The sequence below is a fragment of the Mesoplodon densirostris genome, chromosome 13 (genome assembly GCF_025265405.1).
Source record: "Mesoplodon densirostris isolate mMesDen1 chromosome 13, mMesDen1 primary haplotype, whole genome shotgun sequence".
NCBI lineage: Eukaryota > Metazoa > Chordata > Mammalia > Artiodactyla > Ziphiidae > Mesoplodon > Mesoplodon densirostris.
This window is the reverse complement of record NC_082673.1, coordinates 34,509,749-34,581,837: the sequence shown is the minus strand read 5'-3', so window position 1 is coordinate 34,581,837 and position 72,089 is coordinate 34,509,749.

The following is a 72,089-nucleotide window of genomic DNA, read 5'->3' as shown; positions in this document are numbered from 1 at the left end:
TCTATTCTGCCTTAACGAGGTCTATTTTCAACAATGTGATTCCCTGAGGGTTGTGGATTAGCTGACCTGGGCAACCTTACCCTGCCGGCCGGCCCTCCCCAGGTGTGCCTGGTTGAGGTCAATATAAACAGCGCTCCAGGCAGCAATAGCATCTGAAGTTGTGCCTGACTCCATATTCTCTGCCCCGTCAGCAGTCTCGGGGCTGTGCTGGTGGGAGGGAGTGAGGGGCCAAGGCTTTGTTGGTGGCCCGGTGTGAGTGGGGCTCTGCTGGCCTTTCTGCAGGAGTTGCCAGGCTGCCACCTGTAAAGAAGAGGATGTGTCACCCATACCTTCCGATGGAATTTCTCTCCGGACAGAGGTGAGGAAAGAAAAAAGCAGTGGGGGCCGGGACAGGAGGGGTATCTCAGGCAGGGCAATAGAAAGCTTCCAGAAGAGCGCACGGGGCCAGGACCATCCTGGCTGGCCTGCAGGCACCAAGTTGGCCTGCGTGCTGTCGCTGGTGTGGCTCCAGGGCCCTTCCTCTAGGCTTTCAAGCCCTTGTACATATTCAGGTGTTTTACCTGGGAAGGGTGGGAACAGTTCAGCAGCAGCTGGCCTGGGGCTCAGCTCACGTTTACTCACAGATGCCTCAGCACGGTCCCCCAGCTTCGCAATGAGGACGCTCCTTGCATGGGGTGTGGGTTGCTGGCTGTATGGGAGGTGATTCCCCACCTCTGACCAATTTCAGAATTGTTTACCGCTGGAGCAAGTGCCCTGATAGGGTTTCCCTCTGTATAACTGGTGGGTTCAGGTATTTTTTTTCTTTTATGGTTCAAGTTAGATTTTATTCCTCTTTTATGTATTTATAGATATAAGCATGGAAATAATTCATTCCTATAAATACATCTGTGTGAAGGGAAGAACTTTTTTCTGTTTTATTTTATTTTATTTTTTTAATTTTGAAATTTAATTGTATTTACCTTTTTATACAGTAGGTTATTATTAGTTATGTATTTTATGCATATACATGTATACAGGTCAATCCCAATCTCCCAACTCATCCCACCACCACCACCCCATGGCTTCCCCCACTTGGTGTCCATACGTTTGTTCTCTACCTCTGTGTCTCTATTTCTTCCCTGCAAACCAGTTCATCTGTACCATTTTTTCGGTTCCACATATATGCATTAATATACAATATTTGTTTTCCTCTTTCTGACTTACTTCATTCTGTATGACAGTCTCTAGATCCATCGATGTCTCTACAAATGACCCAGTTTCATTCCTTTTTATGGCTGAGTAATATTCCATTTTATATATGTACCACATCTTTATCCATTCATCTGTCTGTGGGCATTTAGGTTACTTGCATTACCTGGCTATTGTAAATAGTGCTGCAATGAACATTGTGGTGAATGTGCCTTTTTGATTTATGGTTTTCTCTGGGTATATGCCCAGAAGTGGGATTGCTGGATCAGATGGTAATTCTATTTCTAGTTTTTTTAAGGAAACTCCATACTGTTCTCCATAGTGACTGTATCAATTTACATCCCCACCAATAGTGGAAGACGGCTCCTTTTGTCCACACCCTCCCCAGAATTTGTTGTTTGTAGATTTTCTGATGATGCTGATTCTAACAGGTGTGAGGTGATACCTCATTGTAGTTTGATTTGCATTTCTCTAATAATTAGTGCTGTTGAGCAGCTTTTCATGTGCGTCTTGGCCATCTCTGTGTCTTCTTTGAAGAAACGTCTCTTTAGATCTTCTGCCCATTTCTGTATTGGGTTGTTTGTTTTTTGAATATTAAGCTGCATGAGCTGTTTATATATATATTGGAGATTAAACCTTTGTCCATTGATTCATTTGCAATGATTTTCACCCATTCTGAGGGATGCCTTTTTCCATTCCCGTTTTTTTTAACAAAAAAGGAACAAAAGAAAAAGAAGCAGAACACTAATGTGCGTAAAATATGCCTTTTGAAGTGGTCGTTTTGAAATATGGACGTCCTTTGAATTTTTTGGTCGATATGTGACCCCAGGATTTGTTTTCAGGGCAGGTGTCATTTACAGGCCTGCAATGATTTTGAATATCAACTGACCATTAGCGCTGGGATTAAAGCTGCTGTTGCGTGAAACGGCCACAAGGTGGCAGCAGTTCTCCCGTACCAAATCTGGTAACTAGAGCAACAGAGCCTCAATGGAAGTCGTGTTCTAGATTGGAATTTAGAATGGAATGTGCCAGGAGAAAGCCCCTCAAGTTTGTCTCACTACTTCTTGTTTGTGTTTTTAATTTTTTTTTTATTATTTTCTGTTACAGCAAGTTTGATTACAATGTTTGGCTTGTTGTAGGTGTGGAAGATGTGGTTCTTTTACACATATACAGATGTCTGTTCTTCCTGGGATCCTTTTCCCATGTACGTTAGGACAGAATGTTGAGTAGTCTTCTCTTGGTATTCCGTAGGTCTTTGGTGATTATATATGTCACCTGTGTTTGATTATGTCTGTTAACCACGAAATCGTAATGAAACCAATCCTCACACCTTTCCATTGGTGAACCATAAGTTTGTTTAATGAATCTGTGATTGCCGTTCTCCGTGGAAATATCTGCCCTGGTATCCATTTTTAGGTAACACCTATAAGTGATATGATACGATATGTGTCTTTCACTTTCTGACTTACTCCAAGTCACGTGATTACCTCTAGACTCATCTACGGGGCTGCAAATGGCATTGTGTCCTTTTTTTCCTTGGCTTCTATTCTGCCTTAACGAGGTCTATTTTCAACAATGTGATTCCCTGAGGGTTGTGGATTAGCTGACCTGGGCAACCTTACCCTGCCGGCCGGCCCTCCCCAGGTGTGCCTGGTTGAGGTCAATATAAACAGCGCTCCAGGCAGCAATAGCATCTGAAGTTGTGCCTGACTCCATATTCTCTGCCCCGTCAGCAGTCTCGGGGCTGTGCTGGTGGGAGGGAGTGAGGGGCCAAGGCTTTGTTGGTGGCCCGGTGTGAGTGGGGCTCTGCTGGCCTTTCTGCAGGAGTTGCCAGGCTGCCACCTGTAAAGAAGAGGATGTGTCACCCATACCTTCCGATGGAATTTCTCTCCGGACAGAGGTGAGGAAAGAAAAAAGCAGTGGGGGCCGGGACAGGAGGGGTATCTCAGGCAGGGCAATAGAAAGCTTCCAGAAGAGCGCACGGGGCCAGGACCATCCTGGCTGGCCTGCAGGCACCAAGTTGGCCTGCGTGCTGTCGCTGGTGTGGCTCCAGGGCCCTTCCTCTAGGCTTTCAAGCCCTTGTACATATTCAGGTGTTTTACCTGGGAAGGGTGGGAACAGTTCAGCAGCAGCTGGCCTGGGGCTCAGCTCACGTTTACTCACAGATGCCTCAGCACGGTCCCCCAGCTTCGCAATGAGGACGCTCCTTGCATGGGGTGTGGGTTGCTGGCTGTATGGGAGGTGATTCCCCACCTCTGACCAATTTCAGAATTGTTTACCGCTGGAGCAAGTGCCCTGATAGGGTTTCCCTCTGTATAACTGGTGGGTTCAGGTATTTTTTTTCTTTTATGGTTCAAGTTAGATTTTATTCCTCTTTTATGTATTTATAGATATAAGCATGGAAATAATTCATTCCTATAAATACATCTGTGTGAAGGGAAGAACTTTTTTCTGTTTTATTTTATTTTTTTAATTTTGAAATTTAATTGTATTTACCTTTTTATACAGTAGGTTATTTTTAGTTATGTATTTTATGCATATACATGTATACAGGTCAATCCCAATCTCCCAACTCATCCCACCACCACCACACCATGGCTTCCCCCACTTGGTGTCCATACGTTTGTTCTCTACCTCTGTGTCTCTATTTCTTCCCTGCAAACCAGTTCATCTGTACCATTTTTTCGGTTCCACATATATGCATTAATATACAATATTTGTTTTCCTCTTTCTGACTTACTTCATTCTGTATGACAGTCTCTAGATCCATCGATGTCTCTACAAATGACCCAGTTTCATTCCTTTTTATGGCTGAGTAATATTCCATTTTATATATGTACCACATCTTTATCCATTCATCTGTCTGTGGGCATTTAGGTTACTTGCATTACCTGGCTATTGTAAATAGTGCTGCAATGAACATTGTGGTGAATGTGCCTTTTTGATTTATGGTTTTCTCTGGGTATATGCCCAGAAGTGGGATTGCTGGATCAGATGGTAATTCTATTTCTAGTTTTTTTAAGGAAACTCCATACTGTTCTCCATAGTGACTGTATCAATTTACATCCCCACCAATAGTGGAAGACGGCTCCTTTTGTCCACACCCTCCCCAGAATTTGTTGTTTGTAGATTTTCTGATGATGCTGATTCTAACAGGTGTGAGGTGATACCTCATTGTAGTTTGATTTGCATTTCTCTAATAATTAGTGCTGTTGAGCAGCTTTTCATGTGCGTCTTGGCCATCTCTGTGTCTTCTTTGAAGAAACGTCTCTTTAGATCTTCTGCCCATTTCTGTATTGGGTTGTTTTTTGAATATTAAGCTGCATGAGCTGTTTATATATATATTGGAGATTAAACCTTTGTCCATTGATTCATTTGCAATGAATTTCACCCATTCTGAGGGATGCCTTTTTCCATTCCCGTTTTTTTAACAAAAAAGGAAAGAAAGAAAAAGAAGCAGAACACTAATGTGCGTAAAATATGCCTTTTGAAATGGTCGTTTTGAAATATGGACGTCCTTTGAAATTTTTGGTCGATATGTGACCCCAGGATTTGTTTTCAGGGCAGGTGTCATTTACAGGCCTGCAATGCTTTTGAATATCAACTGACCATTAGCGCTGGGATTAAAGCTGCTGTTGCGTGAAACGGCCACAAGGTGGCAGCAGTTCTCCCTTACCAAATCTGGTTACTAGAGCAACAGAGCCTCAATGGAAGTTGTGTTCTACATTGGAATTTAGAATGGAATGTGCCAGGAGAAAGCCCCTCAAGTTTGTCTCACTACTTCTTGTTTGTGTTTTTAATTTTTTTTTTATTATTTTCTGTTACAGCAAGTTTGATTACAATGTTTGGCTTGTTGTAGGTGTGGAAGATGTGGTTCTTTTACACATATACAGATGTCTGTTCTTCCTGGGATCCTTTTCCCATGTACGTTAGGACAGAATGTTGAGTATTCTTCTCTTGGTATTCCGTAGGTCTTTGGTGATTATATATGTCACCTGTGTTTGATTATGTCTGTTAACCACGAAATCGTAATGAAACCAATCCTCACACCTTTCCATTGGTGAACCATAAGTTTGTTTAATGAATCTGTGATTGCCGTTCTCCGTGGAAATATCTGCCCTGGTATCCATTTTTAGGTAACACCTATAAGTGATATGATACGATATGTGTCTTTCACTTTCTGACTTACTCCAAGTCACGTGATTACCTCTAGACTCATCTACGGGGCTGCAAATGGCATTGTGTCCTTTTTTTCCTTGGCTTCTATTCTGCCTTAACGAGGTCTATTTTCAACAATGTGATTCCCTGAGGGTTGTGGATTAGCTGACCTGGGCAACCTTACCCTGCCGGCCGGCCCTCCCCAGGTGTGCCTGGTTGAGGTCAATATAAACAGCGCTCCAGGCAGCAATAGCATCTGAAGTTGTGCCTGACTCCATATTCTCTGCCCCGTCAGCAGTCTCGGGGCTGTGCTGGTGGGAGGGAGTGAGGGGCCAAGGCTTTGTTGGTGGCCCGGTGTGAGTGGGGCTCTGCTGGCCTTTCTGCAGGAGTTGCCAGGCTGCCACCTGTAAAGAAGAGGATGTGTCACCCATACCTTCCGATGGAATTTCTCTCCGGACAGAGGTGAGGAAAGAAAAAAGCAGTGGGGGCCGGGACAGGAGGGGTATCTCAGGCAGGGCAATAGAAAGCTTCCAGAAGAGCGCACGGGGCCAGGACCATCCTGGCTGGCCTGCAGGCACCAAGTTGGCCTGCGTGCTGTCGCTGGTGTGGCTCCAGGGCCCTTCCTCTAGGCTTTCAAGCCCTTGTACATATTCAGGTGTTTTACCTGGGAAGGGTGGGAACAGTTCAGCAGCAGCTGGCCTGGGGCTCAGCTCACGTTTACTCACAGATGCCTCAGCACGGTCCCCCAGCTTCGCAATGAGGACGCTCCTTGCATGGGGTGTGGGTTGCTGGCTGTATGGGAGGTGATTCCCCACCTCTGACCAATTTCAGAATTGTTTACCGCTGGAGCAAGTGCCCTGATAGGGTTTCCCTCTGTATAACTGGTGGGTTCAGGTATTTTTTTTCTTTTATGGTTCAAGTTAGATTTTATTCCTCTTTTATGTATTTATAGATATAAGCATGGAAATAATTCATTCCTATAAATACATCTGTGTGAAGGGAAGAACTTTTTTCTGTTTTATTTTATTTTATTTTTTTAATTTTGAAATTTAATTGTATTTACCTTTTTATACAGTAGGTTATTATTAGTTATGTATTTTATGCATATACATGTATACAGGTCAATCCCAATCTCCCAACTCATCCCACCACCACCACCCCATGGCTTCCCCCACTTGGTGTCCATACGTTTGTTCTCTACCTCTGTGTCTCTATTTCTTCCCTGCAAACCAGTTCATCTGTACCATTTTTTCGGTTCCACATATATGCATTAATATACAATATTTGTTTTCCTCTTTCTGACTTACTTCATTCTGTATGACAGTCTCTAGATCCATCGATGTCTCTACAAATGACCCAGTTTCATTCCTTTTTATGGCTGAGTAATATTCCATTTTATATATGTACCACATCTTTATCCATTCATCTGTCTGTGGGCATTTAGGTTACTTGCATTACCTGGCTATTGTAAATAGTGCTGCAATGAACATTGTGGTGAATGTGCCTTTTTGATTTATGGTTTTCTCTGGGTATATGCCCAGAAGTGGGATTGCTGGATCAGATGGTAATTCTATTTCTAGTTTTTTTAAGGAAACTCCATACTGTTCTCCATAGTGACTGTATCAATTTACATCCCCACCAATAGTGGAAGACGGCTCCTTTTGTCCACACCCTCCCCAGAATTTGTTGTTTGTAGATTTTCTGATGATGCTGATTCTAACAGGTGTGAGGTGATACCTCATTGTAGTTTGATTTGCATTTCTCTAATAATTAGTGCTGTTGAGCAGCTTTTCATGTGCGTCTTGGCCATCTCTGTGTCTTCTTTGAAGAAACGTCTCTTTAGATCTTCTGCCCATTTCTGTATTGGGTTGTTTGTTTTTTGAATATTAAGCTGCATGAGCTGTTTATATATATATTGGAGATTAAACCTTTGTCCATTGATTCATTTGCAATGATTTTCACCCATTCTGAGGGATGCCTTTTTCCATTCCCGTTTTTTTTAACAAAAAAGGAACAAAAGAAAAAGAAGCAGAACACTAATGTGCGTAAAATATGCCTTTTGAAGTGGTCGTTTTGAAATATGGACGTCCTTTGAATTTTTTGGTCGATATGTGACCCCAGGATTTGTTTTCAGGGCAGGTGTCATTTACAGGCCTGCAATGATTTTGAATATCAACTGACCATTAGCGCTGGGATTAAAGCTGCTGTTGCGTGAAACGGCCACAAGGTGGCAGCAGTTCTCCCGTACCAAATCTGGTAACTAGAGCAACAGAGCCTCAATGGAAGTCGTGTTCTAGATTGGAATTTAGAATGGAATGTGCCAGGAGAAAGCCCCTCAAGTTTGTCTCACTACTTCTTGTTTGTGTTTTTAATTTTTTTTTTTATTATTTTCTGTTACAGCAAGTTTGATTACAATGTTTGGCTTGTTGTAGGTGTGGAAGATGTGGTTCTTTTACACATATACAGATGTCTGTTCTTCCTGGGATCCTTTTCCCATGTACGTTAGGACAGAATGTTGAGTAGTCTTCTCTTGGTATTCCGTAGGTCTTTGGTGATTATATATGTCACCTGTGTTTGATTATGTCTGTTAACCACGAAATCGTAATGAAACCAATCCTCACACCTTTCCATTGGTGAACCATAAGTTTGTTTAATGAATCTGTGATTGCCGTTCTCCGTGGAAATATCTGCCCTGGTATCCATTTTTAGGTAACACCTATAAGTGATATGATACGATATGTGTCTTTCACTTTCTGACTTACTCCAAGTCACGTGATTACCTCTAGACTCATCTACGGGGCTGCAAATGGCATTGTGTCCTTTTTTTCCTTGGCTTCTATTCTGCCTTAACGAGGTCTATTTTCAACAATGTGATTCCCTGAGGGTTGTGGATTAGCTGACCTGGGCAACCTTACCCTGCCGGCCGGCCCTCCCCAGGTGTGCCTGGTTGAGGTCAATATAAACAGCGCTCCAGGCAGCAATAGCATCTGAAGTTGTGCCTGACTCCATATTCTCTGCCCCGTCAGCAGTCTCGGGGCTGTGCTGGTGGGAGGGAGTGAGGGGCCAAGGCTTTGTTGGTGGCCCGGTGTGAGTGGGGCTCTGCTGGCCTTTCTGCAGGAGTTGCCAGGCTGCCACCTGTAAAGAAGAGGATGTGTCACCCATACCTTCCGATGGAATTTCTCTCCGGACAGAGGTGAGGAAAGAAAAAAGCAGTGGGGGCCGGGACAGGAGGGGTATCTCAGGCAGGGCAATAGAAAGCTTCCAGAAGAGCGCACGGGGCCAGGACCATCCTGGCTGGCCTGCAGGCACCAAGTTGGCCTGCGTGCTGTCGCTGGTGTGGCTCCAGGGCCCTTCCTCTAGGCTTTCAAGCCCTTGTACATATTCAGGTGTTTTACCTGGGAAGGGTGGGAACAGTTCAGCAGCAGCTGGCCTGGGGCTCAGCTCACGTTTACTCACAGATGCCTCAGCACGGTCCCCCAGCTTCGCAATGAGGACGCTCCTTGCATGGGGTGTGGGTTGCTGGCTGTATGGGAGGTGATTCCCCACCTCTGACCAATTTCAGAATTGTTTACCGCTGGAGCAAGTGCCCTGATAGGGTTTCCCTCTGTATAACTGGTGGGTTCAGGTATTTTTTTTCTTTTATGGTTCAAGTTAGATTTTATTCCTCTTTTATGTATTTATAGATATAAGCATGGAAATAATTCATTCCTATAAATACATCTGTGTGAAGGGAAGAACTTTTTTCTGTTTTATTTTATTTTATTTTTTTAATTTTGAAATTTAATTGTATTTACCTTTTTATACAGTAGGTTATTTTTAGTTATGTATTTTATGCATATACATGTATACAGGTCAATCCCAATCTCCCAACTCATCCCACCACCACCACACCATGGCTTCCCCCACTTGGTGTCCATACGTTTGTTCTCTACCTCTGTGTCTCTATTTCTTCCCTGCAAACCAGTTCATCTGTACCATTTTTTCGGTTCCACATATATGCATTAATATACAATATTTGTTTTCCTCTTTCTGACTTACTTCATTCTGTATGACAGTCTCTAGATCCATCGATGTCTCTACAAATGACCCAGTTTCATTCCTTTTTATGGCTGAGTAATATTCCATTTTATATATGTACCACATCTTTATCCATTCATCTGTCTGTGGGCATTTAGGTTACTTGCATTACCTGGCTATTGTAAATAGTGCTGCAATGAACATTGTGGTGAATGTGCCTTTTTGATTTATGGTTTTCTCTGGGTATATGCCCAGAAGTGGGATTGCTGGATCAGATGGTAATTCTATTTCTAGTTTTTTTAAGGAAACTCCATACTGTTCTCCATAGTGACTGTATCAATTTACATCCCCACCAATAGTGGAAGACGGCTCCTTTTGTCCACACCCTCCCCAGAATTTGTTGTTTGTAGATTTTCTGATGATGCTGATTCTAACAGGTGTGAGGTGATACCTCATTGTAGTTTGATTTGCATTTCTCTAATAATTAGTGCTGTTGAGCAGCTTTTCATGTGCGTCTTGGCCATCTCTGTGTCTTCTTTGAAGAAACGTCTCTTTAGATCTTCTGCCCATTTCTGTATTGGGTTGTTTTTTGAATATTAAGCTGCATGAGCTGTTTATATATATATTGGAGATTAAACCTTTGTCCATTGATTCATTTGCAATGAATTTCACCCATTCTGAGGGATGCCTTTTTCCATTCCCGTTTTTTTAACAAAAAAGGAAAGAAAGAAAAAGAAGCAGAACACTAATGTGCGTAAAATATGCCTTTTGAAATGGTCGTTTTGAAATATGGACGTCCTTTGAAATTTTTGGTCGATATGTGACCCCAGGATTTGTTTTCAGGGCAGGTGTCATTTACAGGCCTGCAATGCTTTTGAATATCAACTGACCATTAGCGCTGGGATTAAAGCTGCTGTTGCGTGAAACGGCCACAAGGTGGCAGCAGTTCTCCCTTACCAAATCTGGTTACTAGAGCAACAGAGCCTCAATGGAAGTTGTGTTCTACATTGGAATTTAGAATGGAATGTGCCAGGAGAAAGCCCCTCAAGTTTGTCTCACTACTTCTTGTTTGTGTTTTTAATTTTTTTTTTATTATTTTCTGTTACAGCAAGTTTGATTACAATGTTTGGCTTGTTGTAGGTGTGGAAGATGTGGTTCTTTTACACATATACAGATGTCTGTTCTTCCTGGGATCCTTTTCCCATGTACGTTAGGACAGAATGTTGAGTATTCTTCTCTTGGTATTCCGTAGGTCTTTGGTGATTATATATGTCACCTGTGTTTGATTATGTCTGTTAACCACGAAATCGTAATGAAACCAATCCTCACACCTTTCCATTGGTGAACCATAAGTTTGTTTAATGAATCTGTGATTGCCGTTCTCCGTGGAAATATCTGCCCTGGTATCCATTTTTAGGTAACACCTATAAGTGATATGATACGATATGTGTCTTTCACTTTCTGACTTACTCCAAGTCACGTGATTACCTCTAGACTCATCTACGGGGCTGCAAATGGCATTGTGTCCTTTTTTTCCTTGGCTTCTATTCTGCCTTAACGAGGTCTATTTTCAACAATGTGATTCCCTGAGGGTTGTGGATTAGCTGACCTGGGCAACCTTACCCTGCCGGCCGGCCCTCCCCAGGTGTGCCTGGTTGAGGTCAATATAAACAGCGCTCCAGGCAGCAATAGCATCTGAAGTTGTGCCTGACTCCATATTCTCTGCCCCGTCAGCAGTCTCGGGGCTGTGCTGGTGGGAGGGAGTGAGGGGCCAAGGCTTTGTTGGTGGCCCGGTGTGAGTGGGGCTCTGCTGGCCTTTCTGCAGGAGTTGCCAGGCTGCCACCTGTAAAGAAGAGGATGTGTCACCCATACCTTCCGATGGAATTTCTCTCCGGACAGAGGTGAGGAAAGAAAAAAGCAGTGGGGGCCGGGACAGGAGGGGTATCTCAGGCAGGGCAATAGAAAGCTTCCAGAAGAGCGCACGGGGCCAGGACCATCCTGGCTGGCCTGCAGGCACCAAGTTGGCCTGCGTGCTGTCGCTGGTGTGGCTCCAGGGCCCTTCCTCTAGGCTTTCAAGCCCTTGTACATATTCAGGTGTTTTACCTGGGAAGGGTGGGAACAGTTCAGCAGCAGCTGGCCTGGGGCTCAGCTCACGTTTACTCACAGATGCCTCAGCACGGTCCCCCAGCTTCGCAATGAGGACGCTCCTTGCATGGGGTGTGGGTTGCTGGCTGTATGGGAGGTGATTCCCCACCTCTGACCAATTTCAGAATTGTTTACCGCTGGAGCAAGTGCCCTGATAGGGTTTCCCTCTGTATAACTGGTGGGTTCAGGTATTTTTTCTCTTTTATGGTTCAAGTTAGATTTTATTCCTCTTTTATGTATTTATAGATATAAGCATGGAAATAATTCATTCCTATAAATACATCTGTGTGAAGGGAAGAACTTTTTTCTGTTTTATTTTATTTTTTTTTAATTTTGAAATTTAATTGTATTTATCTTTTTATACTGTAGGTTATTATTAGTTATGTATTTTATGCATATACATGTATACAGGTCAATCCCAATCTCCCAACTCATCCCACCACCACCACCCCATGGCTTCCCCCACTTGGTGTCCATACGTTTGTTCTCTACCTCTGTGTCTCTATTTCTTCCCTGCAAACCAGTTCATCTGTACCATTTTTTCGGTTCCACATATATGCATTAATATACAATATTTGTTTTCCTCTTTCTGACTTACTTCATTCTGTATGACAGTCTCTAGATCCATCGATGTCTCTACAAATGACCCAGTTTCATTCCTTTTTATGGCTGAGTAATATTCCATTTTATATATGTACCACATCTTTATCCATTCATCTGTCTGTGGGCATTTAGGTTACTTGCATTACCTGGCTATTGTAAATAGTGCTGCAATGAACATTGTGGTGAATGTGCCTTTTTGATTTATGGTTTTCTCTGGGTATATGCCCAGAAGTGGGATTGCTGGATCAGATGGTAATTCTATTTCTAGTTTTTTTAAGGAAACTCCATACTGTTCTCCATAGTGACTGTATCAATTTACATCCCCACCAATAGTGGAAGACGGCTCCTTTTGTCCACACCCTCCCCAGAATTTGTTGTTTGTAGATTTTCTGATGATGCTGATTCTAACAGGTGTGAGGTGATACCTCATTGTAGTTTGATTTGCATTTCTCTAATAATTAGTGCTGTTGAGCAGCTTTTCATGTGCGTCTTGGCCATCTCTGTGTCTTCTTTGAAGAAACGTCTCTTTAGATCTTCTGCCCATTTCTGTATTGGGTTGTTTGTTTTTTGAATATTAAGCTGCATGAGCTGTTTATATATATATTGGAGATTAAACCTTTGTCCATTGATTCATTTGCAATGATTTTCACCCATTCTGAGGGATGCCTTTTTCCATTCCCGTTTTTTTTAACAAAAAGAACAAAAGAAAAAGAAGCAGAACACTAATGTGCGTAAAATATGCCTTTTGAAGTGGTCGTTTTGAAATATGGACGTCCTTTGAATTTTTTGGTCGATATGTGACCCCAGGATTTGTTTTCAGGGCAGGTGTCATTTACAGGCCTGCAATGATTTTGAATATCAACTGACCATTAGCGCTGGGATTAAAGCTGCTGTTGCGTGAAACGGCCACAAGGTGGCAGCAGTTCTCCCGTACCAAATCTGGTAACTAGAGCAACAGAGCCTCAATGGAAGTCGTGTTCTAGATTGGAATTTAGAATGGAATGTGCCAGGAGAAAGCCCCTCAAGTTTGTCTCACTACTTCTTGTTTGTGTTTTTAATTTTTTTTTTTTATTATTTTCTGTTACAGCAAGTTTGATTACAATGTTGGCTTGTTGTAGGTGTGGAAGATGTGGTTCTTTTACACATATACAGATGTCTGTTCTTCCTGGGATCCTTTTCCCATGTACGTTAGGACAGAATGTTGAGTAGTCTTCTCTTGGTATTCCGTAGGTCTTTGGTGATTATATATGTCACCTGTGTTTGATTATGTCTGTTAACCACGAAATCGTAATGAAACCAATCCTCACACCTTTCCATTGGTGAACCATAAGTTTGTTTAATGAATCTGTGATTGCCGTTCTCCGTGGAAATATCTGCCCTGGTATCCATTTTTAGGTAACACCTATAAGTGATATGATACGATATGTGTCTTTCACTTTCTGACTTACTCCAAGTCACGTGATTACCTCTAGCCTCATCTACGGGGCTGCAAATGGCATTGTGTCCTTTTTTTCCTTGGCTTCTATTCTGCCTTAACGAGGTCTATTTTCAACAATGTGATTCCCTGAGGGTTGTGGATTAGCTGACCTGGGCAACCTTACCCTGCCGGCCGGCCCTCCCCAGGTGTGCCTGGTTGAGGTCAATATAAACAGCGCTCCAGGCAGCAATAGCATCTGAAGTTGTGCCTGACTCCATATTCTCTGCCCCGTCAGCAGTCTCGGGGCTGTGCTGGTGGGAGGGAGTGAGGGGCCAAGGCTTTGTTGGTGGCCCGGTGTGAGTGGGGCTCTGCTGGCCTTTCTGCAGGAGTTGCCAGGCTGCCACCTGTAAAGAAGAGGATGTGTCACCCATACCTTCCGATGGAATTTCTCTCCGGACAGAGGTGAGGAAAGAAAAAAGCAGTGGGGGCCGGGACAGGAGGGGTATCTCAGGCAGGGCAATAGAAAGCTTCCAGAAGAGCGCACGGGGCCAGGACCATCCTGGCTGGCCTGCAGGCACCAAGTTGGCCTGCGTGCTGTCGCTGGTGTGGCTCCAGGGCCCTTCCTCTAGGCTTTCAAGCCCTTGTACATATTCAGGTGTTTTACCTGGGAAGGGTGGGAACAGTTCAGCAGCAGCTGGCCTGGGGCTCAGCTCACGTTTACTCACAGATGCCTCAGCACGGTCCCCCAGCTTCGCAATGAGGACGCTCCTTGCATGGGGTGTGGGTTGCTGGCTGTATGGGAGGTGATTCCCCACCTCTGACCAATTTCAGAATTGTTTACCGCTGGAGCAAGTGCCCTGATAGGGTTTCCCTCTGTATAACTGGTGGGTTCAGGTATTTTTTCTCTTTTATGGTTCAAGTTAGATTTTATTCCTCTTTTATGTATTTATAGATATAAGCATGGAAATAATTCATTCCTATAAATACATCTGTGTGAAGGGAAGAACTTTTTTCTGTTTTATTTTATTTTTTTTTAATTTTGAAATTTAATTGTATTTATCTTTTTATACTGTAGGTTATTATTAGTTATGTATTTTATGCATATACATGTATACAGGTCAATCCCAATCTCCCAACTCATCCCACCACCACCACCCCATGGCTTCCCCCACTTGGTGTCCATACGTTTGTTCTCTACCTCTGTGTCTCTATTTCTTCCCTGCAAACCAGTTCATCTGTACCATTTTTTCGGTTCCACATATATGCATTAATATACAATATTTGTTTTCCTCTTTCTGACTTACTTCATTCTGTATGACAGTCTCTAGATCCATCGATGTCTCTACAAATGACCCAGTTTCATTCCTTTTTATGGCTGAGTAATATTCCATTTTATATATGTACCACATCTTTATCCATTCATCTGTCTGTGGGCATTTAGGTTACTTGCATTACCTGGCTATTGTAAATAGTGCTGCAATGAACATTGTGGTGAATGTGCCTTTTTGATTTATGGTTTTCTCTGGGTATATGCCCAGAAGTGGGATTGCTGGATCAGATGGTAATTCTATTTCTAGTTTTTTTAAGGAAACTCCATACTGTTCTCCATAGTGACTGTATCAATTTACATCCCCACCAATAGTGGAAGACGGCTCCTTTTGTCCACACCCTCCCCAGAATTTGTTGTTTGTAGATTTTCTGATGATGCTGATTCTAACAGGTGTGAGGTGATACCTCATTGTAGTTTGATTTGCATTTCTCTAATAATTAGTGCTGTTGAGCAGCTTTTCATGTGCGTCTTGGCCATCTCTGTGTCTTCTTTGAAGAAACGTCTCTTTAGATCTTCTGCCCATTTCTGTATTGGGTTGTTTGTTTTTTGAATATTAAGCTGCATGAGCTGTTTATATATATATTGGAGATTAAACCTTTGTCCATTGATTCATTTGCAATGATTTTCACCCATTCTGAGGGATGCCTTTTTCCATTCCCGTTTTTTTTAACAAAAAGAACAAAAGAAAAAGAAGCAGAACACTAATGTGCGTAAAATATGCCTTTTGAAGTGGTCGTTTTGAAATATGGACGTCCTTTGAATTTTTTGGTCGATATGTGACCCCAGGATTTGTTTTCAGGGCAGGTGTCATTTACAGGCCTGCAATGATTTTGAATATCAACTGACCATTAGCGCTGGGATTAAAGCTGCTGTTGCGTGAAACGGCCACAAGGTGGCAGCAGTTCTCCCGTACCAAATCTGGTAACTAGAGCAACAGAGCCTCAATGGAAGTCGTGTTCTAGATTGGAATTTAGAATGGAATGTGCCAGGAGAAAGCCCCTCAAGTTTGTCTCACTACTTCTTGTTTGTGTTTTTAATTTTTTTTTTTTATTATTTTCTGTTACAGCAAGTTTGATTACAATGTTGGCTTGTTGTAGGTGTGGAAGATGTGGTTCTTTTACACATATACAGATGTCTGTTCTTCCTGGGATCCTTTTCCCATGTACGTTAGGACAGAATGTTGAGTAGTCTTCTCTTGGTATTCCGTAGGTCTTTGGTGATTATATATGTCACCTGTGTTTGATTATGTCTGTTAACCACGAAATCGTAATGAAACCAATCCTCACACCTTTCCATTGGTGAACCATAAGTTTGTTTAATGAATCTGTGATTGCCGTTCTCCGTGGAAATATCTGCCCTGGTATCCATTTTTAGGTAACACCTATAAGTGATATGATACGATATGTGTCTTTCACTTTCTGACTTACTCCAAGTCACGTGATTACCTCTAGACTCATCTACGGGGCTGCAAATGGCATTGTGTCCTTTTTTTCCTTGGCTTCTATTCTGCCTTAACGAGGTCTATTTTCAACAATGTGATTCCCTGAGGGTTGTGGATTAGCTGACCTGGGCAACCTTACCCTGCCGGCCGGCCGGCCCTCCCCAGGTGTGCCTGGTTGAGGTCAATATAAACAGCGCTCCAGGCAGCAATAGCATCTGAAGTTGTGCCTGACTCCATATTCTCTGCCCCGTCAGCAGTCTCGGGGCTGTGCTGGTGGGAGGGAGTGAGGGGCCAAGGCTTTGTTGGTGGCCCGGTGTGAGTGGGGCTCTGCTGGCCTTTCTGCAGGAGTTGCCAGGCTGCCACCTGTAAAGAAGAGGATGTGTCACCCATACCTTCCGATGGAATTTCTCTCCGGACAGAGGTGAGGAAAGAAAAAAGCAGTGGGGGCCGGGACAGGAGGGGTATCTCAGGCAGGGCAATAGAAAGCTTCCAGAAGAGCGCACGGGGCCAGGACCATCCTGGCTGGCCTGCAGGCACCAAGTTGGCCTGCGTGCTGTCGCTGGTGTGGCTCCAGGGCCCTTCCTCTAGGCTTTCAAGCCCTTGTACATATTCAGGTGTTTTACCTGGGAAGGGTGGGAACAGTTCAGCAGCAGCTGGCCTGGGGCTCAGCTCACGTTTACTCACAGATGCCTCAGCACGGTCCCCCAGCTTCGCAATGAGGACGCTCCTTGCATGGGGTGTGGGTTGCTGGCTGTATGGGAGGTGATTCCCCACCTCTGACCAATTTCAGAATTGTTTACCGCTGGAGCAAGTGCCCTGATAGGGTTTCCCTCTGTATAACTGGTGGGTTCAGGTATTTTTTTTCTTTTATGGTTCAAGTTAGATTTTATTCCTCTTTTATGTATTTATAGATATAAGCATGGAAATAATTCATTCCTATAAATACATCTGTGTGAAGGGAAGAACTTTTTTCTGTTTTATTTTTTTTTAATTTTGAAATTTAATTGTATTTATCTTTTTATACTGTAGGTTATTATTAGTTATGTATTTTATGCATATACATGTATACAGGTCAATCCCAATCTCCCAACTCATCCCACCACCACCACCCCATGGCTTCCCCCACTTGGTGTCCATACGTTTGTTCTCTACCTCTGTGTCTCTATTTCTTCCCTGCAAACCAGTTCATCTGTACCATTTTTTCGGTTCCACATATATGCATTAATATACAATATTTGTTTTCCTCTTTCTGACTTACTTCATTCTGTATGACAGTCTCTAGATCCATCGATGTCTCTACAAATGACCCAGTTTCATTCCTTTTTATGGCTGAGTAATATTCCATTTTATATATGTACCACATCTTTATCCATTCATCTGTCTGTGGGCATTTAGGTTACTTGCATTACCTGGCTATTGTAAATAGTGCTGCAATGAACATTGTGGTGAATGTGCCTTTTTGATTTATGGTTTTCTCTGGGTATATGCCCAGAAGTGGGATTGCTGGATCAGATGGTAATTCTATTTCTAGTTTTTTTAAGGAAACTCCATACTGTTCTCCATAGTGACTGTATCAATTTACATCCCCACCAATAGTGGAAGACGGCTCCTTTTGTCCACACCCTCCCCAGAATTTGTTGTTTGTAGATTTTCTGATGATGCTGATTCTAACAGGTGTGAGGTGATACCTCATTGTAGTTTGATTTGCATTTCTCTAATAATTAGTGCTGTTGAGCAGCTTTTCATGTGCGTCTTGGCCATCTCTGTGTCTTCTTTGAAGAAACGTCTCTTTAGATCTTCTGCCCATTTCTGTATTGGGTTGTTTGTTTTTTGAATATTAAGCTGCATGAGCTGTTTATATATATATTGGAGATTAAACCTTTGTCCATTGATACATTTGCAATGATTTTCACCCATTCTGAGGGATGCCTTTTTACATTCCCGTTTTTTTTAACAAAAAGAACAAAAGAAAAAGAAGCAGAACACTAATGTGCGTAAAATATGCCTTTTGAAGTGGTCGTTTTGAAATATGGAGGTCCTTTGAATTTTTTGGTCGATATGTGACCCCAGGATTTGTTTTCAGGGCAGGTGTCATTTACAGGCCTGCAATGATTTTGAATATCAACTGACCATTAGCGCTGGGATTAAAGCTGCTGTTGCGTGAAACGGCCACAAGGTGGCAGCAGTTCTCCCTTACCAAATCTGGTAACTAGAGCAACAGAGCCTCAATGGAAGTCATGTTCTACATTGGAATTTAGAATGGAATGTGCCAGGAGAAAGCCCCTCAAGTTTGTCTCACTACTTCTTGTTCGTGTTTTTAATTTTTTTTTTTTTTTATTTTCTATTACAGCAAGTTTCATTACAATGTTTGGCTTGTTGTAGGTGTGGAAGATGTGGTTCTTTTACACATATACAGATGTCTGTTCTTCCTGGGATCCTTTTCCCATGTACGTTAGGACAGAATGTTGAGTAGTCTTCTCTTGGTATTCCGTAGGTCTTTCGTGATTATATATGTCACCTGTGTTTGATTATGTCTGTTAACCACGAAATCGTAATGAAACCAATCCTCACACCTTTCCATTGGTGAACCATAAGTTTGTTTAATGAATCTGTGATTGCCGTTCTCCGTGGAAATATCTGCCCTGGTATCCATTTTTAGGTAACACCTATAAGTGATATGATACGATATGTGTCTTTCACTTTCTGACTTACTCCAAGTCACGTGATTACCTCTAGACTCATCTACGGGGCTGCAAATGGCATTGTGTCCTTTTTTTCCTTGGCTTCTATTCTGCCTTAACGAGGTCTATTTTCAACAATGTGATTCCCTGAGGGTTGTGGATTAGCTGACCTGGGCAACCTTACCCTGCCGGCCGGCCCTCCCCAGGTGTGCCTGGTTGAGGTCAATATAAACAGCGCTCCAGGCAGCAATAGCATCTGAAGTTGTGCCTGACTCCATATTCTCTGCCCCGTCAGCAGTCTCGGGGCTGTGCTGGTGGGAGGGAGTGAGGGGCCAAGGCTTTGTTGGTGGCCCGGTGTGAGTGGGGCTCTGCTGGCCTTTCTGCAGGAGTTGCCAGGCTGCCACCTGTAAAGAAGAGGATGTGTCACCCATACCTTCCGATGGAATTTCTCTCCGGACAGAGGTGAGGAAAGAAAAAAGCAGTGGGGGCCGGGACAGGAGGGGTATCTCAGGCAGGGCAATAGAAAGCTTCCAGAAGAGCGCACGGGGCCAGGACCATCCTGGCTGGCCTGCAGGCACCAAGTTGGCCTGCGTGCTGTCGCTGGTGTGGCTCCAGGGCCCTTCCTCTAGGCTTTCAAGCCCTTGTACATATTCAGGTGTTTTACCTGGGAAGGGTGGCAACAGTTCAGCAGCAGCTGGCCTGGGGCTCAGCTCACGTTTACTCACAGATGCATCAGCACGGTCCCCCAGCTTCGCAATGAGGACACTCCTTGCATGGGGTGTGGGTTGCTGGCTGTATGGGAGGTGATTCCCCACCTCTGACCAATTTCAGAATTGTTTACCGCTGGAGCAAGTGCCCTGATAGGGTTTCCCTCTGTATAACTGGTGGGTTCAGGTATTTTTTTTCTTTTATGGTTCAAGTTAGATTTGATTCCTCTTTTATGTATTTATAGATATAAGCATGGAAATAATTCATTCCTATAAATACATCTGTGTGAAGGGAAGAACTTTTTTCTGTTTTATTTTAAATTTTTTTTAAAAAAAATTTTGAAATTTAATTGTATTTATTTTTTTATACAGCAGGTTATAATTAGTTATGTATTTTATGCTTATACATGTATACAGGTCAATCCCAATCTCCCAACTCATCCCACCACCACCACCCCATGGCTTCCCACACTTGGTGTCCATACGTTTGTTCTCTACCTCTGTCTCTATTTCTTCCCTGCAAACCAGTTCATCTGTACCATTTTTTCGGTTCCACATATATGCATTAATATACAATATTTGTTTTCCTCTTTCTGACTTACTTCATTCTGTATGACAGTCTCTAGATCCATCGATGTCTCTACAAATGACCCAATTTCATCCCTTTTTATGGCTGAGTAATATTCCATTTTATATATGTACCACATCTTTATCCATTCATCTGTCTGTGGGCATTTAGGTTGCTTGCATTACCTGGCTATTGTAAATAGTGCTGCAATGAACATTGAGGTGAATGTGCCTTTTTGATTTATGGTTTTCTCTGGGTATATGCCCAGAAGTGGAATTGCTGGATCAGATGGTAATTCTATTTCTAGTTTTTTTAAGGAAACTCCATACTGTTCTCCATAGTGACTGTATCAATTTACATCCCCACCAATAGTGGAAGAGGGCTCCTTTTGTCCACACCCTCCCCAGAATTTGTTGTTTGTAGATTTTCTGATGATGCCGATTCTAACAGGTGTGAGGTGATACCTCATTGTAGTTTTGATTTGCATTTCTCTAATAATTAGTGCTGTTGAGCAGCTTTTCATGTGCGTCTTGGCCATCTCTGTGTCTTCTTTGAAGAAACGTCTCTTTAGATCTTCTGCCCATTTTTGTATTGGGTTGTTTGTTTTTTTAATATTAAGCTGCATGAGCTGTTTATATATATATTGGAGATTAAACCTTTGTCCATTGATTCATTTCAACGATTTTCGCCCATTCTGAGTGATGCCTTTTTCCATTCCCGTTTTTTGAACAAAAAAGGAAAGAAAGAAAAAGAAGCAGAACACTAATGTGCGTAAAATATGCCTTTTGAAATGGTCGTTTTGAAATATGGACGTCCTTTGAATTTTTTGTTCAGTATGTGACCCCAGGATTTGTTTTCAGGGCAGGTGTCATTTACAGGCCTGCAATGATTTTGAATATCAACTGACCATTAGCGCTGGGATTAAAGCTGCTGTTGCGTGAAACGGCCACAAGGTGGCAGCAGTTCTCCCTTACCAAATCTGGTTACAGGAGCAACAGAGCCTCAATGGAAGTCGTGTTCTACATTGGAATTTAGAATGGAATGTGCCAGGAGAAAGCCCCTGAAGTTTGTCTCACTACTTCTTGTTCGTGTTTTTAATTTTTTTTTATTTTCTATTACAGCAAGTTTGATTACAATGTTTGGCTTGTTGTAGGTGTGGAAGATGTGGTTGTTTTACACATATACAGATGTCTGTTCTTCCTGGGACCCTTTTCACATGTACGTTATGACAGAATGTTGAGTAGTCTTCTCTTGGTATTCCGTAGGTCTTTGGTGATTATATATGTCACCTGTGTTTGATTATGTCTGTTAACCACGAAATCGTAATGAAACCAATCCTCACACCTTTCCATTGGTGAACCATAAGTTTGTTTAATGAATCTGTGATTGCCGTTCTCCGTGGAAATATCTGCCCTGGTATCCATTTTTAGGTAACACCTATAAGTGATATGATACGATATGTGTCTTTCACTTTTTGACTTACTCCAAGTCACGTGATTACCTCTAGACTCATCTACGGGGCTGCAAATGGCATTGTGTCCTTTTTTTCCTTGGCTTCTATTCTGCCTTAGAGAGGTCCATTTTCAACAATGTGATTCCCTGAGGGTTGTGGATTAGCTGACCTGGGCAGCCTTACCCTGCCGGCCGGCCCTCCCCAGGTGTGCCTGGTTGAGGTCAATATAAACAGCGCTCCAGGAAGCAATAGCCCCTGAAGTTGTGCCTGACTCCATATTCTCTGCCCCGTCAGCAGTCTCGGGGCTGTGCTGGTGGGAGGGAGTGAGGGGCCAAGGCTTTGTTGGTGGCCCAGTGTGAGTGGGGCTCTGCTGGCCTTTCTGCAGGAGTTGCCAGGCTGACACCTGTAAAGAAGAGGATGTGTCACTCATAACTTCCGATGGAATTTCTTTACGGACAGAGGTGAGGAAGGAAAAAAAGGAGTGGGGGCCGGGACAGGAGGGGTATCTCAGGCAGGGCAATAGAAAGCTTCCAGAAGAGCGCCCGGGGCCAGGACCATCCTGGCTGACCTGCAGGCACCAAGTTGGCCTGCCTGCTGTGGCCGGTGTGGCTCCTTGGACCTTCCTCTAGGCTTTCAAGCCCTTGTACATATTCAGGTGTTTTACCTGGGAAGGGTGGGAACAGTTCAGCAGCAGCTGGCCTGGGGCTCAGCTCACGTTTACTCACAGATGCCTCAGAATGCTCCCGAGATTTGCAATGAGGACGCTCCTTGCATGGGGGCTGTGTTGCTGGCTGTATGGGAGGTGATTCCCCACCTCTGACCAATTTCAGAATTGTTTACCGCTGGAGCAAGTGCCCTGATAGGGTTTCCCTCTGTATAACTGGTGGGTTCAGGTTTTTTTTTTCTTTTATGGTTCAAGTTAGATTTGATTCCTCTTTTATGTATTTATAGATATAAGCATGGAAATAATTCATTCCTATAAATACATCTGTGTGAAGGGAAGAACTGTTCTTTCTTATTTTAAATTTTTTTTTTAATTTTGAAATTTAATTTTATTTATTTTTTTATACAGCAGGTTATTATTAGCTATGTATTTTATACATATACATGTATAGAGGTGAATCCCAACCTCCCAACTCATCCCACAACCACCACCCCATGGCTTCCCACACTTGGTGTCCATACGTTTGTTCTCTACCTCTGTGTCTCTATTTCTTCCCTGCAAACCAGTTCATCTGTACCATTTTTTAGGTTTCACATATATGCATTAATATACAATATTTGTTTTCCCTCTTTCTGACTTACTTCATTCTTTATGACAGTCTCTAGATCCATCGATGTCTCTACAAATGACCCAGTTTCATCCCTTTTTATGGCTGAGTAATATTCCATTTTATATATGTACCACATCTTTATCCATTCATCTGTCTGTGGGCATTTAGGTTGCTTGCATTACCTGGCTATTGTAAATAGTGCTGCAATGAACATTGTGGTGAATGTGCCTTTTTGATTTATGGTTTTCTCTGGGTATATGCCCAGAAGTGGGATTGCTGGATCAGATGGTAATTCTATTTCTAGTTTTTTTAAGGAAACTCCATACTGTTCTCCATAGTGACTGTATCAATTTACATCCCCACCAATAGTGGAAGAGGGCTCCTTTTGTCCACACCCTCCCCAGAATTTGTTGTTTGTAGAATTTCTGATGATGCCGATTCTAACAGGTGTGAGGTGATACCTCACTGTAGTTTTGATTTGCATTTCTCTAATAATTAGTGCTGTTGAGCAGCTTTTCATGTGCGTTTTGGCCATCTCTGTGTCTTCTTTGAAGAAACGTCTCTTTAGATCTTCTGCCCATTTTTGTATTGGGTTGTTTGTTTTTTTAATATTAAGCTGCATGAGCTGTTTATATATATATTGGAGATTAAACCTTTGTCCATTGATTCATTTGCAACGATTTTCGCCCATTCTGAGGGATGCCTTTTTCCATTCCCATTTTTTAACAAAAAAGGAAAGAAAGAAAAAGAAGCAGAACACTAATGTGCGTAAAATATGCCTTTTGAAATTGTCGTTTTGAAATATGGACGTCCTTTGAATTTTTTGGTCGATATGTGACCCCAGGATTTGTTTTCAGGGCAGGTGTCATTTACAGGCCTGCAATGATTTTGACTATCAACTGACCATTAGCGCTGGGATTAAAGCTGCTGTTGCGTGAAACGGCCACAAGGTGGCAGCAGTTCTCCCTTACCAAATCTGGTTACTAGAGCAACAGAGCCTCAATGGAAGTCGTGTTCTACATTGGAATTTAGAATGGAATGTGCCAGGAGAAAGCCCTTCAAATTTGTCTCACTACTTCTTGTTCGTGTTTTTAATTTTTTTTTTATTTTCTATTACAGCAAGTTTCATTACAATGTTTGGCTTGTTGTAGGTGTGGAAGATGTGGTTCTTTTACACATATACAGATGTCTGTTCTTCCTGGGATCCTTTTCCCATGTACGTTAGGACAGAATGTTGAGTAGTCTTCTCTTGGTATTCCGTAGGTCTTTGGTCATTATATATGTCACCTGTGTTTGATTATGTCTGTTAACCCCGATATCGTAATGAAACCAATCCTCACACCTTTCCATTGGTGAACCATAAGTTTGTTTAATGAATCTGTGATTGCCCTTCTCCGTGGAAATATCTGCCCTGGTATCCATTTTTAGGTAACACCTATAAGTGATATGATACGATATGTGTCTTTCACTTTCTGACTTACTCCAAGTCACGTGATTACCTCTAGACTCATTTACGGGGCTGCAAATGGCATTGTGTCCTTTTTTTCCTTGGCTTCTATTCTGCCTTAGCGAGGTCCATTTTCAACAATGTGATTCGCTGAGGGTTGTGGATTAGCTGACCTGGGCAGCCTTACCCTGCCGGCCGGCCCTCCCCAGGTGTGCCTGGTTGAGGTCAATATAAACAGCGCTCCAGGCAGCAATAGCCCCTGAAGTTGTGCCTGACTCCATATTCTCTGCCCCGTCAGCAGTCTCGGGGTTGTGCTGGTGGGAGGGAGTGAGGGGCCAAGGCTTTGTTGGTGGCCCGGTGTGAGTGGGGCTCTGCTGGCCTTTCTGCAGGAGTTGCCAGGCTGCCACCTGTAAAGAAGCGGATGTGTCACTCATAACTTCCGATGGAATTTCTCTCCGGACAGAGGTGAGGAAGGATAAAAGCAGTGGGGGCCGGGACAGGAGGGGTATCTCAGGCAATAGAAAGCTTCCAGAAAAGCGCCCGGGGGCAGGACCATCCTGGCTGACCTGCAGGCACCAAGTTGGCCTGCATGCTGTGGATGGTGTGGCTCCACGGCCCTTCCTCTAGGCTTTCAAGCCCTTGTACATATTCAGGTGTTTTACCTGGGAAGGGTGGGAACAGTTCAGCAGCAGCTGGCCTGGGGCTCAGCTCACGTTTACTCACAGATGCCTCAGAATGGTCCCGAGCTTTGCAATGAGGACGCTCCTTGCATGGGGGGTGGGTTGCTGGCTGTATGGGAGGTGATTCCCCACCTCTGACTAATTTCAGAATTGTTTACCACTGGAGCAAGTGCCCTGATAGGGTTTAATTCGGTATAACTGGTGGGTTCAGGTTTTTTTTTTCTTTTATGGTTCAAGTTAGATTTGATTCCTCTTTTATGTATTTATAGATATAAGCATGGAAATAATTCATTCCTGTAAATACATCTGTGTGAAGCGAATAACTTTTTTCTGTTTTATTTTAAATTTTTTTTTAAAAAAATTTGAAATTTAATTGTATTTATTTTTTTATACAGCAGGTTATTATTAGTTATGTATTTTATGCTTATACATGTATACAGGTCAATCCCAATCTCCCAACTCATCCCACCACCACCACCCCATGGCTTCCCACACTTGGTGTCCATACGTATGTTCTATACCTCTGTGTCTCTATTTCTTCCCTGCAAACCAGTTCATCTGTACCATTTTTTCGGTTCCACATATATGCATTAATATACAATATTTGTTTTCCTCTTTCTGACTTACTTCATTCTGTATGACAGTCTCTAGATCCATCGATGTCTCTACAAATGACCCAGTTTCATTCCTTTTTATGGCTGAATAATATTCCATTTTATATATGTACCACATCTTTATCCATTCATCTGTCTGTGGGCATTTAGGTTACTTGCATTACCTGGCTATTGTAAATAGTGCTGCAATGAACATTGTGGTGAATGTGCCTTTTTGATTTATGGTTTTCTCTTGGTATATGCCCAGAAGTGGGATTGCTGGATCAGATGGTAATTCTATTTCTAGTTTTTTTAAGGAAACTCCATACTGTTCTCCATAGTGACTGTATCAATTTACATCCCCACCAGTAGTGGAAGAGGGCTCCTTTTGTCCACACCCTCCCCAGAATTTGTTGTTTGTAGATTTTCTGATGATGCCGATTCTAACAGGTGTGAGGTGATACCTCATTGTAGTTTTGATTTGCATTTCTCTAATAATTAGTGCTGTTGAGCAGCTTTTCATGTGCGTCTTGGCCATCTCTGTGTCTTCTTTGCAGAAACGTCTCTTTAGATCTTCTGCCCATTTTTGTATTGGGTTGTTTGTTTTTTTAATATTAAGCTGCATGAGCTGTTTATATATATTGGAGATTAAAACTTTGTCCATTGATTCATTTGCAACGATTTTCGCCCATTGTGAGGGATGCCTTTTTCCATTCCCGTTTTTTTAACAAAAAAGGAAAGAAAGAAAAAGAAGCAGAACACTAATGTGCGTAAAATATGCCTTTTGATATGGTCGTTTTGAAATATGGAGGTCCTTTGAATTTTTTGGTCGATATGTGACCCCAGGATTTGTTTTCAGGGCAGGTGTCATTTACAGGCCTGCAATGATTTTGAATATCAACTGACCATTAGCGCTGGGATTAAAGCTGCTGTTGCGTGAAACGGCCACAAGGTGGCAGCAGTTCTCCCTTACCAAATCTGGTAACTAGCGCAATGGAAGTCGTGTTCTAGATTGGAATTTAGAATGGAATGTGCCAGGAGAAAGCCCCTCAAGTTTGTCTCACTACTTCTTGTTCGTGTTTTTAATTTTTTTTTTTTTATTTTCTATTACAGCAAGTTTCATTACAATGTTTGGCTTGTTGTAGGTGTGGAAGATGTGGTTCTTTTACACATATACAGATGTCTGTTCTTCCTGGGTTCCTTTTCCCATGTACGTTAGGACAGAATGTTGAGTAGTCTTCTCTTGGTATTCCGTAGATCTTTGGTGATTATATATGTCACCTGTGTTTGATTATATCTGTTAACCCCGAAATCGTAATGAAACCAATCCTCACACCTTTCCATTGGTGAACCATAAGTTTGTTTAATGAATCTGTGATTGCCCTTCTCCGTGGAAATATCTGCCCTGGTATCCATTTTTAGGTAACACCTATAAGTGATATGATACGATATGTGTCTTTCACTTTCTGACTTACTCCAAGTCACGTGATTACATCTAGACTCATCTACGGGGCTGCAAATGGCATTGTGTCCTTTTTTTCTTGGCTTCTATTCTGCCTTAGCGAGGTCCATTTTCAACAATGTGATTCCTTGAGGGTTGTGGATTAGCTGACCTGGGCAGTCTTACCCTGCCGGCTCGCCCTCCCAAGGTGTGCCTAGTTGAGGTCAATATAAACAGCGCGCCATGCAGCAATAGCCCATGAAGTTGTGCCTGACTCCATATTCTCTGCCCCGTCAGCAGTCTCGGGGCTGTGCTGGTGGGAGGGAGTGAGGGGCCAAGGCTTTGTTGGTGGCCCGGTGTAAGTGGGGCTCTGCTGGCCTTTCTGCAGGAGTTGCCAGGCTTCCACCTGTAAAGAAGAGGATGTGTCACCCATACCTTGTGATGGAATTTCTCTCCAGACAGAGGTGAGGAAGGAAAAAAGCAGTGGGGGCCGGGACAGGAGGGGTATCTCAGGCAGGGCAATAGAAAGCTTCCAGAAGAGCGCCCGGGGCCAGGACCGTCCTGGCTGACCTGCAGGCACCAAGTTGGCCTGCGTGCTGTCGCTGGTGTGGCTCCACGGCCCTTCCTCTAGGCTTTCAAGCCCTCGTACATATTCAGGTGTTTTACCTGGGAAGGGTGGGAACAGTTCAGCAGCAGCTGGCCTGGGGCTCAGCTCACGTTTACTCACAGATTCCTCAGCAGGGTCCCCCAGCTTCGCAATGAGGACGCTCCTTGCATGGGGTGTGGGTTGCTGGCTGTATGGGAGGTGATTCCCCACCTCTGACCAATTTCACAATTGTTTACCGCTGGAGCAAGTGCCCTGATAGGGTTTCCCTCTGTATAACTGGTGGGTTCAGGTATTTTTTTTCTTTTATGGTTCAAGTTAGATTTTATTCCTCTTTTGTGTATTTATAGATATAAGCATGGAAATAATTCATTCCTATAAATACATCTGTGTGAAGGGAAGAACTTATTTCTGTTTTATTTTAAATTTTTTTTTAATTTTGAAATTTAATTGTATTTATTTTTTTATACAGTAGGTTATTATTAGTTATGTATTTTATGCATATACATGTATACAGGTCAATCCCAATCTCCCAACTCATCCCACCACCACCACCCCATGGCTTCCCACACTTGGTGTCCATACGTTTGTTCTCTACCTCTGTGTCTCTATTTCTTCCCTGCAAACCAGTTCATCTGTACCATTTTTTCGGTTCCACATATATGCATTAATATACAATATTTGTTTTCCTCTTTCTGACTTACTTCATTCTGTATGACAGTCTCTAGATCCATCGATGTCTCTACAAATGACCCAGTTTCATTCCTTTTTATGGCTGAGTAATATTCCATTTTATATATGTACCACATCTTTATCCATTCATCTGTCTGTGGGCATTTAGGTTACTTGCATTACCTGGCTATTGTAAATAGTGCTGCAATGAACATTGTGGTGAATGTGCCTTTTTGATTTATGGTTTTCTCTGGGTATATGCCCAGAAGTGGGATTGCTGGATCAGATGGTAATTCTATTTCTAGTTTTTTTAAGGAAACTCCATACTGTTCTCCATAGTGACTGTATCAATTTACATCCCCACCAATAGTGGAAGACGGCTCCTTTTGTCCACACCCTCCCCAGAATTTGTTGTTTGTAGATTTTCTGATGATGCCGATTCTAACAGGTGTGAGGTGATACCTCATTGTAGTTTGATTTGCATTTCTCTAATAATTAGTGCTGTTGAGCAGCTTTTCATGTGCGTCTTGGCCATCTCTGTGTCTTCTTTGAAGAAACGTCTCTTTAGATCTTCTGCCCATTTCTGTATTGGGTTGTTTGTTTTTTGAATATTAAGCTGCATTAGCTGTTTATATATATATTGGAGATTAAACCTTTGTCCATTGATTCATTTGCAACGATTTTCACCCATTCTGAGGGAAGCCTTTTTCCATTCCCGTTTTTTTAACAAAAAAGGAAAGAAAGAAAAAGAAGCAGAACACTAATGTGCGTAAAATATGCCTTTTGAAATGGTCGTTTTGAAATATGGACGTCCTTTGAATTTTTTGGTCGATATGTGACCCCAGGATTTGTTTTCAGGGCAGGTGTCATTTACAGGCCTGCAATGATTTTGAATATCAAGTGACCATTAGAGCTGGGATTAAAGCTGCTGTTGCGTGAAACGTCCAGAAGGTGGCAGCAGTTCTCCCGTACCAAATCTGGTAACTAGAGCAACAGAGCCTCAATGGAAGTCGTGTTCTAGATTGGAATTTAGAATGGAATGTGCCAGGAGAAAGCCCCTCAAGTTTGTCTCACTACTTCTTGTTTGTGTTTTTAATTTTTTTTTTTTTATTATTTTCTGTTACAGCAAGTTTGATTACAATGTTTGGCTTGTTGTAGGTGTGGAAGATGTGGTTCTTTTACACATATACAGATGTCTGTTCTTCCTGGGATCCTTTTCCCATGTACGTTAGGACAGAATGTTGAGTAGTCTTCTCTTGGTATTCCGTAGGTCTTTGGTGATTATATATGTCACCTGTGTTTGATTATGTCTGTTAACCACGAAATCATAATGAAACCAATCCTCACACCTTTCCATTGGTGAACCATAAGTTTGTTTAATGAATCTGTGATTGCCGTTCTCCGTGGAAATATCTGCCCTGGTATCCATTTTTAGGTAACACCTATAAGTGATATGATACGATATGTGTCTTTCACTTTCTGACTTACTCCAAGTCACGTGATTACCTCTAGACTCATCTACGGGGCTGCAAATGGCATTGTGTCCTTTTTTTCCTTGGCTTCTATTCTGCCTTAACGAGGTCTATTTTCAACAATGTGATTCCCTGAGGGTTGTGGATTAGCTGACCTGGGCAACCTTACCCTGCCGGCCGGCCCTCCCCAGGTGTGCCTGGTTGAGGTCAATATAAACAGCGCTCCAGGCAGCAATAGCATCTGAAGTTGTGCCTGACTCCATATTCTCTGCCCCGTCAGCAGTCTCGGGGCTGTGCTGGTGGGAGGGAGTGAGGGGCCAAGGCTTTGTTGGTGGCCCGGTGTGAGTGGGGCTCTGCTGGCCTTTCTGCAGGAGTTGCCAGGCTGCCACCTGTAAAGAAGAGGATGTGTCACCCATACCTTCCGATGGAATTTCTCTCCGGACAGAGGTGAGGAAAGAAAAAAGCAGTGGGGGCCGGGACAGGAGGGGTATCTCAGGCAGGGCAATAGAAAGCTTCCAGAAGAGCGCACGGGGCCAGGACCATCCTGGCTGGCCTGCAGGCACCAAGTTGGCCTGCGTGCTGTCGCTGGTGTGGCTCCAGGGCCCTTCCTCTAGGCTTTCAAGCCCTTGTACATATTCAGGTGTTTTACCTGGGAAGGGTGGGAACAGTTCAGCAGCAGCTGGCCTGGGGCTCAGCTCACGTTTACTCACAGATGCCTCAGCACGGTCCCCCAGCTTCGCAATGAGGACGCTCCTTGCATGGGGTGTGGGTTGCTGGCTGTATGGGAGGTGATTCCCCACCTCTGACCAATTTCAGAATTGTTTACCGCTGGAGCAAGTGCCCTGATAGGGTTTCCCTCTGTATAACTGGTGGGTTCAGGTATTTTTTTTCTTTTATGGTTCAAGTTAGATTTTATTCCTCTTTTATGTATTTATAGATATAAGCATGGAAATAATTCATTCCTATAAATACATCTGTGTGAAGGGAAGAACTTTTTTCTGTTTTATTTTATTTTATTTTTTTAATTTTGAAATTTAATTGTATTTACCTTTTTATACAGTAGGTTATTATTAGTTATGTATTTTATGCATATACATGTATACAGGTCAATCCCAATCTCCCAACTCATCCCACCACCACCACCCCATGGCTTCCCCCACTTGGTGTCCATACGTTTGTTCTCTACCTCTGTGTCTCTATTTCTTCCCTGCAAACCAGTTCATCTGTACCATTTTTTCGGTTCCACATATATGCATTAATATACAATATTTGTTTTCCTCTTTCTGACTTACTTCATTCTGTATGACAGTCTCTAGATCCATCGATGTCTCTACAAATGACCCAGTTTCATTCCTTTTTATGGCTGAGTAATATTCCATTTTATATATGTACCACATCTTTATCCATTCATCTGTCTGTGGGCATTTAGGTTACTTGCATTACCTGGCTATTGTAAATAGTGCTGCAATGAACATTGTGGTGAATGTGCCTTTTTGATTTATGGTTTTCTCTGGGTATATGCCCAGAAGTGGGATTGCTGGATCAGATGGTAATTCTATTTCTAGTTTTTTTAAGGAAACTCCATACTGTTCTCCATAGTGACTGTATCAATTTACATCCCCACCAATAGTGGAAGACGGCTCCTTTTGTCCACACCCTCCCCAGAATTTGTTGTTTGTAGATTTTCTGATGATGCTGATTCTAACAGGTGTGAGGTGATACCTCATTGTAGTTTGATTTGCATTTCTCTAATAATTAGTGCTGTTGAGCAGCTTTTCATGTGCGTCTTGGCCATCTCTGTGTCTTCTTTGAAGAAACGTCTCTTTAGATCTTCTGCCCATTTCTGTATTGGGTTGTTTGTTTTTTGAATATTAAGCTGCATGAGCTGTTTATATATATATTGGAGATTAAACCTTTGTCCATTGATTCATTTGCAATGATTTTCACCCATTCTGAGGGATGCCTTTTTCCATTCCCGTTTTTTTTAACAAAAAGAACAAAAGAAAAAGAAGCAGAACACTAATGTGCGTAAAATATGCCTTTTGAAGTGGTCGTTTTGAAATATGGACGTCCTTTGAATTTTTTGGTCGATATGTGACCCCAGGATTTGTTTTCAGGGCAGGTGTCATTTACAGGCCTGCAATGATTTTGAATATCAACTGACCATTAGCGCTGGGATTAAAGCTGCTGTTGCGTGAAACGGCCACAAGGTGGCAGCAGTTCTCCCTTACCAAATCTGGTTACTAGAGCAACAGAGCCTCAATGGAAGTCGTGTTCTACATTGGAATTTAGAATGGAATGTGCCAGGAGAAAGCCCTTCAAATTTGTCTCACTACTTCTTGTTCGTGTTTTTAATTTTTTTTTTATTTTCTATTACAGCAAGTTTCATTACAATGTTTGGCTTGTTGTAGGTGTGGAAGATGTGGTTCTTTTACACATATACAGATGTCTGTTCTTCCTGGGATCCTTTTCCCATGTACGTTAGGACAGAATGTTGAGTAGTCTTCTCTTGGTATTCCGTAGGTCTTTGGTCATTATATATGTCACCTGTGTTTGATTATGTCTGTTAACCACGAAATCGTAATGAAAAGAATACTCACACCTTTCCATTGGTGAACCATAAGTTTGTTTAATGAATCTGTGATTGCCCTTCTCCGTGGAAATATCTGCCCTGGTATCCATTTTTAGGTAACACCTATAAGTGATATGATACGATATGTGTCTTTCACTTTCTGACTTACTCCAAGTCACGTGATTACCTCTAGACTCATTTACGGGGCTGCAAATGGCATTGTGTCCTTTTTTTCCTTGGCTTCTATTCTGCCTTAGCGAGGTCCATTTTCAACAATGTGATTCGCTGAGGGTTGTGGATTAGCTGACCTGGGCAGCCTTACCCTGCCGGCCGGCCCTCCCCAGGTGTGCCTGGTTGAGGTCAATATAAACAGCGCTCCAGGCAGCAATAGCATCTGAAGTTGTGCCTGACTCCATATTCTCTGCCCCGTCAGCAGTCTCGGGGCTGTGCTGGTGGGAGGGAGTGAGGGGCCAAGGCTTTGTTGGTGGCCCGGTGTGAGTGGGGCTCTGCTGGCCTTTCTGCAGGAGTTGCCAGGCTGCCACCTGTAAAGAAGAGGATGTGTCACCCATACCTTCCGATGGAATTTCTCTCCGGACAGAGGTGAGGAATGAAAAAAGCAGTGGGGGCCGGGACAGGAGGGGTATCTCAGGCAGGGCAATAGAAAGCTTCCAGAAGAGCGCACGGGGCCAGGACCATCCTGGCTGGCCTGCAGGCACCAAGTTGGCCTGCGTGCTGTCGCTGGTGTGGCTCCAGGGCCCTTCCTCTAGGCTTTCAAGCCCTTGTACATATTCAGGTGTTTTACCTGGGAAGGGTGGGAACAGTTCAGCAGCAGCTGGCCTGGGGCTCAGCTCACGTTTACTCACAGATGCCTCAGCACGGTCCCCCAGCTTTGCAATGAGGACGCTCCTTGCATGGGGGGTGGGTTGCTGGCTGTATGGGAGGTGATTCCCCACCTCTGACCAATTTCAGAATTGTTTACCGCTGGAGCAAGTGCCCTGATAGGGTTTAACTCTGTATAACTGGTGGGTTCAGGTTTTTTTTTTCTTTTATGGTTCAAGTTAGATTTGATTCCTCTTTTATGTATTTATAGATATAAGCATGGAAATAATTCATTCCTGTAAATACATCTGTGTGAAGCGAATAACTTTTTTCTGTTTTATTTTAAATTTTTTTTTAAAAAAAATTTGAAATTTAATTTTATTTATTTTTTTATACAGCAGGTTATTATTAGTTATGTATTTTATGCTTATACATGTATACAGGTCAATCCCAATCTCCCAACTCATCCCACCACCACCACCCCATGGCTTCCCACACTTGGTGTCCATACGTATGTTCTATACCACTGTGTCTCTATTTCTTCCCTGCAAACCAGTTCATCTGTACCATTTTTTCGGTTCCACATATATGCATTAATATACAATATTTGTTTTCCTCTTTCTGACTTACTTCATTCTGTATGACAGTCTCTAGATCCATCGATGTCTCTACAAATGACCCAGTTTCATTCCTTTTTATGGCTGAATAATATTCCATTTTATATATGTACCACATCTTTATCCATTCATCTGTCTGTGGGCATTTAGGTTACTTGCATTACCTGGCTATTGTAAATAGTGCTGCAATGAACATTGTGGTGAATGTGCCTTTTTGATTTATGGTTTTCTCTGGGTATATGCCCAGAAGTGGGATTGCTGGATCAGATGGTAATTCTATTTCTAGTTTTTTTAAGGAAACTCCATACTGTTCTCCATAGTGACTGTATCAATTTACATCCCCACCAGTAGTGGAAGAGGGCTCCTTTTGTCCACACCCTCCCCAGAATTTGTTGTTTGTAGATTTTCTGATGATGCCGATTCTAACAAATGTGAGGTGATACCTCATTGTAGTTTTGATTTGCATTTCTCTAATAATTAGTGCTGTTGAGCAGCTTTTCATGTGCGTCTTGGCCATCTCTGTGTCTTCTTTGCAGAAACGTCTCTTTAGATCTTCTGCCCATTTTTGTATTGGGTTGTTTGTTTTTTTAATATTAAGCTGCATGAGCTGTTTATATATATTGGAGATTAAAACTTTGTCCATTGATTCATTTGCAACGATTTTCGCCCATTGTGAGGGATGCCTTTTTCCATTCCCGTTTTTTTAACAAAAAAGGAAAGAAAGAAAAAGAAGCAGAACACTAATGTGCGTAAAATATGCCTTTTGATATGGTCGTTTTGAAATATGGAGGTCCTTTGAATTTTTCGGTCGATATGTGACCCCAGGATTTGTTTTCAGGGCAGGTGTCATTTACAGGCCTGCAATGATTTTGAATATCAACTGACCATTAGCGCTGGGATTAAAGCTGCTGTTGCGTGAAACGGCCACAAGGCGGCAGCAGTTCTCCTGTACCAAATCTGGTAACTAGAGCAACAGAGCCTCAATGGAAGTCGTGTTCTAGATTGGAATTTAGAATGGAATGTGCCAGGAGAAAGCCCCTCAAGTTTGTCTCACTACTTCTTGTTTGTGTTTTTAATTTTTTTTTTTTATTATTTTCTGTTACAGCAAGTTTGATTACAATGTTTGGCTTGTTGTAGGTGTGGAAGATGTGGTTCTTTTACACATATACAGATGTCTGTTCTTCCTGGGATCCTTTTCCCATGTACGTTAGGACAGAATGTTGAGTAGTCTTCTCTTGGTATTCCGTAGGTCTTTGGTGATTATATATGTCACCTGTGTTTGATTATGTCTGTTAACCCCGATATCGTAATGAAACCAATCCTCACACCTTTCCATTGGTGAACCATAAGTTTGTTTAATGAATCTGTGATTGCTGTTCTCCGTGGAAATATCTGCCCTGGTATCCATTTTTAGGTAACACCTATAAGTGATATGATACGATATGTGTCTTTCACTTTCTGACTTACTCCAAGTCACGTGATTACCTCTAGACTCATCTACGGGCTTGCAAATGGCATTGTGTCCTTTTTTTCCTTGGCTTCTATTCTGCCTTAGCGAGGTCTATTTTCAACAATGTGATTCCCTGAGGGTTGTGGATTAGCTGACCTGAGCAACCTTACCCTGCCGGCCGGCCCTCCCCAGGTGTGCCTGGTTGAGGTCAATATAAACAGCGCTCCAGGCAGCAATAGCCCCTGAAGTTGTGCCTGACTCCATATTCTCTGCCCCGTCAGCAGTCTCGGGGCTGTGCTGGTGGGAGGGAGTGAGGGGCCAAGGCTTTGTTGGTGGCCCGGTGTGAGTGGGGCTCTGCTGGCCTTTCTGCAGGAGTTGCCAGGCTGCCACCTGTAAAGAAGAGGATGTGTCACCCATACCTTCCGATGGAATTTCTCTCCGGACAGAGGTGAGGAAGGAAAAAAGCAGTGGGGGCCGGGACAGGAGGGGTATCTCAGGCAGGGCAATAGAAAGCTTCCAGAAGAGCGCACGGGGCCAGGACCATCCTGTCTGGCCTGCAGGCACCAAGTTGGCCTGCGTGCTGTCGCTGGTGTGGCTCCAGGGCCCTTCCTCTAGGCTTTCAAGCCCTTGTACATATTCAGGTGTTTTACCTGGGAAGGGTGGGAACAGTTCAGCAGCAGCTGGCCTGGGGCTCAGCTCACGTTTACTCACAAATGCCTCAGCACTGTCCCCCAGCTTCGCAATGAGGACGCTCCTTGCATGGGGTGTGGATTGCTGGCTGTATGGGAGGTGATTCCCCACCTCTGACCAATTTCAGAATTGTTTACCGCTGGAGCAAGTGCCCTGATAGTCTTTCCCTCTGTATAACTGGTGGGTTCATGTATTTTTTTTCTTTTATGGTTCAAGTTAGATTTTATTCCTCTTTTATGTATTTATAGATATAAGCATGGAAATAATTCATTCCTATAAATACATCTGTGTGAAGGGAAGAACTTTTTTCTGTTTTATTTTAAATTTTTTTTAATTTTGAAATTTAATTGTATTTATTTTTTATACAGTAGGTTATTATTAGTTATGTATTTTATGCATATACATGTATACAGGTCAATCCCAATCTCCCAACTCATCCCACCACCACCACCCCATGGCTTCCCCCACTTGGTGTCCATACGTTTGTTCTCTACCTCTGTGTCTCTATTTCTTCCCTGCAAACCAGTTCATCTGTACCATTTTTTCGGTTCCACATATATGCATTAATATACAATATTTGTTTTCCTCTTTCTGACTTACTTCATTCTGTATGACAGTCTCTAGATCCATCGATGTCTCTACAAATGACCCAGTTTCATTCCTTTTTATGGCTGAGTAATATTCCATTTTATATATGTACCACATCTTTATCCATTCATCTGTCTGTGGGCATTTAGGTTACTTGCATTACCTGGCTATTGTAAATAGTGCTGCAATGAACATTGTGGTGAATGTGCCTTTTTGATTTATGGTTTTCTCTGGGTATATGCCCAGAAGTGGGATTGCTGGATCAGATGGTAATTCTATTTCTAGTTTTTTTAAGGAAACTCCATACTGTTCTCCATAGTAACTGTATCAATTTACATCCCCACCAGTAGTGGAAGAGGGCTCCTTTTGTCCACACCCTCCCCAGAATTTGTTGTTTGTAGATTTTCTGATGATGCCGATTCTAACAAATGTGAGGTGATACCTCATTGTAGTTTTGATTTGCATTTCTCTAATAATTAGTGCTGTTGAGCAGCTTTTCATGTGCGTCTTGGCCATCTCTGTGTCTTCTTTGCAGAAACGTCTCTTTAGATCTTCTGCCCATTTTTGTATTGGGTTGTTTGTTTTTTGAATATTAAGCTGCATGAGCTGTTTATATATATTGGAGATTAAAACTTTGTCCATTGATTCATTTGCAACGATTTTCGCCCATTGTGAGGGATGCCTTTTTCCATTCCCGTTTTTTTAACAAAAAAGGAAAGAAAGAAAAAGAAGCAGAACACTAATGTGCGTAAAATATGCCTTTTGATATGGTCGTTTTGAAATATGGACGTCCTTTGAATTTTTTGGTCGATATGTGACCCCAGGATTTGTTTTCAGGGCAGGTGTCATTTACAGGCCTGCAATGATTTTGAATATCAACTGACCATTAGCGCTGGGATTAAAGCTGCTGTTGCGTGAAACGGCCACAAGGTGGCAGCAGTTCTCCCTTACCAAATCTGGTAACTAGAGCAACAGAGCCTCAATGGAAGTCGTGTTCTAGATTGGAATTTAGAATGGAATGTGCCAGGAGAAAGCCCCTCAAGTTTGTCTCACTACTTCTTGTTCGTGTTTTTAATTTTTTTTTTTTTATTTTCTATTACAGCAAGTTTCATTACAATGTTTGGCTTGTGGTAGGTGTGGAAGATGTGGTTCTTTTACACATATACAGATGTCTGTTCTTCCTGGGATCCTTTTCCCATGTACGTTAGGACAGAATGTTGAGTAGTCTTCTCTTGGTATTCCGTAGATCTTTGGTGATTATATATGTCACCTGTGTTTGATTATATCTGTTAACCCCGAAATCGTAATGAAACCAATCCTCACACCTTTCCATTGGTGAACCATAAGTTTGTTTAATGAATCTGTGATTGCCCTTCTCCGTGGAAATATCTGCCCTGGTATCCATGTTTAGGTAACACCTATAAGTGATATGATACGATATGTGTCTTTCACTTTCTGACTTACTCCAAGTCACGTGATTACATCTAGACTCATCTACGGGGCTGCAAATGGCATTGTGTCCTTTTTTCCTTGGCTTCTATTCTGCCTTAGCGAGGTCCATTTTCAAAAATGTGATTCCTTGAGGGTTGTGGATTAGCTGACCTGGGCAACCTTACCCTGCCGGCTCGCCCTCCCAAGGTGTGCCAGGTTGAGGTCAATATAAACAGCGCGCCAGGCAGCAATAGCCCCTGAAGTTGTGCCTGACTCCATATTCTCTGCCCCGTCAGCAGTCTCGGGGCTGTGCTGGTGGGAGGGAGTGAGGGGCCAAGGCTTTGTTGGTGGCCCGGTGTGAGTGGGGCTCTGCTGGCCTTTCTGCAGGAGTTGCCAGGCTGCCACCTGTAAAGAAGAGGATGTGTCACCCATACCTTCCGATGGAATTTCTCTCCAGACAGAGGTGAGGAAGGAAAAAAGCAGTGGGGGCCGGGACAGGAGGGGTATCTCAGGCAGGGCAATAGAAAGCTTCCAGAAGAGCGCCCGGGTCCAGGACCTTCCTGGCTGACCTGCAGGCACCAAGTTGGCCTGCGTGCTGTCGCTGGTGTGGCTCCACGGCCCTTCCTCTAGGCTTTCAAGCCCTCGTACATATTCAGGTGTTTTACCTGGGAAGGGTGGGAACAGTTCAGCAGCAGCTGGCCTGGGGCTCAGCTCACGTTTACTCACAGATTCCTCAGCAGGGTCCCCCAGCTTCGCAATGAGGACGCTCCTTGCATGGGGTGTGGGTTGCTGGCTGTATGGGAGGTGATTCCCCACCTCTGACCAATTTCACAATTGTTTACCGCTGGAGCAAGTGCTCTGATAGGGTTTCCCTCTGTATAACTGGTGGGTTCAGGTATTTTTTTTCTTTTATGGTTCAAGTTAGATTTTATTCCTCTTTTATGTATTTATAGATATAAGCATGGAAATAATTCATTCCTATAAATACATCTGTGTGAAGGGAAGAACTTTTTTCTGTTTTATTTTAAATTTTTTTTTTAATTTTGAAATTTAATTGTATTTATTTTTTTATACAGTAGGTTATTATTAGTTATGTATTTTATGAATATACATGTATACAGGTCAATCCCAATCTCCCAACTCATCCCACCACCACCACCCCATGGCTTCCCCCACTTGGTGTCCATACGTTTGTTCTCTACCTCTGTGTCTCTATTTCTTCCCTGCAAACCAGTTCATCTGTACCATTTTTTATGTTCCACATATATGCATTAATATACAATATTTGTTTTCCTCTTTCTGACTTACTTCATTCTGTATGACAGTCTCTAGATCCATCGATGTCTCTACAAATGACCCAGTTTCATTCCTTTTTATGGCTGAGTAATATTCCATTTTATATATGTACCACATCTTTATCCATTCATCTGTCTGTGGGCATTTAGGTTACTTGCATTACCTGGCTATTGTAAATAGTGCTGCAATGAACATTGTGGTGAATGTGCCTTTTTGATTTATGGTTTTCTCTGGGTATATGCCCAGAAGAGGGATTGCTGGATCAGATGGTAATTCTATTTCTAGTTTTAAGGAAACTCCATACTGTTCTCCATAGTGACTGTATCAATTTACATCCCCACCAATAGTGGAAGACGGCTCCTTTTGTCCACACCCTCCCCAGAATTTGTTGTTTGTAGATTTTCTGATGATGCCGATTCTAACAGGTGTGAGGTGATACCTCATTGTAGTTTGATTTGCATTTCTCTAATAAATAGTGCTGTTGAGCAGCTTTTCATGTGCGTCTTGGCCATCTCTGTGTCTTCTTGAAGAAACGTCTCTTTAGATCTTCTGCCCATTTCTGTATTGGGTTGTTTGTTTTTTGAATATTAAGCTGCATGAGCTGTTTATATATATATTGGAGATTAAACCTTTGTCCATTGATTCATTTGCAACGATTTTCACCCATTCTGAGGGAAGCCTTTTTCCATTCCCGTTTTTTTAACAAAAAAGGAAAGAAAGAAAAAGAAGCAGAACACTAATGTGCGTAAAATATGCCTTTTGAAATGGTCGTTTTGAAATATGGACGTCCTTTGAATTTTTTGGTCGATATGTGACCCCAGGATTTGTTTTCAGGGCAGGTGTCATTTACAGGCCTGCAATGATTTTGAATATCAACTGACCATTAGCGCTGGGATTAAAGCTGCTGTTGCGTGAAACGGCCACAAGGTGGCAGCAGTTCTCCCGTACCAAATCTGGTTACTAGAGCAACAGAGCCTCAATGGAAGTTGTGTTCTACATTGGAATTTAGAATGGAATGTGCCAGGAGAAAGCCCCTCAAGTTTGTCTCACTACTTCTTGTTCGTGTTTTTAATTTTTTTTTTAAATTTTCTGTTACAGCAAGTTTCATTACAATGTTTGGCTTGTTGTAGGTGTGGAAGATGTGGTTCTTTTACACATATACAGATGTCTGTTCTTCCTGGGATCCTTTTCCCATGTACGTTAGGACAGAATGTTGAGTAGTCTTCTCTTGGTATTCCGTAGGTCTTTGGTGATTATATATGTCACCTGTGTTTGATTATGTCTGTTAACCACGAAATCGTAATGAAACCAATCCTCACACCTTTCCATTGGTGAACCATAAGTTTGTTTAATGAATCTGTGATTGCCGTTCTCCGTGGAAATATCTGCCCTGGTATCCATTTTTAGGTAACACCTATAAGTGATATGATACGATATGTGTCTTTCACTTTCTGACTTACTCCAAGTCACGTGATTACCTCTAGACTCATCTACGGGACTGCAAATGGCATTGTGTCCTTTTTTTCCTTGGCTTCTATTCTGCCTTAGCGAGGTCTATTTTCAACAATGTGATTCCCTGAGGGTTGTGGATTAGCTGACCTGGGCAACCTTACCCTGCCGGCCGGCCCTCCCCAGGTGTGCCTGGTTGAGATCAACATAAACAGCGCTCCAGGCAGCAATAGCCCCTGAAGTTGTGCCTGACTCCATATTCTCTGCCCTGTCAGCAGTCTCGGGGCTGTGCTGGTGGGAGGGAGTGAGGGGCCAAGGCTTTGTTGGTGGCCCGGTGTGAGTGGGGCTCTGCTGGCCTTTCTGCAGGAGTTGCCAGGCTGCCACCTGTAAAGAAGAGGATGTGTCACCCATACCTTCCGATGGAATTTCTCTCCGGACAGAGGTGAGGAAAGAAAAAAGCAGTGGGGGCCGGGACAGGAGGGGTATCTCAGGCAGGGCAATAGAAAGCTTCCAGAAGAGCGCACGGGGCCAGGACCATCCTGGCTGGCCTGCAGGCACCAAGTTGGCCTGCGTGCTGTCGCTGGTGTGGCTCCAGGGCGCTTCCTCTAGGCTTTCAAGCCCTTGTACATATTCAGGTGTTTTACCTGGGAAGGGTGGGAACAGTTCAGCAGCAGCTGGCCTGGGGCTCAGCTCACGTTTACTCACAGATGCCTCAGCACGGTCCCCCAGCTTCGCAATGAGGACGCTCCTTGCATGGGGTGTGGGTTGCTGGCTGTATGGGAGGTGATTCCCCACCTCTGACCAATTTCAGAATTGTTTACCGCTGGAGCAAGTGCCCTGATAGGGTTTCCCTCTGTATAACTGGTGGGTTCAGGTATTTTTTTTCTTTTATGGTTCAAGTTAGATTTGATTCCTCTTTTATGTATTTATAGATATAAGCATGGAAATAAGTCATTCCTATAAATACATCTGTGTGAAGGGAAGAACTTTTTTCTGTTTTATTTTATTTTTTTTTAATTTTGAAATTTAATTGTATTTACCTTTTTATACTGTAGGTTATTATTAGTTATGTATTTTATGCCTATACATGTATACAGGTCAATCCCAATCTCCCAGCTCATCCCACCACGACCACCCCATGGCTTCCCCCACTTGGTGTCCATACGTTTGTTCTCTACCTCTGTGTCTCTATTTCTTCCCTGCAAACCAGTTCATCTGTACCATTTTTTCGGTTCCACATATATGCATTAATATACAATATTTGTTTTCCTCTTTCTGACTTACTTCATTCTGTATGACAGTCTCTAGATCCATCGATGTCTCTACAAATGACCCAGTTTCATTCCTTTTTATGGCTGAGTAATATTCCATTTTATATATGTACCACATCTTTATCCATTCATCTGTCTGTGGGCATTTAGGTTACTTGCATTACCTGGCTATTGTAAATAGTGCTGCAATGAACATTGTGGTGAATGTGCCTTTTTGATTTATGGTTTTCTCTGGGTATATGCCCAGAAGTGGGATTGCTGGATCAGATGGTAATTCTATTTCTAGTTTTTTTAAGGAAACTCCATACTGTTCTCCATAGTGACTGTATCAATTTACATCCCCACCAATAGTGGAAGACGGCTCCTTTTGTCCACACCCTCCCCAGAATTTGTTGTTTGTAGATTTTCTGATGATGCTGATTCTAACAGGTGTGAGGTGATACCTCATTGTAGTTTGATTTGCATTTCTCTAATAATTAGTGCTGTTGAGCAGCTTTTCATGTGTGTCTTGGCCATCTCTGTGTCTTCTTTGAAGAAACGTCTCTTTAGATCTTCTGCCCATTTCTGTATTGGGTTGTTTGTTTTTTGAATATTAAGCTGCATGAGCTGTTTATATATATATTGGAGATTAAACCTTTGTCCATTGATTCATTTGCAATGAGTTTCACCCATTCTGAGGGAAGCCTTTTTCCATTCCCGTTTTTTTAACAAAAAAGGAAAGAAAGAAAAAGAAGCAGAACACTAATGTGCGTAAAATATGCCTTTTGAAATGGTCGTTTTGAAATATGGACGTCCTTTGAATTTTTTGGTCGATATGTGACCCCAGGATTTGTTTTCAGGGCAGGTGTCATTTACAGGCCTGCAATGATTTTGAATATCAACTGACCATTAGCACTGGGATTAAAGCTGCTGTTGCGTGAAACGGCCACAAGGTGGCAGCAGTTCTCCCATACCAAATCTGGTAACTAGAGCAACAGAGCCTCAATGGAAGTCGTGTTCTAGATTGGAATTTAGAATGGAATGTGCCAGGAGAAAGCCCCTCAAGTTTGTCTCACTACTTCTTTTTTGTGTTTTTAATTTTTTTTTTTATTATTTTCTGTTACAGCAAGTTTGATTACAATGTTTGGCTTGTTGTAGGTGTGGAAGATGTGGTTCTTTTACACATATACAGATGTCTGTTCTTCCTGGGATCCTTTTCCCATGTACGTTAGGACAGAATGTTGAGTAGTCTTCTCTTGGTATTCCGTAGGTCTTTGGTGATTATATATGTCACCTGTGTTTGATTATGTCTGTTAACCACGAAATCGTAATGAAACCAATCCTCACACCTTTCCATTGGTGAACCATAAGTTTGTTTAATGAATCTGTGATTGCCGTTCTCCGTGGAAATATCTGCCCTGGTATCCATTTTTAGGTAACACCTATAAGTGATATGATACGATATGTGTCTTTCACTTTCTGACTTACTCCAAGTCACGTGATTACCTCTAGACTCATCTACGGGGCTGCAAATGGCATTGTGTCCTTTTTTTCCTTGGCTTCTATTCTGCCTTAACGAGGTCTATTTTCAACAATGTGATTCCCTGAGGGTTGTGGATTAGCTGACCTGGGCAACCTTACCCTGCCGGCCGGCCCTCCCCAGGTGTGCCTGGTTGAGGTCAATATAAACAGCGCTCCAGGCAGCAATAGCATCTGAAGTTGTGCCTGACTCCATATTCTCTGCCCCGTCGGCAGTCTCGGGGCTGTGCTGGTGGGAGGGAGTGAGGGGCCAAGGCTTTGTTGGTGGCCCGGTGTGAGTGGGGCTCTGCTGGCCTTTCTGCAGGAGTTGCCAGGCTGCCACCTGTAAAGAAGAGGATGTGTCACCCATACCTTCCGATGGAATTTCTCTCCGGACAGAGGTGAGGAAAGAAAAAAGCAGTGGGGGCCGGGACAGGAGGGGTATCTCAGGCAGGGCAATAGAAAGCTTCCAGAAGAGCGCACGGGGCCAGGACCATCCTGGCTGGCCTGCAGGCACCAAGTTGGCCTGCGTGCTGTCGCTGGTGTGGCTCCAGGGCCCTTCCTCTAGGCTTTCAAGCCCTTGTACATATTCAGGTGTTTTACCTGGGAAGGGTGGGAACAGTTCAGCAGCAGCTGGCCTGGGGCTCAGCTCACGTTTACTCACAGATGCCTCAGCACGGTCCCCCAGCTTCGCAATGAGGACGCTCCTTGCATGGGGTGTGGGTTGCTGGCTGTATGGGAGGTGATTCCCCACCTCTGACCAATTTCAGAATTGTTTACCGCTGGAGCAAGTGCCCTGATAGGGTTTCCCTCTGTATAACTGGTGGGTTCAGGTATTTTTTTTCTTTTATGGTTCAAGTTAGATTTGATTCCTCTTTTATGTATTTATAGATATAAGCATGGAAATAATTCATTCCTATAAATACATCTGTGTGAAGGGAAGAACTTTTTTCTGTTTTATTTTATTTTATTTTTTTAATTTTGAAATTTAATTGTATTTACCTTTTTATACAGTAGGTTATTATTAGTTATGTATTTTATGCATATACATGTATACAGGTCAATCCCAATCTCCCAACTCATCCCACCACCACCACCCCATGGCTTCCCCCACTTGGTGTCCATACGTTTGTTCTCTACCTCTGTGTCTCTATTTCTTCCCTGCAAACCAGTTCATCTGTACCATTTTTTAGGTTCCACATATATGCATTAATATACAATATTTGTTTTCCTCTTTCTGACTTACTTCATTCTGTATGACAGTCTCTAGATCCATCGATGTCTCTACAAATGACCCAGTTTCATTCCTTTTTATGGCTGAGTAATATTCCATTTTATATATGTACCACATCTTTATCCATTCATCTGTCTGTGGGCATTTAGGTTACTTGCATTACCTGGCTATTGTAAATAGTGCTGCAATGAACATTGTGGTGAATGTGCCTTTTTGATTTATGGTTTTCTCTGGGTATATGCCCAGAAGAGGGATTGCTGGATCAGATGGTAATTCTATTTCTAGTTTTAAGGAAAATCCATACTGTTCTCCATAGTGACTGTATCAATTTACATCCCCACCAATAGTGGAAGACGGCTCCTTTTGTCCACACCCTCCCCAGAATTTGTTGTTTGTAGATTTTCTGATGATGCCGATTCTAACAGGTGTGAGGTGATACCTCATTGTAGTTTGATTTGCATTTCTCTAATAATTAGTGCTGTTGAGCAGCTTTTCATGTGCGTCTTGGCCATCTCTGTGTCTTCTTTGAAGAAACGTCTCTTTAGATCTTCTGCCCATTTCTGTATTGGGTTGTTTGTTTTTTGAATATTAAGCTGCATGAGCTGTTTATATATATATTGCAGATTAAACCTTTGTCCATTGATTCATTTGCAATGATTTTCACCCATTCTGAGGGATGCCTTTTTCCATTCCCGTTTTTTTAACAAAAAAGGAACAAAAGAAAAAGAAGCAGAACACTAATGTGCGTAAAATATGCCTTTTGAAATGGTCGTTTTGAAATATGGACGTCCTTTGAATTTTTTGGTCGATATGTGACCCCAGGATTTGTTTTCAGGGCAGGTGTCATTTACAGGCCTGCAATGATTTTGAATATCAACTGACCATTAGCGCTGGGATTAAAGCTGCTGTTGCGTGAAACGGCCACAAGGTGGCAGCAGTTCTCCCGTACCAAATCTGGTAACTAGAGCAACAGAGCCTCAATGGAAGTCGTGTTCTAGATTGGAATTTAGAATGGAATGTGCCAGGAGAAAGCCCCTCATGTTTGTCTCACTACTTCTTGTTTGAGTTTTTAATTTTTTTTTTAATTTTCTGTTACAGCAAGTTTGATTACAATGTTTGGCTTGTTGTAGGTGTGGAAGATGAGGTTCTTTTACACATATACAGATGTCTGTTCTTCCTGGGATCCTTTTCCCATGTACGTTAGGACAGAATGTTGAGTAGTCTTCTCTTGGTATTCCGTAGGTCTTTGGTGATTATATATGTCACCTGTGTTTGATTATGTCTGTTAACCACGAAATCGTAATGAAACCAATCCTCACACCTTTCCATTGGTGAACCATAAGTTTGTTTAATGAATCTGTGATTGCCATTCTCCGTGGAAATATCTGCCCTGGTATCCATTTTTAGGTAACACCTATAAGTGATATGATACGATATGTGTCTATCACTTTCTGACTTACTCCAAGTCACGTGATTACCTCTAGACTCATCTACGGGGCTGCAAATGGCATTGTGTCCTTTTTTTCCTTGGCTTCTATTCTGCCTTAGCGAGGTCTATTTTCAACAATGTGATTCCCTGAGGGTTGTGGATTAGCTGACCTGGGCAACCTTACCCTGCCGGCCGGCCCTCCCCAGGTGTGCCTGGTTGAGGTCAATATAAACAGCGCTCCAGGCAGCAATAGCCCCTGAAGTTGTGCCTGACTCCATATTCTCTGCCCTGTCAGCAGTCTCGGGGCTGTGCTGGTGGGAGGGAGTGAGGGGCCAAGGCTTTGTTGGTGGCCCGGTGTGAGTGGGGCTCTGCTGGCCTTTCTGCAGGAGTTGCCAGGCTGCCACCTGTAAAGAAGAGGATGTGTCACCCATACCTTCCGATGGAATTTCTCTCCGGACAGAGGTGAGGAAAGAAAAAAGCAGTGGGGGCCGGGACAGGAGGGGTATCTCAGGCAGGGCAATAGAAAGCTTCCAGAAGAGCGCACGGGGCCAGGACCATCCTGGCTGGCCTGCAGGCACCAAGTTGGCCTGCGTGCTGTCGCTGGTGTGGCTCCAGGGCCCTTCCTCTAGGCTTTCAAGCCCTTGTACATATTCAGGTGTTTTACCTGGGAAGGGTGGGAACAGTTCAGCAGCAGCTGGCCTGGGGCTCAGCTCACGTTTACTCACAGATGCCTCAGCACGGTCCCCCAGCTTCGCAATGAGGACGCTCCTTGCATGGGGTGTGGGTTGCTGGCTGTATGGGAGGTGATTCCCCACCTCTGACCAATTTCAGAATTGTTTACCGCTGGAGCAAGTGCCCTGATAGGGTTTCCCTCTGTATAACTGGTGGGTTCAGGTATTTTTTTTCTTTTATGGTTCAAGTTAGATTTTATTCCTCTTTTATGTATTTATAGATATAAGCATGGAAATAATTCATTCCTATAAATACATCTGTGTGAAGGGAAGAACTTTTTTCTGTTTTATTTTATTTTATTTTTTTAATTTTGAAATTTAATTGTATTTACCTTTTTATACAGTAGGTTATTATTAGTTATGTATTTTATGCATATACATGTATACAGGTCAATCCCAATCTCCCAACTCATCCCACCACCACCACCCCATGGCTTCCCCCACTTGGTGTCCATACGTTTGTTCTCTACCTCTGTGTCTCTATTTCTTCCCTGCAAACCAGTTCATCTGTACCATTTTTTAGGTTCCACATATATGCATTAATATACAATATTTGTTTTCCTCTTTCTGACTTACTTCATTCTGTATGACAGTCTCTAGATCCATCGATGTCTCTACAAATGACCCAGTTTCATTCCTTTTTATGGCTGAGTAATATTCCATTTTATATATGTACCACATCTTTATCCATTCATCTGTCTGTGGGCATTTAGGTTACTTGCATTACCTGGCTATTGTAAATAGTGCTGCAATGAACATTGTGGTGAATGTGCCTTTTTGATTTATGGTTTTCTCTGGGTATATGCCCAGAAGAGGGATTGCTGGATCAGATGGTAATTCTATTTCTAGTTTTAAGGAAAATCCATACTGTTCTCCATAGTGACTGTATCAATTTACATCCCCACCAATAGTGGAAGACGGCTCCTTTTGTCCACACCCTCCCCAGAATTTGTTGTTTGTAGATTTTCTGATGATGCCGATTCTAACAGGTGTGAGGTGATACCTCATTGTAGTTTGATTTGCATTTCTCTAATAATTAGTGCTGTTGAGCAGCTTTTCATGTGCGTCTTGGCCATCTCTGTGTCTTCTTTGAAGAAACGTCTCTTTAGATCTTCTGCCCATTTCTGTATTGGGTTGTTTGTTTTTTGAATATTAAGCTGCATGAGCTGTTTATATATATATTGGAGATTAAACCTTTGTCCATTGATTCATTTGCAATGATTTTCACCCATTCTGAGGGATGCCTTTTTCCATTCCCGTTTTTTTAACAAAAAAGGAACAAAAGAAAAAGAAGCAGAACACTAATGTGCGTAAAATATGCCTTTTGAAATGGTCGTTTTGAAATATGGACGTCCTTTGAATTTTTTGGTCGATATGTGACCCCAGGATTTGTTTTCAGGGCAGGTGTCATTTACAGGCCTGCAATGATTTTGAATATCAACTGACCATTAGCGCTGGGATTAAAGCTGCTGTTGCGCGAAACGGCCACAAGGTGGCAGCAGTTCTCCCTTACCAAATCTGGTTACTAGAGCAACAGAGCCTCAGTGGAAGTCGTGTTCTAGATTGGAATTTAGAATGGAATGTGCCAGGAGAAAGCCCCTCATGTTTGTCTCACTACTTCTTGTTTGAGTTTTTAATTTTTTTTTTAATTTTCTGTTACAGCAAGTTTGATTACAATGTTTGGCTTGTTGTAGGTGTGGAAGATGAGGTTCTTTTACACATATACAGATGTCTGTTCTTCCTGGGATCCTTTTCCCATGTACGTTAGGACAGAATGTTGAGTAGTCTTCTCTTGGTATTCCGTAGGTCTTTGGTGATTATATATGTCACCTGTGTTTGATTATGTCTGTTAACCACGAAATCGTAATGAAACCAATCCTCACACCTTTCCATTGGTGAACCATAAGTTTGTTTAATGAATCTGTGATTGCCGTTCTCCGTGGAAATATCTGCCCTGGTATCCATTTTTAGGTAACACCTATAAGTGATATGATACGATATGTGTCTTTCACTTTCTGACTTACTCCAAGTCACGTGATTACCTCTAGACTCATCTACGGGGCTGCAAATGGCATTGTGTCCTTTTTTTCCTTGGCTTCTATTCTGCCTTAGCGAGGTCTATTTTCAACAATGTGATTCCCTGAGGGTTGTGGATTAGCTGACCTGGGCAACCTTACCCTGCCGGCCGGCCCTCCCCAGGTGTGCCTGGTTGAGATCAACATAAACAGCGCTCCAGGCAGCAATAGCCCCTGAAGTTGTGCCTGACTCCATATTCTCTGCCCTGTCAGCAGTCTCGGGGCTGTGCTGGTGGGAGGGAGTGAGGGGCCAAGGCTTTGTTGGTGGCCCGGTGTGAGTGGGGCTCTGCTGGCCTTTCTGCAGGAGTTGCCAGGCTGCCACCTGTAAAGAAGAGGATGTGTCACCCATACCTTCCGATGGAATTTCTCTCCGGACAGAGGTGAGGAAAGAAAAAAGCAGTGGGGGCCGGGACAGGAGGGGTATCTCAGGCAGGGCAATAGAAAGCTTCCAGAAGAGCGCACGGGGCCAGGACCATCCTGGCTGGCCTGCAGGCACCAAGTTGGCCTGCGTGCTGTCGCTGGTGTGGCTCCAGGGCGCTTCCTCTAGGCTTTCAAGCCCTTGTACATATTCAGGTGTTTTACCTGGGAAGGGTGGGAACAGTTCAGCAGCAGCTGGCCTGGGGCTCAGCTCACGTTTACTCACAGATGCCTCAGCACGGTCCCCCAGCTTCGCAATGAGGACGCTCCTTGCATGGGGTGTGGGTTGCTGGCTGTATGGGAGGTGATTCCCCACCTCTGACCAATTTCAGAATTGTTTACCGCTGGAGCAAGTGCCCTGATAGGGTTTCCCTCTGTATAACTGGTGGGTTCAGGTATTTTTTTTCTTTTATGGTTCAAGTTAGATTTTATTCCTCTTTTATGTATTTATAGATATAAGCATGGAAATAAGTCATTCCTATAAATACATCTGTGTGAAGGGAAGAACTTTTTTCTGTTTTATTTTATTTTTTTTTAATTTTGAAATTTAATTGTATTTACCTTTTTATACTGTAGGTTATTATTAGTTATGTATTTTATGCCTATACATGTATACAGGTCAATCCCAATCTCCCAGCTCATCCCACCACGACCACCCCATGGCTTCCCCCACTTGGTGTCCATACGTTTGTTCTCTACCTCTGTGTCTCTATTTCTTCCCTGCAAACCAGTTCATCTGTACCATTTTTTCGGTTCCACATATATGCATTAATATACAATATTTGTTTTCCTCTTTCTGACTTACTTCATTCTGTATGACAGTCTCTAGATCCATCGATGTCTCTACAAATGACCCAGTTTCATTCCTTTTTATGGCTGAGTAATATTCCATTTTATATATGTACCACATCTTTATCCATTCATCTGTCTGTGGGCATTTAGGTTACTTGCATTACCTGGCTATTGTAAATAGTGCTGCAATGAACATTGTGGTGAATGTGCCTTTTTGATTTATGGTTTTCTCTGGGTATATGCCCAGAAGTGGGATTGCTGGATCAGATGGTAATTCTATTTCTAGTTTTTTTAAGGAAACTCCATACTGTTCTCCATAGTGACTGTATCAATTTACATCCCCACCAATAGTGGAAGACGGCTCCTTTTGTCCACACCCTCCCCAGAATTTGTTGTTTGTAGATTTTCTGATGATGCTGATTCTAACAGGTGTGAGGTGATACCTCATTGTAGTTTGATTTGCATTTCTCTAATAATTAGTGCTGTTGAGCAGCTTTTCATGTGCGTCTTGGCCATCTCTGTGTCTTCTTTGAAGAAACGTCTCTTTAGATCTTCTGCCCATTTCTGTATTGGGTTGTTTGTTTTTTGAATATTAAGCTGCATGAGCTGTTTATATATATATTGGAGATTAAACCTTTGTCCATTGATTCATTTGCAATGATTTTCACCCATTCTGAGGGATGCCTTTTTCCATTCCCGTTTTTTTAACAAAAAAGGAACAAAAGAAAAAGAAGCAGAACACTAATGTGCGTAAAATATGCCTTTTGAAATGGTCGTTTTGAAATATGGACGTCCTTTGAATTTTTTGGTCGATATGTGACCCCAGGATTTGTTTTCAGGGCAGGTGTCATTTACAGGCCTGCAATGATTTTGAATATCAACTGACCATTAGCGCTGGGATTAAAGCTGCTGTTGCGTGAAACGGCCACAAGGTGGCAGCAGTTCTCCCGTACCAAATCTGGTAACTAGAGCAACAGAGCCTCAATGGAAGTCGTGTTCTAGATTGGAATTTAGAATGGAATGTGCCAGGAGAAAGCCCCTCATGTTTGTCTCACTACTTCTTGTTTGAGTTTTTAATTTTTTTTTTAATTTTCTGTTACAGCAAGTTTGATTACAATGTTTGGCTTGTTGTAGGTGTGGAAGATGAGGTTCTTTTACACATATACAGATGTCTGTTCTTCCTGGGATCCTTTTCCCATGTACGTTAGGACAGAATGTTGAGTAGTCTTCTCTTGGTATTCCGTAGGTCTTTGGTGATTATATATGTCACCTGTGTTTGATTATGTCTGTTAACCACGAAATCGTAATGAAACCAATCCTCACACCTTTCCATTGGTGAACCATAAGTTTGTTTAATGAATCTGTGATTGCCATTCTCCGTGGAAATATCTGCCCTGGTATCCATTTTTAGGTAACACCTATAAGTGATATGATACGATATGTGTCTATCACTTTCTGACTTACTCCAAGTCACGTGATTACCTCTAGACTCATCTACGGGGCTGCAAATGGCATTGTGTCCTTTTTTTCCTTGGCTTCTATTCTGCCTTAGCGAGGTCTATTTTCAACAATGTGATTCCCTGAGGGTTGTGGATTAGCTGACCTGGGCAACCTTACCCTGCCGGCCGGCCCTCCCCAGGTGTGCCTGGTTGAGGTCAATATAAACAGCGCTCCAGGCAGCAATAGCCCCTGAAGTTGTGCCTGACTCCATATTCTCTGCCCTGTCAGCAGTCTCGGGGCTGTGCTGGTGGGAGGGAGTGAGGGGCCAAGGCTTTGTTGGTGGCCCGGTGTGAGTGGGGCTCTGCTGGCCTTTCTGCAGGAGTTGCCAGGCTGCCACCTGTAAAGAAGAGGATGTGTCACCCATACCTTCCGATGGAATTTCTCTCCGGACAGAGGTGAGGAAAGAAAAAAGCAGTGGGGGCCGGGACAGGAGGGGTATCTCAGGCAGGGCAATAGAAAGCTTCCAGAAGAGCGCACGGGGCCAGGACCATCCTGGCTGGCCTGCAGGCACCAAGTTGGCCTGCGTGCTGTCGCTGGTGTGGCTCCAGGGCCCTTCCTCTAGGCTTTCAAGCCCTTGTACATATTCAGGTGTTTTACCTGGGAAGGGTGGGAACAGTTCAGCAGCAGCTGGCCTGGGGCTCAGCTCACGTTTACTCACAGATGCCTCAGCACGGTCCCCCAGCTTCGCAATGAGGACGCTCCTTGCATGGGGTGTGGGTTGCTGGCTGTATGGGAGGTGATTCCCCACCTCTGACCAATTTCAGAATTGTTTACCACTGGAGCAAGTGCCCTGATAGGGTTTCCCTCTGTATAACTGGTGGGTTCAGGTATTTTTTTTCTTTTATGGTTCAAGTTAGATTTGATTCTTCTTTTATGTATTTATAGATATAAGCATGGAAATAATTCATTCCTATAAATACATCTGTGTGAAGGGAAGAACTTTTTTCTGTTTTATTTTATTTTTTTTTAATTTTGAAATTTAATTGTATTTATCTTTTTATACTGTAGGTTATTATTAGTTATGTATTTTATGCCTATACATGTATACAGGTCAATCCCAATCTCCCAACTCATCCCACCACCACCACCCCATGGCTTCCCCCACTTGGTGTCCATACGTTTGTTCTCTACCTCTGTGTCTCTATTTCTTCCCTGCAAACCAGTTCATCTGTACCATTTTTTCGGTTCCACATATATGTATTAATATACAATATTTGTTTTCCTCTTTCTGACTTACTTCATTCTGTATGACAGTCTCTAGATCCATCGATGTCTCTACAAATGACCCAGTTTCATTCCTTTTTATGGCTGAGTAATATTCCATTTTATATATGTACCACATCTTTATCCATTCATCTGTCTGTGGGCATTTAGGTTACTTGCATTACCTGGCTATTGTAAATAGTGCTGCAATGAACATTGTGGTGAATGTGCCTTTTTGATTTATGGTTTTCTCTGGGTATATGCCCAGAAGTGGGATTGCTGGATCAGATGGTAATTCTATTTCTAGTTTTTTTAAGGAAACTCCATACTGTTCTTCATAGTGACTGTATCAATTTACATCCCCACCAATAGTGGAAGACGGCTCCTTTTGTCCACACCCTCCCCAGAATTTGTTGTTTGTAGATTTTCTGATGATGCTGATTCTAACAGGTGTGAGGTGATACCTCATTGTAGTTTGATTTGCATTTCTCTAATAATTAGTGCTGTTGAGCAGCTTTTCATGTGCGTCTTGGCCATCTCTGTGTCTTCTTTGAAGAAACGTCTCTTTAGATCTTCTGCCCATTTCTGTATTGGGTTGTTTGTTTTTTGAATATTAAGCTGCATGAGCTGTTTATATATATATTGGAGATTAAACCTTTGTCCATTGATTCATTTGCAATGAATTTCACCCATTCTGAGGGATGCCTTTTTCCATTCCCGTTTTTTTTAACAAAAAAGGAAAGAAAGAAAAAGAAGCAGAACACTAATGTGCGTAAAATATGCCTTTTGAAATGGTCGTTTTGAAATATGGACGTCCTTTGAATTTTTTGGTCGATATGTGACCCCAGGATTTGTTTTCAGGGCAGGTGTCATTTACAGGCCTGCAATGATTTTGAATATCAACTGACCATTAGCGCTGGGATTAAAGCTGCTGTTGCGTGAAACGGCCACAAGGTGGCAGCAGTTCTCCCGTACCAAATCTGGTTACTAGAGCAACAGAGCTTCAATGGAAGTTGTGTTCTAGATTGGAATTTAGAATGGAATGTGCCAGGAGAAAGCCCCTCAAGTTTGTCTCACTACTTCTTGTTGGTGTTTTTAATTTTTTTTTAATTTTCTATTACAGCAAGTTTCATTACAATGTTTGGCTTGTTGTAGGTGTGGAAGATGTGGTTCTTTTACACATATACAGATGTCTGTTCTTCCTGGGATCCTTTTCCCATGTACGTTAGGACAGAATGTTGAGTAGTCTTCTCTTGGTATTCCGTAGGTCTTTGGTGATTATATATATGTCACCTGTGTTTGATTATGTCTGTTAACCACGAAATCGTAATGAAACCAATCCTCACACCTTTCCATTGGTGAACCATAAGTTTGTTTAATGAATCTGTGATTGCCGTTCTCCATGGAAATATCTGCCCTGGTATCCATTTTTAGGTAACACCTATAAGTGATATGATACGATTATGTGTCTTTCACTTTCTGACTTACTCCAAGTCACGTGATTACCTCTAGACTCATCTACGGGGCTGCAAATGGCATTGTGTCCTTTTTTTCCTTGGCTTCTATTCTGCCTTAACGAGGTCTATTTTCAACAATGTGATTCCCTGAGGGTTGTGGATTAGCTGACCTGGGCAACCTTACCCTGCCGGCCGGCCCTCCCCAGGTGTGCCTGGTTGAGGTCAATATAAACAGCGCTCCAGGCAGCAATAGCATCTGAAGTTGTGCCTGACTCCATATTCTCTGCCCCGTCAGCAGTCTCGGGGCTGTGCTGGTGGGAGGGAGTGAGGGGCCAAGGCTTTGTTGGTGGCCCGGTGTGAGTGGGGCTCTGCTGGCCTTTCTGCAGGAGTTGCCAGGCTGCCACCTGTAAAGAAGAGAATGTGTCACCCATACCTTCCGATGGAATTTCTCTCCGGACAGAGGTGAGGAAAGAAAAAAGCAGTGGGGGCCGGGACAGGAGGGGTATCTCAGGCAGGGCAATAAAAAGCTTCCAGAAGAGCGCACGGGGCCAGGACCATCCTGGCTGGCCTGCAGGCACCAAGTTGGCCTGCGTGCTGTCGCTGGTGTGGCTCCAGGGCCTTTCCTCTAGGCTTTCAAGCCCTTGTACATATTCAGGTGTTTTACCTGGGAAGGGTGGGAACAGTTCAGCAGCAGCTGGCCAGGGGCTCAGCACACGTTTACTCACAGATGCCTCAGCACGGTCCCCCAGCTTCGCAATGAGGACGCTCCTTGCATGGGGTGTGGGTTGCTGGCTGTATGGGAGGTGATTCCCCACCTCTGACCAATTTCAGAATTGTTTACCGCTGGAGCAAGTGCCCTGATAGGGTTTCCCTCTGTATAACTGGTGGGTTCAGGTATTTTTTTTCTTTTATGGTTCAAGTTATATTTTATTCCTCTTTTATGTATTTATAGATATAAGCATGGAAATAATTCATTCCTATAAATACATCTGTGTGAAGGGAAGAAATTTTTCCTGTTTTATTTTATTTTTTTTTAATTTTGAAATTTAATTGTATTTATCTTTTTATACTGTAGGTTATTATTAGTTATGTATTTTATGCATATACATGTATACAGGTCAATCCCAATCTCCCAACTCATCCCACCACCACCACCCCATGGCTTCCCCCACTTGGTGTCCATACGTTTGTTCTCTACCTCTGTGTCTCTATTTCTTCCCTGCAAACCAGTTCATCTGTACCATTTTTTCGGTTCCACATATATGCATTAATATACAATATTTGTTTTCCTCTTTCTGACTTACTTCATTCTGTATGACAGTCTCTAGATCCATCGATGTCTCTACAAATGACCCAGTTTCATTCCTTTTTATGGCTGAGTAATATTCCATTTTATATATGTACCACATCTTTATCCATTCATCTGTCTGTGGGCATTTAGGTTACTTGCTTTACCTGGCTATTGTAAATAGTGCCGCAATGAACATTGTGGTGAATGTGCCTTTTTGATTTATGGTTTTCTCTGGGTATATGCCCAGAAGTGGGATTGCTGGATCAGATGGTAATTCTATTTCTAGTTTTTTTAAGGAAACTCCATACTGTTCTCCATAGTGACTGTATCAATTTACATCCCCACCAATAGTGGAAGACGGCTCCTTTTGTCCACACCCTCCCCAGAATTTGTTGTTTGTAGATTTTCTGATGATGCTGATTCTAACAGGTGTGAGGTGATACCTCATTGTAGTTTGATTTGCATTTCTCTAATAATTAGTGCTGTTGAGCAGCTTTTCATGTGCGTCTTGGCCATCTCTGTGTCTTCTTTGAAGAAACGTCTCTTTAGATCTTCTGCCCATTTCTGTATTGGGTTGTTTGTTTTTTGAATATTAAGCTGCATGAGCTGTTTATATATATATTGGAGATTAAACCTTTGTCCATTGATTCATTTGCAATGATTTTCACCCATTCTGAGGGATGCCTTTTTCCATTCCCGTTTTTTTTAACAAAAAAGGAACAAAAGAAAAAGAAGCAGAACACTAATGTGCGTAAAATATGCCTTTTGATATGGTCGTTTTGAAATATGGACGTCCTTTGAATTTTTTGGTCGATATGTGACCCCAGGATTTGTTTTCAGGGCAGGTGTCATTTACAGGCCTGCAATGATTTTGAATATCAACTGACCATTAGCGCTGGGATTAAAGCTGCTGTTGCGTGAAACGGCCACAAGGTGGCAGCAGTTCTCCCGTACCAAATCTGGTAACTAGAGCAACAGAGCCTCAATGGAAGTCGTGTTCTAGATTGGAATTTAGAATGGAATGTGCCAGGAGAAAGCCCCTCAAGTTTGTCTCACTACTTCTTGTTTGTGTTTTTAATTTTTTTTTATTATTATTTTCTGTTACAGCAAGTTTGATTACAATGTTTGGCTTGTTGTAGGTGTGGAAGATGTGGTTCTTTTACACATATACAGATGTCTGTTCTTCCTGGGATCCTTTTCCCATGTACGTTAGGACAGAATGTTGAGTAGTCTTCTCTTGGTATTCCGTAGGTCTTTGGTGATTATATATGTCACCTGTGTTTGATTATGTCTGTTAACCACGAAATCGTAATGAAACCAATCCTCACACCTTTCCATTGGTGAACCATAAGTTTGTTTAATGAATCTGTTATTGCCGTTCTCCGTGGAAATATCTGCCCTGGTATCCATTTTTAGGTAACACCTATAAGTGATATGATACGATATGTGTCTTTCACTTTCTGACTTACTCCAAGTCACGTGATTACCTCTAGACTCATCTACGGGGCTGCAAATGGCATTGTGTCCTTTTTTTCCTTGGCTTCTATTCTGCCTTAACGAGGTCTATTTTCAACAATGTGATTCCCTGAGGGTTGTGGATTAGCTGACCTGGGCAACCTTACCCTGCCGGCCGGCCCTCCCCAGGTGTGCCTGGTTGAGGTCAATATAAACAGCGCTCCAGGCAGCAATAGCCCCTGAAGTTGTGCCTGACTCCATATTCTCTGCCCCGTCAGCAGTCTCGGGGCTGTGCTGGTGGGAGGGAGTGAGGGGCCAAGGCTTTGTTGGTGGCCCGGTGTGAGTGGGGCTCTGCTGGCCTTTCTGCAGGAGTTGCCAGGCTGCCACCTGTAAAGAAGAGGATGTGTCACCCATACCTTCCGATGGAATTTCTCTCCGGACAGAGGTGAGGAAAGAAAAAAGCAGTGGGGGCCGGGACAGGAGGGGTATCTCAGGCAGGGCAATAGAAAGCTTCCAGAAGAGCGCACGGGGCCAGGACCATCCTGGCTGGCCTGCAGGCACCAAGTTGGCCTGCGTGCTGTCGCTGGTGTGGCTCCAGGGCCCTTCCTCTAGGCTTTCAAGCCCTTGTACATATTCAGGTGTTTTACCTGGGAAGGGTGGGAACAGTTCAGCAGCAGCTGGCCTGGGGCTCAGCTCACGTTTACTCACAGATGCCTCAGCACGGTCCCCCAGCTTCGCAATGAGGACGCTCCTTGCATGGGGTGTGGGTTGCTGGCTGTATGGGAGGTGATTCCCCACCTCTGACCAATTTCAGAATTGTTTACCGCTGGAGCAAGTGCCCTGATAGGGTTTCCCTCTGTATAACTGGTGGGTTCAGGTATTTTTTTTCTTTTATGGTTCAAGTTAGATTTTATTCTTCTTTTATGTATTTATAGATATAAGCATGGAAATAATTCATTCCTATAAATACATCTGTGTGAAGGGAAGAACTTTTTTCTGTTTTATTTTATTTTTTTTTTAATTTTGAAATTTAATTGTATTTATCTTTTTATACTGTAGGTTATTATTAGTTATGTGTTTTATGCCTATACATGTATACAGGTCAATCCCAATCTCCCAACTCATCCCACCACCACCACCCCATGGCTTCCCCCACTTGGTGTCCATACGTTTGTTCTCTACCTCTGTGTCTCTATTTCTTCCCTGCAAACCAGTTCATCTGTACCATTTTTTCGGTTCCACATATATGCATTAATATACAATATTTGTTTTCCTCTTTCTGACTTACTTCATTCTGTATGACAGTCTCTAGATCCATCGATGTCTCTACAAATGACCCAGTTTCATTCCTTTTTATGGCTGAGTAATATTCCATTTTATATATGTACCACATCTTTATCCATTCATCTGTCTGTGGGCATTTAGGTTACTTGCATTACCTGGCTATTGTAAATAGTGCTGCAATGAACATTGTGGTGAATGTGCCTTTTTGATTTATGGTTTTCTCTGGGTATATGCCCAGAAGTGGGATTGCTGGATCAGATGGTAATTCTATTTCTAGTTTTTTTAAGGAAACTCCATACTGTTCTCCATAGTGACTGTATCAATTTACATCCCCACCAATAGTGGAAGACGGCTCCTTTTGTCCACAACCTCCCCAGAATTTGTTGTTTGTAGATTTTCTGATGATGCTGATTCTAACAGGTGTGAGGTGATACCTCATTGTAGTTTGATTTGCATTTCTCTAATAATTAGTGCTGTTGAGCAGCTTTTCATGTGCGTCTTGGCCATCTCTGTGTCTTCTTTGAAGAAACGTCTCTTTAGATCTTCTGCCCATTTCTGTATTGGGTTGTTTGTTTTTTGAATATTAAGCTGCATGAGCTGTTTATATATATATTGGAGATTAAACCTTTGTCCATTGATTCATTTGCAATGAATTTCACCCATTCTGAGGGATGCCTTTTTCCATTCCCGTTTTTTTTAACAAAAAAGGAAAGAAAGAAAAAGAAGCAGAAAACTAATGTGCGTAAAATATGCCTTTTGAAATGGTCGTTTTGAAATATGGACGTCCTTTGAATTTTTTGGTCGATATGTGACCCCAGGATTTGTTTTCAGGGCAGGTGTCATTTACAGGCCTGCAATGATTTTGAATATCAACTGACCATTAGCGCTGGGATTAAAGCTGCTGTTGCGTGAAACGGCCACAAGGTGGCAGCAGTTCTCCCGTACCAAATCTGGTTACTAGAGCAACAGAGCCTCAATGGAAGTTGTGTTCTACATTGGAATTTAGAATGGAATGTGCCAGGAGAAAGCCCCTCAAGTTTGTCTCACTATTTTTTGTTTGTGTTTTTAATTTTTTTTTTTATTGTTTTCTGTTACAGCAAGTTTGATTACAATGTTTGGCTTGTTGTAGGTGTGGAAGATGTGGTTCTTTTACACATATACAGATGTCTGTTCTTCCTGGGATCCTTTTCCCATGTACGTTAGGACAGAATGTTGAGTAGTCTTCTCTTGGTATTCCGTAGGTCTTTGGTGATTATATATGTCACCTGTGTTTGATTATGTCTGTTAACCACGAAATCGTAATGAAAAGAATACTCACACCTTTCCATTGGTGAACCATAAGTTTGTTTAATGAATCTGTGATTGCCGTTCTCCGTGGAAATATCTGCCCTGGTATCCATTTTTAGGTAACACCTATAAGTGATATGATACGATATGTGTCTTTCACTTTCTGACTTACTCCAAGTCACGTGATTACCTCTAGACTCATCTACGGGGCTGCAAATGGCATTGTGTCCTTTTTTTCCTTGGCTTCTATTCTGCCTTAACGAGGTCTATTTTCAACAATGTGATTCCCTGAGGGTTGTGGATTAGCTGACCTGGGCAACCTTACCCTGCCGGCCGGCCCTCCCCAGGTGTGCCTGGTTGAGGTCAATATAAACAGCGCTCCAGGCAGCAATAGCCCCTGAAGTTGTGCCTGACTCCATATTCTCTGCCCCGTCAGCAGTCTCGGGGCTGTGCTGGTGGGAGGGAGTGAGGGGCCAAGGCTTTGTTGGTGGCCCGGTGTGAGTGGGGCTCTGCTGGCCTTTCTGCAGGAGTTGCCAGGCTGCCACCTGTAAAGAAGAGGATGTGTCACCCATACCTTCCGATGGAATTTCTCTCCGGACAGAGGTGAGGAAAGAAAAAAGCAGTGGGGGCCGGGACAGGAGGGGTATCTCAGGCAGGGCAATAGAAAGCTTCCAGAAGAGCGCACGGGGCCAGGACCATCCTGGCTGGCCTGCAGGCACCAAGTTGGCCTGCGTGCTGTCGCTGGTGTGGCTCCAGGGCCCTTCCTCTAGGCTTTCAAGCCCTTGTACATATTCAGGTGTTTTACCTGGGAAGGGTGGGAACAGTTCAGCAGCAGCTGGCCTGGGGCTCAGCTCACGTTTACTCACAGATGCCTCAGCACGGTCCCCCAGCTTCGCAATGAGGACGCTCCTTGCATGGGGTGTGGGTTGCTGGCTGTATGGGAGGTAATTCCCCACCTCTGACCAATTTCAGAATTGTTTACCACTGGAGCAAGTGCCCTGATAGGGTTTCCCTCTGTATAACTGGTGGGTTCAGGTATTTTTTTTCTTTTATGGTTCAAGTTAGATTTTATTCTTCTTTTATGTATTTATAGATATAAGCATGGAAATAATTCATTCCTATAAATACATCTGTGTGAAGGGAAGAACTTTTTTCTGTTTTATTTTATTTTTTTTTTAATTTTGAAATTTAATTGTATTTATCTTTTTATACTGTAGGTTATTATTAGTTATGTATTTTATGCCTATACATGTATACAGGTCAATCCCAATCTCCCAACTCATCCCACCACCACCACCCCATGGCTTCCCCCACTTGGTGTCCATACGTTTGTTCTCTACCTCTGTGTCTCTATTTCTTCCCTGCAAACCAGTTCATCTGTACCATTTTTTCGGTTCCACATATATGCATTAATATACAATATTTGTTTTCCTCTTTCTGACTTACTTCATTCTGTATGACAGTCTCTAGATCCATCGATGTCTCTACAAATGACCCAGTTTCATTCCTTTTTATGGCTGAGTAATATTCCATTTTATATATGTACCACATCTTTATCCATTCATCTGTCTGTGGGCATTTAGGTTACTTGCATTACCTGGCTATTGTAAATAGTGCTGCAATGAACATTGTGGTGAATGTGCCTTTTTGATTTATGGTTTTCTCTGGGTATATGCCCAGAAGTGGGATTGCTGGATCAGATGGTAATTCTATTTCTAGTTTTTTTAAGGAAACTCCATACTGTTCTCCATAGTGACTGTATCAATTTACATCCCCACCAATAGTGGAAGACGGCTCCTTTTGTCCACAACCTCCCCAGAATTTGTTGTTTGTAGATTTTCTGATGATGCTGATTCTAACAGGTGTGAGGTGATACCTCATTGTAGTTTGATTTGCATTTCTCTAATAATTAGTGCTGTTGAGCAGCTTTTCATGTGCGTCTTGGCCATCTCTGTGTCTTTGAAGAAACGTCTCTTTAGATCTTCTGCCCATTTCTGTATTGGGTTGTTTGTTTTTTGAATATTAAGCTGCATGAGCTGTTTATATATATATTGGAGATTAAACCTTTGTCCATTGATTCATTTGCAATGAATTTCACCCATTCTGAGGGATGCCTTTTTCCATTCCCGTTTTTTTTAACAAAAAAGGAAAGAAAGAAAAAGAAGCAGAACACTAATGTGCGTAAAATATGCCTTTTGAAATGGTCGTTTTGAAATATGGACGTCCTTTGAATTTTTTGGTCGATATGTGACCCCAGGATTTGTTTTCAGGGCAGGTGTCATTTACAGGCCTGCAATGATTTTGAATATCAACTGACCATTAGCGCTGGGATTAAAGCTGCTGTTGCGTGAAACGGCCACAAGGTGGCAGCAGTTCTCCCGTACCAAATCTGGTTACTAGAGCAACAGAGCCTCAATGGAAGTTGTGTTTTACATTGGAATTTAGAATGGAATGTGCCAGGAGAAAGCCCCTCAAGTTTGTCTCACTATTTTTTGTTTGTGTTTTTAATTTTTTTTTTTTATTGTTTTCTGTTACAGCAAGTTTGATTACAATGTTTGGCTTGTTGTAGGTGTGGAAGATGTGGTTCTTTTACACATATACAGATGTCTGTTCTTCCTGGGATCCTTTTCCCATGTACGTTAGGACAGAATGTTGAGTAGTCTTCTCTTGGTATTCCGTAGGTCTTTGGTGATTATATATGTCACCTGTGTTTGATTATGTCTGTTAACCACGAAATCGTAATGAAAAGAATACTCACACCTTTCCATTGGTGAACCATAAGTTTGTTTAATGAATCTGTGATTGCCGTTCTCCGTGGAAATATCTGCCCTGGTATCCATTTTTAGGTAACACCTATAAGTGATATGATACGATATGTGTCTTTCACTTTCTGACTTACTCCAAGTCACGTGATTACCTCTAGACTCATCTACGGGGCTGCAAATGGCATTGTGTCCTTTTTTTCCTTGGCTTCTATTCTGCCTTAACGAGGTCTATTTTCAACAATGTGATTCCCTGAGGGTTGTGGATTAGCTGACCTGGGCAACCTTACCCTGCCGGCCGGCCCTCCCCAGGTGTGCCTGGTTGAGGTCAATATAAACAGCACTCCAGGCAGCAATAGCATCTGAAGTTGTGCCTGACTCCATATTCTCTGCCCCGTCAGCAGTCTCGCGGCTGTGCTGGTGGGAGGGAGTGAGGGGCCAAGGCTTTGTTGGTGGCCCGGTGTGAGTGGGGCTCTGCTGGCCTTTCTGCAGGAGTTGCCAGGCTGCCACCTGTAAAGAAGAGGATGTGTCACCCATACCTTCCGATGGAATTTCTCTCCGGACAGAGGTGAGGAAAGAAAAAAGCAGTGGGGGCCGGGACAGGAGGGGTATCTCAGGCAGGGCAATAGAAAGCTTCCAGAAGAGCGCACGGGGCCAGGACCATCCTGGCTGGCCTGCAGGCACCAAGTTGGCCTGCGTGCTGTCGCTGGTGTGGCTCCAGGGCCCTTCCTCTAGGCTTTCAAGCCCTTGTACATATTCAGGTGTTTTACCTGGGAAGGGTGGGAACAGTTCAGCAGCAGCTGGCCTGGGGCTCAGCTCACGTTTACTCACAGATGCCTCAGCACGGTCCCCCAGCTTCGCAATGAGGACGCTCCTTGCATGGGGTGTGGGTTGCTGGCTGTATGGGAGGTAATTCCCCACCTCTGACCAATTTCAGAATTGTTTACCACTGGAGCAAGTGCCCTGATAGGGTTTCCCTCTGTATAACTGGTGGGTTCAGGTATTTTTTTTCTTTTATGGTTCAAGTTAGATTTTATTCTTCTTTTATGTATTTATAGATATAAGCATGGAAATAATTCATTCCTATAAATACATCTGTGTGAAGGGAAGAACTTTTTTCTGTTTTATTTTATTTTTTTTTTAATTTTGAAATTTAATTGTATTTATCTTTTTATACTGTAGGTTATTATTAGTTATGTATTTTATGCCTATACATGTATACAGGTCAATCCCAATCTCCCAACTCATCCCACCACCACCACCCCATGGCTTCCCCCACTTGGTGTCCATACGTTTGTTCTCTACCTCTGTGTCTCTATTTCTTCCCTGCAAACCAGTTCATCTGTACCATTTTTTCGGTTCCACATATATGCATTAATATACAATATTTGTTTTCCTCTTTCTGACTTACTTCATTCTGTATGACAGTCTCTAGATCCATCGATGTCTCTACAAATGACCCAGTTTCATTCCTTTTTATGGCTGAGTAATATTCCATTTTATATATGTACCACATCTTTATCCATTCATCTGTCTGTGGGCATTTAGGTTACTTGCATTACCTGGCTATTGTAAATAGTGCTGCAATGAACATTGTGGTGAATGTGCCTTTTTGATTTATGGTTTTCTCTGGGTATATGCCCAGAAGTGGGATTGCTGGATCAGATGGTAATTCTATTTCTAGTTTTTTTAAGGAAACTCCATACTGTTCTTCATAGTGACTGTATCAATTTACATCCCCACCAATAGTGGAAGACGGCTCCTTTTGTCCACACCCTCCCCAGAATTTGTTGTTTGTAGATTTTCTGATGATGCTGATTCTAACAGGTGTGAGGTGATACCTCATTGTAGTTTGATTTGCATTTCTCTAATAATTAGTGCTGTTGAGCAGCTTTTCATGTGCGTCTTGGCCATCTCTGTGTCTTCTTTGAAGAAACGTCTCTTTAGATCTTCTGCCCATTTCTGTATTGGGTTGTTTGTTTTTTGAATATTAAGCTGCATGAGCTGTTTATATATATATTGGAGATTAAACCTTTGTCCATTGATTCATTTGCAATGAATTTCACCCATTCTGAGGGATGCCTTTTTCCATTCCCGTTTTTTTTAACAAAAAAGGAAAGAAAGAAAAAGAAGCAGAACACTAATGTGCGTAAAATATGCCTTTTGAAATGGTCGTTTTGAAATATGGACGTCCTTTGAATTTTTTGGTCGATATGTGACCCCAGGATTTGTTTTCAGGGCAGGTGTCATTTACAGGCCTGCAATGATTTTGAATATCAACTGACCATTAGCGCTGGGATTAAAGCTGCTGTTGCGTGAAACGGCCACAAGGTGGCAGCAGTTCTCCCGTACCAAATCTGGTAACTAGAGCAACAGAGCCTCAATGGAAGTCGTGTTCTAGATTGGAATTTAGAATGGAATGTGCCAGGAGAAAGCCCCTCAAGTTTGTCTCACTACTTCTTGTTTGTGTTTTTAATTTTTTTTATTATTATTTTCTGTTACAGCAAGTTTGATTACAATGTTTGGCTTGTTGTAGGTGTGGAAGATGTGGTTCTTTTACACATATACAGATGTCTGTTCTTCCTGGGATCCTTTTCCCATGTACGTTAGGACAGAATGTTGAGTAGTCTTCTCTTGGTATTCCGTAGGTCTTTGGTGATTATATATGTCACCTGTGTTTGATTATGTGTGTTAACCACGAAATTGTAATGAAACCAATCCTCACACCTTTCCATTGGTGAACCATAAGTTTGTTTAATGAATCTGTGATTGCCGTTCTCCGTGGAAATATCTGCCCTGGTATCCATTTTTAGGTAACACCTATAAGTGATATGATACGATTATGTGTCTTTCACTTTCTGACTTACTCCAAGTCACGTGATTACCTCTAGACTCATCTACGGGGCTGCAAATGGCATTGTGTCCTTTTTTTCCTTGGCTTCTATTCTGCCTTAACGAGGTCTATTTTCAACAATGTGATTCCCTGAGGGTTGTGGATTAGCTGACCTGGGCAACCTTACCCTGCCGGCCGGCCCTCCCCAGGTGTGCCTGGTTGAGGTCAATATAAACAGCGCTCCAGGCAGCAATAGCATCTGAAGTTGTGCCTGACTCCATATTCTCTGCCCCGTCAGCAGTCTCGCGGCTGTGCTGGTGGGAGGGAGTGAGGGGCCAAGGCTTTGTTGGTGGCCCGTTGTGAGTGGGGCTCTGCTGGCCTTTCTGCAGGAGTTGCCAGGCTGCCACCTGTAAAGAAGAGGATGTGTCACCCATACCTTCCGATGGAATTTCTCTCCGGACAGAGGTGAGGAAAGAAAAAAGCAGTGGGGGCCGGGACAGGAGGGGTATCTCAGGCAGGGCAATAAAAAGCTTCCAGAAGAGCGCACGGGGCCAGGACCATCCTGGCTGGCCTGCAGGCACCAAGTTGGCCTGCGTGCTGTCGCTGGTGTGGCTCCAGGGCCTTTCCTCTAGGCTTTCAAGCCCTTGTACATATACAGGTGTTTTACCTGGGAAGGGTGGGAACAGTTCAGCAGCAGTTGGCCAGGGGCTCAGCACACGTTTACTCACAGATGCCTCAGCACGGTCCCCCAGCTTCGCAATGAGGACGCTCCTTGCATGGGGTGTGGGTTGCTGGCTGTATGGGAGGTGATTCCCCACCTCTGACCAATTTCAGAATTGTTTACCGCTGGAGCAAGTGCCCTGATAGGGTTTCCCTCTGTATAACTGGTGGGTTCAGGTATTTTTTTTCTTTTATGGTTCAAGTTAGATTTTATTCCTCTTTTATGTATTTATAGATATAAGCATGGAAATAATTCATTCCTATAAATACATCTGTGTGAAGGGAAGAAATTTTTTCTGTTTTATTTTATTTTTTTTTAATTTTGAAATTTAATTGTATTTATCTTTTTATACTGTATGTTATTATTAGTTATGTATTTTATGCATATACATGTATACAGGTCAATCCCAATCTCCCAACTCATCCCACCACCACCACCCCATGGCTTCCCCCACTTGGTGTCCATACGTTTGTTCTCTACCTCTGTGTCTCTATTTCTTCCCTGCAAACCAGTTCATCTGTACCATTTTTTCGGTTCCACATATATGCATTAATATACAATATTTGTTTTCCTCTTTCTGACTTACTTCATTCTGTATGACAGTCTCTAGATCCATCGATGTCTCTACAAATGACCCAGTTTCATTCCTTTTTATGGCTGAGTAATATTCCATTTTATATATGTACCACATCTTTATCCATTCATCTGTCTGTGGGCATTTAGGTTACTTGCTTTACCTGGCTATTGTAAATAGTGCCGCAATGAACATTGTGGTGAATGTGCCTTTTTGATTTATGGTTTTCTCTGGGTATATGCCCAGAAGTGGGATTGCTGGATCAGATGGTAATTCTATTTCTAGTTTATTTAAGGAAACTCCATACTGTTCTCCATAGTGACTGTATCAATTTACATCCCCACCAATAGTGGAAGACGGCTCCTTTTGTCCACACCCTCCCCAGAATTTGTTGTTTGTAGATTTTCTGATGATGCTGATTCTAACAGGTGTGAGGTGATACCTCATTGTAGTTTGATTTGCATTTCTCTAATAATTAGTGCTGTTGAGCAGCTTTTCATGTGCGTCTTGGCCATCTCTGTGTCTTCTTTGAAGAAACGTCTCTTTAGATCTTCTGCCCATTTCTGTATTGGGTTGTTTGTTTTTTGAATATTAAGCTGCATGAGCTGTTTATATATATATTGGAGATTAAACCTTTGTCCATTGATTCATTTGCAATGATTTTCACCCATTCTGAGGGATGCCTTTTTCCATTCCCGTTTTTTTTAACAAAAAAGGAACAAAAGAAAAAGAAGCAGAACACTAATGTGCGTAAAATATGCCTTTTGATATGGTCGTTTTGAAATATGGACGTCCTTTGAATTTTTTGGTCGATATGTGACCCCAGGATTTGTTTTCAGGGCAGGTGTCATTTACAGGCCTGCAATGATTTTGAATATCAACTGACCATTAGCGCTGGGATTAAAGCTGCTGTTGCGTGAAACGGCCACAAGGTGGCAGCAGTTCTCCCGTACCAAATCTGGTAACTAGAGCAACAGAGCCTCAATGGAAGTCGTGTTCTAGATTGGAATTTAGAATGGAATGTGCCAGGAGAAAGCCCCTCAAGTTTGTCTCACTACTTCTTGTTTGTGTTTTTAATTTTTTTTTATTATTATTTTCTGTTACAGCAAGTTTGATTACAATGTTTGGCTTGTTGTAGGTGTGGAAGATGTGGTTCTTTTACACATATACAGATGTCTGTTCTTCCTGGGATCCTTTTCCCATGTACGTTAGGACAGAATGTTGAGTAGTCTTCTCTTGGTATTCCGTAGGTCTTTGGTGATTATATATGTCACCTGTGTTTGATTATGTCTGTTAACCACGAAATCGTAATGAAACCAATCCTCACACCTTTCCATTGGTGAACCATAAGTTTGTTTAATGAATCTGTTATTGCCGTTCTCCGTGGAAATATCTGCCCTGGTATCCATTTTTAGGTAACACCTATAAGTGATATGATACGATATGTGTCTTTCACTTTCTGACTTACTCCAAGTCACGTGATTACCTCTAGACTCATCTACGGGGCTGCAAATGGCATTGTGTCCTTTTTTTCCTTGGCTTCTATTCTGCCTTAACGAGGTCTATTTTCAACAATGTGATTCCCTGAGGGTTGTGGATTAGCTGACCTGGGCAACCTTACCCTGCCGGCCGGCCCTCCCCAGGTGTGCCTGGTTGAGGTCAATATAAACAGCGCTCCAGGCAGCAATAGCCCCTGAAGTTGTGCCTGACTCCATATTCTCTGCCCCGTCAGCAGTCTCGGGGCTGTGCTGGTGGGAGGGAGTGAGGGGCCAAGGCTTTGTTGGTGGCCCGGTGTGAGTGGGGCTCTGCTGGCCTTTCTGCAGGAGTTGCCAGGCTGCCACCTGTAAAGAAGAGGATGTGTCACCCATACCTTCCGATGGAATTTCTCTCCGGACAGAGGTGAGGAAAGAAAAAAGCAGTGGGGGCCGGGACAGGAGGGGTATCTCAGGCAGGGCAATAGAAAGCTTCCAGAAGAGCGCACGGGGCCAGGACCATCCTGGCTGGCCTGCAGGCACCAAGTTGGCCTGCGTGCTGTCGCTGGTGTGGCTCCAGGGCCCTTCCTCTAGGCTTTCAAGCCCTTGTACATATTCAGGTGTTTTACCTGGGAAGGGTGGGAACAGTTCAGCAGCAGCTGGCCTGGGGCTCAGCTCACGTTTACTCACAGATGCCTCAGAACGGTCCCCCAGCTTCGCAATGAGGACGCTCCTTGCATGGGGTGTGGGTTGCTGGCTGTATGGGAGGTGATTCCCCACCTCTGACCAATTTCAGAATTGTTTACCGCTGGAGCAAGTGCCCTGATAGGGTTTCCCTCTGTATAACTGGTGGGTTCAGGTATTTTTTTTCTTTTATGGTTCAAGTTAGATTTTATTCTTCTTTTATGTATTTATAGATATAAGCATGGAAATAATTCATTCCTATTAATACATCTGTGTGAAGGGAAGAACTTTTTTCTGTTTTATTTTATTTTTTTTTTAATTTTGAAATTTAATTGTATTTATCTTTTTATACTGTAGGTTATTATTAGTTATGTGTTTTATGCCTATACATGTATACAGGTCAATCCCAATCTCCCAACTCATCCCACCACCACCACCCCATGGCTTCCCCCACTTGGTGTCCATACGTTTGTTCTCTACCTCTGTGTCTCTATTTCTTCCCTGCAAACCAGTTCATCTGTACCATTTTTTCGGTTCCACATATATGCATTAATATACAATATTTGTTTTCCTCTTTCTGACTTACTTCATTCTGTATGACAGTCTCTAGATCCATCGATGTCTCTACAAATGACCCAGTTTCATTCCTTTTTATGGCTGAGTAATATTCCATTTTATATATGTACCACATCTTTATCCATTCATCTGTCTGTGGGCATTTAGGTTACTTGCATTACCTGGCTATTGTAAATAGTGCTGCAATGAACATTGTGGTGAATGTGCCTTTTTGATTTATGGTTTTCTCTGGGTATATGCCCAGAAGTGGGATTGCTGGATCAGATGGTAATTCTATTTCTAGTTTTTTTAAGGAAACTCCATACTGTTCTCCATAGTGACTGTATCAATTTACATCCCCACCAATAGTGGAAGACGGCTCCTTTTGTCCACACCCTCCCCAGAATTTGTTGTTTGTAGATTTTCTGATGATGCCGATTCTAACAGGTGTGAGGTGATACCTCATTGTAGTTTGATTTGCATTTCTCTAATAATTAGTGCTGTTGAGCAGCTTTTCATGTGCGTCTTGGCCATCTCTGTGTCTTCTTTGAAGAAACGTCTCTTTAGATCTTCTGCCCATTTCTGTATTGGGTTGTTTGTTTTTTGAATATTAAGCTGCATGAGCTGTTTATATATATATTGGAGATTAAACCTTTGTCCATTGATTCATTTGCAATGATTTTCACCCATTCTGAGGGATGCCTTTTTCCATTCCCGTTTTTTTAACAAAAAAGGAACAAAAGAAAAAGAAGCAGAACACTAATGTGCGTAAAATATGCCTTTTGAAATGGTCGTTTTGAAATATGGACGTCCTTTGAATTTTTTGGTCGATATGTGACCCCAGGATTTGTTTTCAGGGCAGGTGTCATTTACAGGCCTGCAATGATTTTGAATATCAACTGACCATTAGCGCTGGGATTAAAGCTGCTGTTGCGTGAAACGGCCACAAGGTGGCAGCAGTTCTCCCGTACCAAATCTGGTAACTAGAGCAACAGAGCCTCAATGGAAGTCGTGTTCTAGATTGGAATTTAGAATGGAATGTGCCAGGAGAAAGCCCCTCAAGTTTGTCTCACTACTTCTTGTTTGAGTTTTTAATTTTTTTTTTAATTTTCTGTTACAGCAAGTTTGATTACAATGTTTGGCTTGTTGTAGGTGTGGAAGATGAGGTTCTTTTACACATATACAGATGTCTGTTCTTCCTGGGATCCTTTTCCCATGTACGTTAGGACAGAATGTTGAGTAGTCTTCTCTTGGTATTCCGTAGGTCTTTGGTGATTATATATGTCACCTGTGTTTGATTATGTCTGTTAACCACGAAATCGTAATGAAACCAATCCTCACACCTTTCCATTGGTGAACCATAAGTTTGTTTAATGAATCTGTGATTGCCATTCTCCGTGGAAATATCTGCCCTGGTATCCATTTTTAGGTAACACCTATAAGTGATATGATACGATATGTGTCTATCACTTTCTGACTTACTCCAAGTCACGTGATTACCTCTAGACTCATCTACGGGGCTGCAAATGGCATTGTGTCCTTTTTTTCCTTGGCTTCTATTCTGCCTTAGCGAGGTCTATTTTCAACAATGTGATTCCCTGAGGGTTGTGGATTAGCTGACCTGGGCAACCTTACCCTGCCGGCCGGCCCTCCCCAGGTGTGCCTGGTTGAGGTCAATATAAACAGCGCTCCAGGCAGCAATAGCCCCTGAAGTTGTGCCTGACTCCATATTCTCTGCCCTGTCAGCAGTCTCGGGGCTGTGCTGGTGGGAGGGAGTGAGGGGCCAAGGCTTTGTTGGTGGCCCGGTGTGAGTGGGGCTCTGCTGGCCTTTCTGCAGGAGTTGCCAGGCTGCCACCTGTAAAGAAGAGGATGTGTCACCCATACCTTCCGATGGAATTTCTCTCCGGACAGAGGTGAGGAAAGAAAAAAGCAGTGGGGGCCGGGACAGGAGGGGTATCTCAGGCAGGGCAATAGAAAGCTTCCAGAAGAGCGCACGGGGCCAGGACCATCCTGGCTGGCCTGCAGGCACCAAGTTGGCCTGCGTGCTGTCGCTGGTGTGGCTCCAGGGCCCTTCCTCTAGGCTTTCAAGCCCTTGTACATATTCAGGTGTTTTACCTGGGAAGGGTGGGAACAGTTCAGCAGCAGCTGGCCTGGGGCTCAGCTCACGTTTACTCACAGATGCCTCAGCACGGTCCCCCAGCTTCGCAATGAGGACGCTCCTTGCATGGGGTGTGGGTTGCTGGCTGTATGGGAGGTGATTCCCCACCTCTGACCAATTTCAGAATTGTTTACCACTGGAGCAAGTGCCCTGATAGGGTTTCCCTCTGTATAACTGGTGGGTTCAGGTATTTTTTTTCTTTTATGGTTCAAGTTAGATTTGATTCTTCTTTTATGTATTTATAGATATAAGCATGGAAATAATTCATTCCTATAAATACATCTGTGTGAAGGGAAGAACTTTTTTCTGTTTTATTTTATTTTTTTTTAATTTTGAAATTTAATTGTATTTATCTTTTTATACTGTAGGTTATTATTAGTTATGTATTTTATGCCTATACATGTATACAGGTCAATCCCAATCTCCCAACTCATCCCACCACCACCACCCCATGGCTTCCCCCACTTGGTGTCCATACGTTTGTTCTCTACCTCTGTGTCTCTATTTCTTCCCTGCAAACCAGTTCATCTGTACCATTTTTTCGGTTCCACATATATGTATTAATATACAATATTTGTTTTCCTCTTTCTGACTTACTTCATTC